Below are 72,089 nucleotides of genomic sequence, written 5' to 3'. Positions count from 1 at the left end.
GGCTGAAATATTGAGGTGGGAAGTGATCATATGAGGTGGGAAGTGATGATATGATCCGGGAATGATGTCATCGTCGCCGACAGCGATTTCAACGCACCCAGAGACCACATATTACTAAGATATTAGATTGACCATATCTAATCTTGCGAATAATATACAAAGGAGGAAAATGATAAGTCCACTACCTCTCACAGGATGGGGGTGCGGGGTGCTTGATAAATTAACTATAAAAAAAAACTGGTGGATGACGGAACATCTGGACCGGTTTTTTTTTTTAGAAATTGACACCACTGACTGACAACACCGACCAACAGCTGTCTGTCATTCACATCCCGAGACTAACAACCCCGACCAACAGCTGTCATTCACATCCCAAGACTGACAACCCCGACCAACAGCTGTCATTCACATCCCGAGACTGACAACCCCGACCAACAGCTGTCATTCACATCCCAAGACTGACAACCCCGACCAACAGCTGTCATTCACATCCCGAGACTGACAACCCCGACCAACAGCTGTCATTCACATCCCAAGACTAACAACCCCGACCAACAGCTGTCATTCACATCCCAAGACTGACAACCCCGACCAACAGCTGTCATTCACATCCCGAGACTGACAACCCCGACCAACAGCTGTCATTCACATCCCAAGATTGACAACACCGACCAACAGCTGTCATTCACATCCCAAGACTAACAACCCCGACCAACAGCTGTCATTCACATCCCGAGACTGACAACCCCGACCAACAGCTGTCATTCACATCCCAAGACTGACAACCCCGACCAACAGCTGTCATTCACATCCCAAGCTTGACAACACCGACCAACAGCTGTCATTCACATCCCAAGATTAACAACACCGACCAACAGCTGTTATTCACATCCCAAGACTGACAACCCCGACCAACAGCTGTTATTCACATCCCAAGACTGACAACCCCGACCAACAGCTGTCATTCACATCCCAAGACTAACAACCCCGACCAACAGCTGTCATTCACATCCCAAGATTGACAACCCCGACCAACAGCTGTCATTCACATCCCAAGATTGACAACACCGACCAACAGCTGTCATTCACATCCCAAGATTGACAACACCGACCAACAGCTGTCATTCACATCCCAAGATTGACAACACCGACCAATAGCTGTCATTCACAACCCAAGATTGACAACACCGACCAACAGCTGTCATTCACATCCCAAGATTGACAACACCGACCAACAGCTGTCATTCACATCCCAAGATTGACAACACCGACCAACAGCTGTCATTCACATCCCAAGATTGACAACACCGACCAATAGCTGTCATTCACAACCCAAGACTGACAACCCCGACCAACAGCTGTCATTCACATCCCAAGACTAACAACCCCGACCAACAACTGTCATTCACATCCCGAGACTGACAACCCCGACCAACAGCTGTACAAGAGATAAGCAAGACTGCAATTAGAGATTAGAGTCATTACGGAGTCACGCAGACACTCCAGGATGACGAGGAGTACCAGTACAGTGGTGGTGGGAGGCTCACCGTTGCAATCATGGCATATCTTGCGCGTGTTTAAGCCCTAATTGGTTATGCCGCACATAGGCTTGCTCTAGTGCCGGCCTGAATGATTCTTAGGCCAGAAGGATTCAAATCCTCAACCGTCATTAAAACTATGACGTCAAAATGACGTCACACGTCCCGTGAGTGTGACGTCATATCGCGCGTGACGATGGTATGGTATATATAATAATAATAATAATAATAATAATAATAATAATAATAATAATAATAATAATAATAATAATAATAATAATAATAATAATAATAATAATAATTCTACAGTATTCTGTGAAATTCCAAGTTGCATCGTTTTTTACTATGTGGTGGTGTGGTGGTGCCTCCGAAGATCCAAAAGTATATATATTTAAAATAGGAGTTAATTATATCCTTGGATTGCCTATAAGCAGTCTGAGACCAGTCGTACACCAAGAACTTTATCAAGACATTGTAGATCAGGCAAAGTGAAATTGACACCAGTAATTCCATCTATCATCATACTATCATGCAAGAAAAAGGAGCCACACATCTATGGATCATCCAATAAAATCAGCAGACTCCTAGATGTTACTACTGGTCGGCTTAGACTCCGTTACAAGTATCTCAGGGATCTTTATTATCTGTTGATGTAGACCTGACTAAATGTAAACTGTGTCAACAAAATTATTCGCATACCCTAACAGCTGAGTGAACAGCGCTTTGGATTCGTAGTCCTGAGGTTCCGAGGTCCGATCCCCGGTGGAGGCGGAAACAATTGGGCAGTTTCTTTCATCCTGATGCTTCTGTTACCTAGCAGTAAATAGGTACCTGGGAGTTAGTCAGCTGCTACGGGCTGCTTCCTGGGGATGTGTAGCAAAAAGGAGGCCTGGTCGAGGACCGGGCCGCGGGGACGCTAAGCCCCGAAATCATCTCAAGATAACCACCTTCTATCACTATGTGATCACTATGTGATGGTGTGCGAAAAGATACGTGGATTCAGAGACAATTCCATAACAAATGTTCAAGAGATGTGTAAATATTTCGTTCAAAATTATTTGCTACCAGAAATTTTAGCCAAATATCCCCAGTAAGATAACTATAGGTAGTAACTAAATGATTGTAACCTATCCACCGCTGCCCACTGGATGGGGGGCGATGAGCAGGGTAAACATACAAATTGTGACACTAGCTCTCCATATATGTCAGTTGCTTAATTTAGAAACTGTACTTGTGGTCGGTCTCGAGCCCACATTTGATGTGACAATGTTCATTGAATTTTGTAATTAGCTCATCAAAACTGTAACTTACTTAGCTAAATGAATTTGGGGGTTCAGTCCCTGAGCTCATTATGTGACTCTGTAACCCTTTCCACTACCAACCATAGAGTGGGTATGGGGTGCATAATAAATGAACTAAACTAACTTATCCCATCCTTCCATGCCATGTTTACCAGCCCTGAGGACATCGGAACCGGATGTTGCCATAAAAGAAAATGAAACTAAACGTTGACCATGAAAGAAAACGTGAGTATTGATCCTGGTGTCTTGGTGTTTTCAAAACAACTTTCATCATCGGGCAAGGCAGAATTACAAAAATAGAGCTGATACAGAACGAGGCTATGAGGATTATTCTTGGATGTGAAAGAAATGCAATGATTGAAATAATGAAAATGGAATTAAATTTACAGAGTGTGTATGATAGAGTGACATTAACACTAGAGTATCTATTCGTTTCATGCGGAGAAAAGGAGGGGATAAGCTGTTTGAGAGCGTTCAGACCTGCTTGAGTGACGTACACACTTCCAGGAAACTGAGAGACATGCTACACGAGGGGATTACCTCATGGCCTCAGGGAATACGATATACTTGACTGCTGTAAACCCTCTCACCAGTGTAATAAGTCTGCTCCCTGGAAAGTACAGAAAATTGACGTTGAAATTGTACCCCTCAAGGTGAAAAAGATTCATCATGAACAGGGACAGTTACGTTGTTTGTATGGAAGCATGATATCTCAGTTACCATGAGGCAATAGTTTACATGTATATTGTGACGGGTCGGTGGCGGAGGATGGCAGGGCCGGGTGTGGTGTTCTAATAAGGGAATATACTGAGTTTGGGACTGTGGACAGGAAAATTGAACTTCGACTTAGTAAGTATATATCATCCACACACGCTGAACTGCAGGCCATTCTGGCTGGTTTGGAAGAAGTACGTCATGACGACAAAGATGTTTTTGTATTTGTCGATACCCGAGGAGCACTTCATTCCTTAAGCAGTCGAAATCCAGTCTTCATGTCCATAGTTGAGGATTGTAAGAAAAGGATAACTGAGATACAGCTGAAAGGTCACAATGTGAAATTCATGTGGATTCCACCTCATGTTGAAATAGTGCTGAACGAGGTGGCGGATGACTTAGCCAAACGTGCCACATCAAAACCACAAGTTGACATCGAATGTGTATTCACAATGAGACAAATAAGAAACAAAATCAGAAATATTCAGGAACAGGCAGAAGTGGCGAGGAGAGGTATAATGTATGAGGGAAGTCAAACCATGCAACACTACATGTGAGTCAAAACACCAACATTTCACTTATGGTAAAAGGAGAAATGCTTGGAGTGACTCTGCGCATGCGGCTCAGGCTTGGGTACAAATATTACTGGGAATATGGGATAGGTGTTCATGATAATGACACGAAGTGTAAACTATGTGGTATGTTAAGGTCTCACACCCTGGCCCATTATGTTCTTGATGGCCCGTTGATTAATGTATATAGAAACACTGAGATAAGGACTGTTCCTAAACAAATGCTATCGCATTGCTCTTCAACAAGTCACTTGAACTTCAAACCTTTCCAGATATTCTAAAAAAGCGACAGTAACCCCTGTCCACAAATGTGGTGATCTCACAGATGTTAACAACTACAGACCTATATCAATCCTGCCAAACTTGTCAAAAATATTTGAAAAATTAATCTACAAGCAGTTTTACTCTTATCTAGCCAAACACAATATACTTAGCTCTTGTCAATATGGCTTCAGACCCAAAAAAGCACTAACGATGCACTTATTAGTATGATTAACTTGATTCATGCAGCTCTTGATAAAAATGAGTTCCCTGTTGGGTTATTTGTGGACCTGCGTAAGGCTTTTGACACTGTCAACCACCAAAACCTTCTTCTTAAATTATATCATTATGGAGTCAGAGGACACTCCCTGCAATACCTCAAATCTTACCTTACTGACAGGCTCCGGTATGTTTCTGTGAATAATTCAATTTCTCCCACCCTACCCATCAACATCGGTGTTCCTCAGGGCAGCATACTTGGCCCTCTCCTCTTTCTCATCTACATTAATGACCTTCCAAATGCCTCCCAACACCTCAAACCAATTCTATTTGCTGACGACACAACCTTCATTTACTCCAGTCCTGACCCCCTTGCTCTAAATGCCACAGTGAATACTGAGCTAAATAAAGTCCATCTTTGGCTAACTGCCAACAAACTCACCCTTAACATTGACAAAACTTTCTATATTCTGTTTGGCAATAAATCCTCTAATCAAATAAATCTCAGGATAAACAATACCCAAATTTGTAATAAAATAGATGGCAAATTCCTTGGCGTTCTCATTTGATCGCAAGTTGAATTTCCAGGGACACATTCTAAATATATCAAAAAAAGTTTCAAAAACTGTTGGCATTCTTTCTAAGATCAGATATTATGTACCTCGCCCTGCCCTGGTGACACTCTATTACTCCCTCATCTATCCATATCTCAATTATGGTATTTGTGCTTGGGGTTCTACTACCCAAAATCATTTACGTCCTCTAATTACTCAACACAAAGCTGCTATTAGGACAATATCCAACTCTGGCCCCAGACATCACTCGGTACCCCTACTCAAATCTCTGAATATGTTAGATATTAAGTCACTGCACATCCTCTCATGTGTATTTTATATATATAAAACGCTGAAGTGTAATGTCAATCCTGACCTTAAAAGCTTCCTAGAAGGTTGTAACAGATCCCATGAGCACCACACCAGAAACAAATATCTATTTGATATTCCAAGAGTACGGCTTAGTCAAACTAGAAATGCTTTACAAATCAAGGGACGAATGTGGAATGACCTTCCCAATTATGTTAAAGACTGTACCTCTCCCAACCAGTTTAAGATAAAAACTAAGTACTACCTAATTAACTCAATGTAATCTACCTCACCCCCAAAATGTCAACCCATGTCAACTATTTTAAACAATGCTGTTTGTTGACCAAATTGCATTTTTGCTTTTTTTCTGCCATGTTCCCCCCCCCCCCTTTTTCCATGTTTTTCTTATTTTTTCTCAACACAATTTATACTTTAATCTAAATTAGTATTAAGTTTTAGTCTTAGTGTTTTTCCTGGCCGAAACGCTTTGCGTAATAGTGGCTTTAGGCATTGTATGTACTAGCTCTATCTATAAATCCATCAACTTTTGTATCTTACCTTGTATGTATGCACTTTACCTGAATAAATATTTGTATTTGTATTTTGTAACTAGAGGGTTCAGTTCCTGAACCGATTATGTGCCTCTGTAATCCTTTACACCACCGCCCACGGGATGGGTATGGGGTGCATAATAAAGAAAGAAATTGAGTTCAGTCCCTGAGCCCATTGTGTGCCTCTGTAACCCTTTCCACTAACGCCCACAAGATGGGTATGGGGTGCATAATAAATGAACTTAACTAAAAAAAAATTAAAGTTACATTCTTGATAAGCTAGTTACAAAATTTAATGTATATTATTCAACAATGGGCGCAAAACCCGACCACAAATATAGTCTCTAAGCTCAGCAACTTACATATATAATGAAGTAGTATTCCATAATTTATGGTTCTTTTATACACCATAGAAAACGTAAACATTGCACCAGCAAGGAAGCGACCATCTCTCACTAACAACAACAACACTGCCACTGCTGAGTTTAAAAAACATTCAGCAGTCATCGGGAGGACAAACCCTTCGTGCAAACTACTCCTACTATCAAGAAGAAGAAGAAAACCTTCATGGGAAAATTACAATTATAGTAGAAGTCGTCTATGATACCATGTAAGTGTAATAATTGATGAGTGTCAATGTGTGGCAGATAAGCTAATGAAAAGTACTGTGTACTTGTCATTACTGTGTACTGGCAAATGCTTTTTAATATCGAGAAATGCAAGACCTTGCATGTGAGGCATAGCAACCCGCGCCACAACTACGAAGTCAATGACATTACAATACAGAAGATTGATGAAGAAAAGGACCGTAGAGTCAAAATCCACCATTTACTAATCGTTGCACCAGAGGTAAAAGCTAACCAAACCCTTGGAATAATCGGAAAAGCAAACCAAACCATTAGAATAATCAAGCGTACTTTTGACTTTGAGAAAAAGAAGGTAGTGATTCAACTGCGCTGGTGTGCCCCATTTTACCTGGTTGATACCTGGTTGATGGGGTTCTGGGAGTTCTTCTACTCCCCAAGCCCGGCCCGGGGCCAGACTTGACTTGTGAGAGTTTGGTCCACCAGGCTGTTGCTTGGAGCGGCCCGAAGGCCCACATACCCACCACAGCCCGGTTGGTCCGGCACTCCTTGAAGGAAACAATCTAGTTTCCTCTTGAAGATGTCCACAGTTGTTCCTGTAATATTTCTGATGCTCGCTGGTAGGACGTTGAACAACCGTGGACCTCTGATGTTCATACAGTGTTCTCTGATTGTGCCCATGGCACCTCTGCTCTTCACTGGTTTTATTCTGCATTTTCTTCCATGTCGTTCACTCCAGTACGTTGTTATTTTACTGTGCAGATTTGGGACCTGTCCCATTTTCCATGTGTATATTATTTGGTATCTCTCTCGTCTCCTTTCTAGTGAGTACATTTGGAGAGCTTTGAGAAGATCCCAATAATTTAGGTGCTTTATCTTGCATATGCGTGCTGTATATGTTCTCTGTATTCCCTCAATTTCAGCAATCTCTCCTGCTCTGAAGGGGGAATTTTGATTACTGTATCCAACCATGGAGACTTCATCTTCAGAAGGATATAACTGCTCTGGAGAAAGTGCAACACCGGGCAACAAAAGTCATTCCAGAGCTAAGTCAACTCGGGTATTGAGAAAGGTTGAAGGCTACAGGCCTAACAACACTGTAGACTAGGCATGACAGGGCGGATATCATTGGAACTTTTAAAATACTGAACAAGCTGGAGGATGTTGATCCGGACAATTTCTTCAAATAGTCAGGTGTAACACAAACAAAACAGCAATGGTTTCAATCTCAATAAACCTCAATGTAGGACTGAGAACAAGAGATGCTTTTTCATCCACAGAGTTATAAACCCATGGAACTGCCTATCTAACTACATGGAACTACCTAACTAATAAAACCTAAATGTCAAATAGGTTTTCAAATCCACCTGGAAAAAATCATCAAGGCAAATGGGTGGGAACCTTCGACAAGCCACAGGCTTCCTGTCCTCGTCGAGGCCACTAATGTTAAATCGAGGCCCTAAGGTAAATCAGTTGGATTGTTTATCCAGTAGCTAGCCTACAATTCTTTAATGGGATCCTTGGTTCTTCCTTGATGCTGTGTGGATACCTGACTTTTGCTCAACCTAGGGGTTGCTGAAAAACGTATGGAGATGGCAGAAGTGGCTTCAGAGGTTACCCCCACAGGGGTACTGAAAGGTTCCCGAAGTTGAACCTATGATACCTCAATGATGTACATCTTAACACTTACAGTACATATAAAACAATACATTTGAAAAAATAATTGTTGGGTCAGTCCAGAATATTACCCTTACTATGATAATGATAACATAAAAATATTTTATTTATGATTACTGTGACTATAATAATAAAAAGATAATGTTGATAAAAAATAGAGGATCTGTTTATGGTGATTGCTTAATAAGTAGAGTATATGTAATTTTATTAAAGTCAAGAATTACATACAGCATTTTTGTATACCATAAATTTATTAATGTATAGTTCAATTTTAATCCAGTCGAATGGTATGAACATTACATTTATTAGCAGTCCAAGACTTGGTTATCTATTTGTTCATCTATGCATCTAATTTACATAACTAGAGAAGCCTAAATAATCATATTGTAAATATGATATTAAGATATTATCTTAATATCATATTTATAATATTAATAATATTATAAATATTATATTATTTCAATAATATCGTATAATATTTATTAAGAAAATATTTCATTAAGATTTCTGGTGAAGTATATAATTTCAGATAACTGAGAAATCACTGTACAGTACAGAATTCTGGATTTATATATTAATTTAAATTTTAGAATTTGCTCTGACACCTGTTTTCTTAATACTTAAGTTTGGTATTTTACATACATAATTTACCAATACATATATGGTATTTTTACATTGAAATTATTGCATCTTACTGCAAGAACACCTGATAATTATATTTGTCAGAGTTTACAAATATAGTAACTTTTTTTTTTTTAATTTTTTAGCCAATTTGATATTCTAAGGCTGATCCATAGTGTGTCTCTTGCAACCCATTAATTTATTTCTTTAAATTTTGTATTTATTTATTTAATGTAATTTTTTACATTGATTTATATTTACATTATTATTATTATTTAAGTTTTACTATTTGTAGTTCTATTCTACAGGGTGTAACATAAGTCCATTCTCATAGAGAAAAAAATTATTTTTAATTAAGTACTTCATAAAATTAAGAAACATTATCTTTGCAGATATGCATATTCTACGAAGAATTAGTGCATATACACCACAAAAATAGAACTGCTGCCATTGTCTGTAATGAGCAAAAGTTAGAGAGAAGCATGGGATTTATTCCTATGCTTCATAGTTATTAAAATTACCTTGATAAATACAGTCAGCATTTAATTGGAAAACTTTGAGGTTGTTAAATGACAACTGGTAGTGTTTTTGATAAGCCACATAGTGGTTGTTCTCAAACATCCACTAATCATGCCACCACTGAAATTACTCTTGCAAACATAGCCAGGAGTTCAAAAAAATAATTTAGAAAATTTTAGCCAGTAGTCATATGTCTGCTGCAAAGATTTTGAAAATAAACATCCTTGTAAAGTAAATTTGGTTTAGATATTACGTGGAGATGGGACAGATGGACGAGTGAGTTCATATCGTACACCATCAAGCTATTTTCTGTGGGATCATTTTAAATCAGTGGTGTATTCTTCCAGACTTTGCACTCTTGACAATTTAAAACAGGCAATTATAAACGACTGTAGAAAAATCATTGGCAAAGGTTATACTGAGCTGTAATCAATCTGAAATGGAGAACGACATGTGTATAAATGTAGGAGCTGAATTTAAAAATTTATGAATTGATTTAAATGAAAATGGATTTTAGTTACAACCAGTATAATATAATATATATTTGTAACCAAATTTACCAACATATTATTTTTCTCCATAGGAATCAGTTGAAAATGTGCTGTTGAGTGCTACTCGATGGACAGAATTCAAATGCAGAACGTGTAATATCATTCAATATTTTATTCAAGATTTAAGCCATGGAAGTGGTCACTCTTTCTGATGATGAAGATCAAATCAAAGTGGTTATAACCCACAGCCAGGGACATATTTGGAATGCTGAAGATGTGAAACTTGCATGGACGAGATTTAGAATTATTGGTTGTCTTGTGGGAGGCCTGCCTAGGAACCCTCACCAGTCTTCCATGATGGGCCTTCCTCTAAAACTGATGCCAGAAGAAGTTACTCTTTTATTGGAGAAAGGGTTTGCAAAGCCTGTCACATATCAAGAAATGTTTATGCCACCATCATGTCAAATAAAGGATACATTTGTAGCATTTAGACAAAATTGTTATCAGGAACAAATTGTAGCAGCTGTTCAGCAACGTAAACAAGAAATTGAAAACATTGCAGACACAATTCTTAAAGGAAAACTTAAGAAGTTGGAGCTCAGAAAAAAACAACATCCTGCATCTCACGCAAATTGTGAGCTTACAAAAGAGAAAGTTATTGAGGAAGAAATGCGGAAAATACAGACATTACCTGAACATCTTCAAGTCATAGAGGTCTTTACAGAAAACCCCATGATAGATGTGTTAAAATTTGATATTGCAAAGTGGACATTTCCCACAACTGGAATGGAAAAGCTTAGATATGCAGTTTTCAAAGATCTTTGGGAGCATCATTATTACTTGACAACAGGAGTCAAATTTGGGGGTGATTTCCTAGCATACCCAGGAGACCCTCACTTATTTCATGCCACTTTTATTGTCAAGTGTGTATGGGATGTAGAGAGTGTAGATCAGTGCGATCTAGTGTCTTGGTCTCGTATTGGCACTTCTACCAAAAAAAACTTTGTCTTAGCCTCTTTAGACCAATCTGGTAAAGTAGTTTATCAGTCTTACAAGTGGGTAGAAGACGAGATTAACTGATGAAACTGTACTTTGATGCTGACTTTTTAAATATTTATTTTTAGTTTTAACATGATCATAGTTCTGGGTACTGTAATATATTTCTGTATGCAGTAGTATATTGTTCTTGTAATTTAACTGTCACATAAGTACTATACCATTTTGAATAAAGTATTTTATAGAAAGGGGATTTAAAGATAAGCTGAACATTTCATTTGGACATAACCACATTAACACACTGTTGTCCTTATAATAATATGCAGGATAATGTATAATGCTGGAAGCAACTGTTAGAATATAAGATTGCTGATCTTCAGTTTTGTCAAAACTGCTATATTATACATTAAATAAATTATTATATTGCTGTCCCAGCTTGTAATGTGGTCATTACAATTATTTTGTAAATTTATGTAAATTGGGAATACTGTATAAGAGCTAAATGAAAATAAAGGAAATGTGAGCTATCACAAATTATTGAAATTATTAAACTTTAAAAATATAGAGAATTTTATTTGGAGATACAGTACTACAGTATTCAGTAAAAGCTTGTGAATTTGGGCATCTACAGTCATGAACCATCAGCAATGTTGACATTGTCAAAATTAATTAGGTCCAGATGTCTTACAAAGTTGAAGGAGTTGGGAATTCATCACCTCTTCCTTGAGCATCATGTTCCTTTTAGGAAGACTGCTGTATATGTCTCTCAGTTCCAATAAAATGCAAACAGTGACAAAACAGGTCTATTCAGATAAAAATTTACAAAATTATAAGATCACCAGATAACATATTCTTTTATAGCTATAAAATAGCTATAGATTTATAAGGTGAACCTATGAAGACAAGTAATGACCCAAAACATTTGTACAGTTGACCCCTCAAATAGTGTTGAGCATATTTGTGCAGGGGGAAATTTCATGTAGTAACATATCCTTTACTGTACTGTACCATCAAAACCTGTATTTTTGCAGATTATATAGTTTTATTTTTTATTTATTTGATTTATTTATATATACAAAAGTTCTTATAGTCTTGTACAGTCACTAGCACACGTAGCATTTCGGGCAAGTCCTTAATCCTAATATTTCCCGAAATACGACCCCGCCAAATCATTTAACAACCAGTTACATATTTTACTGTTGGGTAAACAGAGGCTGCAGTTAAGGATCGATGTCCAGTAAATCCTGCCAGCCCAGGATATGAACCCAGGCCAAAGCGCTCGCAAAACGCTTTGTTTTGTTTTGTTTTGTTTTGCGAGTGTCTTACCACTACACCACAGAGACTTACTTGCATTATGGCCCCTCCCAAATGTTGTGCAACTCATACTGCATCCCCTGATGCTCCAACAAAGAAATAAAAGGAATTGTTTACCTTCACTGTGTAGCCTAAAATTATTAAACAGCATCACTTTTCTTACCTTGTAATATCCTATAATGAAAATTTTGTTAAGAAGTAAGGTACATACATACAAGGTAAGATACAAAGTTGATGGATTTATAGATAGAGCTAGTACATACAATGCCTAAAGCCACTATTACGCAAAGCGTTTCGGGCAGGAAAAACATTAACGACTAAAACTTAATACTAATTGAGTTTAAAGTATAAAATGTAGTTAATCAGTGTCTCCCACTTAGTGACTGCACTTGAATACTTTGTGAAGGATTCCATTGTTTTTTGTGCTTTTTTGGTTTCTGAACATGAATGTTCATATTATATATCATGCCATGGGTTCCAAGAAAGCCAGTGGTAAAGTTCAACCTAAGAAAATAGTTGTGAGGGGTGACAACAGAGGAAAAACAAGAGATCATTCATAGTGAGACAATGTGATGTCTCACTACAGACAGGTATTAAAACGTAGGGGAAAAAACAAGGGTCTATAGACAGATTCTTGGTAAGATAAGCAAGCAGTGAGCCACAAACTGGTTCTAGTGATATGTCTGCAAAACATAAGAGAGAGAGAGTACCCTAAAAATGTCATCACTGCTGTTACAATGGAGGCGGGACTCCGCTTCCACACACTAACACCTCTCCTCCTCCCCTCTTCCTCACTGTCTTCCATACGCCACCAAGAGTCCTCAATAAAGATAAGATATACTTTTATATTGTGACGATAATCTCTTTCAAGAGAAATTGAGCCTGCTCTTCCCTACTTCAAGTTACGTCTCACATACAAGTATAAGATGCTACATTCAAGATACGTCACCAGTAGCACAAAACGTTTTGACCAGGAGGCAAAACGTATCCAAGATCCCCCCACTCCACACGCCGGCTCGTCATCAAACCAGCTAACTACCCTTCACCAGCTTGCCTGCACCTGATTGGTGACTCGCCAGCCGCGCACCTGCACACCGCACCTCGGCGCCCTCTACCCGAGTCGACGTCTGAGCCTGACCAGCTATCAACTTCAGAATATTACTTGTGCTCTTAGCGTTGACATCTCTCTCTGGCATACTAGCTCATTAGCTCGTATACGAAGGGAGGTTTCAGCCATAGCCGATATTCTCAGCACCATTTTAACATTGTAATTTTGTGTCTCACATTGTCTTTGCAGTTCTTTATTATTTTCATTGAATATTTTATTTCCCGAGATTTGTCTTTATTTTCATTTATGTTTAAAGTAAATATATTAAAGTTTCATTGTTCATACTTTGTGTTTTACGTGTTCCTCCCTCTCACTTACCACAGACAACAGGCATGCAAGCAGTCTATCTTTTTTTTGTAAGTGTGGAGGACTGCCGAACATCAACACTCCAACACTTTCCCATCACAATATATTGCAGTACAAAACATAGTAATAGTATGTATAAAATGTATTTTTAAGTTAATATTTTGGGGTGTGTGAAACGGATTAATTAAATTTACATTATTTCTTATGGGAAAATTCGTTTTGGTTTCCGAACCATCTCTGGGAACAGATTAAATTCGAAAACGGAGATACCACTGTAATTACAAAATTCAGAATCCCCCCCCCCCCCCCAAAAAAAAAAAAAAATCAAACAAAATTACAAAACGCCCAACAAAAAATATCCAAAATGCCCAGCAACAACAATAAAATCCAAAATGCCCAACAACAAAATAATGCAAAACCCCCAAAAAATCCAGAATGCACAACCAAACAAATTCTAAAATGCCCAACAATCAAAACAATTCAAAATGTCCAAAAAGAAAATCCAAAACGCTCAACAAAAAAACTCCAAAACGGATTTTTTTTTTTTGGGGGGGGGGGGCGTTTTATTGTTGTTGTTGATTTAGGGGTGACGACAAGTTCAAGTTCAAGTTCAAGTATGTTTATTGAGACAAGAAAAAAATACATCTCAAAGGGATAGAGTAGCTTAGGCTATTTCTACCCCCCTCTACTTCAAGTCCCTCAAGGGGCGCACAAATTCAGTGAGTACAGATACACAAATCACAATACAACATTTAACATTGCATATTAATATAGTAAGTGTTACAATCATTGGGGCAAAATTCTTGTAGTTCCTAAGTATTCTGTCTATCATATCATTATCAGACATCCAAACAATTTGAAGTGGTACACTACTTATTTCCTTATTTCTATGGTTATCCATAATTTGACACTTTAATACATAATGGTCTTCCAAGTTCAAGTAGGTTTATTGAGACAAGTTAAAAAAAAAAAAAAAAAAAAAAAAAAAAAAAAAAAAAAAAAATCAAAGATTAGCTTAGGCTATTTCTACCCCTTCCCATACTTCAAGTCCCTCAAGGGGCGCACAAACTCAGTGAGTACAAATACAAGAATCCCATGCAACATATCAGGTTAATATAGTACTATCTAAGAGTATAATAGTGTACATCCACCGCACTAGATTTTAACCCATTAACGCTCCAAGATAATATTCTCACTCTACTTTCATCCATGATTTAATAAAACTACCTTTGCCCTGTCTGTCACATTCCATGAGATACGAGATTTTCTCAGACAGACTCTCCCAACACTGTAACATTTCTGCTTTCTCCTCATTTGCACAACAGCTACTAGCATCAAAGGTGATCTTATTCATATCTAATTTCTTTCTTATTTCTCTATACCGTTTTACTTTAACCTTTGTTTCGACATTTGTCACTACAGAAGGTTGAACGCTAACACTACTAGAAAGTTCATTTTCCTGACTATCCTCTATCATCAATACTTCATGTTCTTCCTTACTTTCTTCAACGCACATTTCACGTCCTGTTTCACTTTCCACTTCACGTCCTATTTCACTTTCCATTTCACGTCCTGTTTGACTTTCCATTTCACGTCCTGTTTCACTTTCCATTTCACGTCCTGTTTCACTTTCCATTTCACGTCCTGTTTCACTTTCCATTTCACGTCCTGTTTGGCTTTCCATTTCACGTCCTGTTTGGCTTTCCATTTCACGTCCTGTTTGGCTTTCCATTTCACGTCCTGTTTCACTTTCCATTTCACGTCCTGTTTCACTTTCCATTTCACGTCCTGTTTCACTTTCCACTTCACGTCCTGTTTCACCACCATCTTCACCCCGTCTACCCCCCATAGTTAATTTTTCTAATGCCTCAATCCTCTTTTCTAGTTTTTTTAGATATTCCAATATTTGAGTACCAACCTCAGAGTTCACTATATTGACCTGAACCTTGTTTCCACAAGGTTTAATTTTTTCAGCTGCATTTCCTACTTTCCCTAGGCTCGCCTTAATTGTCTCTGTTCCTTTCTCCCACACATTGTTCATAGGCGCTGTCATTGGCTTCCAACTGTTTCCTCCATGTTCCTGCTGCACAATCTTTCCTTCCTTCGAGGATACATCTATCCTGCTTGTAGCACCCGTCCTCGAGTCTCTCAGATGAGGCTTCATGCGACATAGATAGGAACCAGCATTGTGGCTTCCTCGACAATTGCAACAAGATGGGACGATTTTTTCACCGTTTTTAATCTTGACTCTACACTCTCGAGAGTCGTGTTTCTTACCACAGTACCGACACCTGGAGTCAAACTGGCATTTCCAAGCCATATGTTCCCAACGAGAACACTTCATGCATAATATGGGCTCCTCAATGTATTTTACAACTTTCCTGTAGCCTAGTCCTTGCACAAAAATTCTTTCTGGAGCCTCACCCTTTACCAAGGCAACAACCTGGCTTTGTTTTTCACCACGAACACTGTTCCTCTTTGCCCAAACAACACTATCATTGTTGAGCAATAGATAATCAGGATCCAAATAAGTTGGATACTTAAACACTATGACCTTGGTGTACATCATACCTTTTTCCGGAGTAACCATCACAATATTCTCAACCCCATCCTTCGTTAGGTGTTCCACGGCCTCCTCTGTCCCAACTGTTATATAGGGCCGGTGAAGACCCTCCTTGAATAGTGGTTCATATTCAAAAAACTCCTTAGCCAAACGAACCGTCCACTCCAGCTTTTGATGGAAATTCAGTTGACATGCTGTAGGGAACAACAGCCTCTTCCTTCCATTAGTCTGCATCTCCCGCGTCCTGCTGAGCATGTCTTCATTTTTTGGTCTCTTTGTTATTTCCTCCTCACTGTCTTCGTCTCGCTGTCTTTGAATATTTCTCCGTTTATATCTGTTTACTACTGCTTGATACGGCCTAGTATCATCCTGTCTGCCATCCCCACTGTCACACTCTCCAGGCCCAGTACAGGATCTTCCATCACCTAGGCAGACCGCCTCAGCCATTTCCTCGATACACAAAGGCACTGTATCACTGCAACAGTCGAGAACAAATTCACAACATCTAGCTGCAGCAGCCACGTGCAAACACGAAGATGCGGAGCAACACGTCCTCCTCGCATCATGCAGCAGACCGCACTGTGGGGTGACGACGATCGTAGGATCGGATGCGACTCGACGTACCCGTGAAGGGTGAATTGCGAAACCTGGAAGGGTGGAACGCCAAGTCAAATCGTGAAATGAGTGACGCTATTATAAATTTATGTTCTGTTATGGGGGGGATGGAGCATTAAAGAAGAAGGGCCAGCAGTTAGAATCAGGATGTATCACAATTAGGGGAGATCAGATAGGCCCAGCCCCCAATAAGAACATAAACAATATTAAGTAAGTGGCTTAAGGTCAATACGTCAGCCTAGAGATTTGATCACTGCTCTCCTACACAGGAAGAATGGATACTCCTTTAAAACTAATTTATTAAACCCTCTTAACAATCCCCCATATACATTAAATAAGAATAACAATAATTACTTTACCACACTATCTTACGTTAAAAGCCTTGGTCCACGTAGATAGGATAAGAACACTGTTTTTCCCAAAAACGGTGGGTTTTCTGAGTGGAAGAGAAAACGTATGTCTGGAAGCTGACTTTAACCACCCCAAGCTGCGCGCGCAACGAGCCAAGGTTATATAAACCCGGACGCAGACTGCATGGCCCCTCTTCCCGACAAGCCAGCAGCTGCTCTCTTACAAAACGCCCACCCTCCTCCTGGGATCCTCTGCATCCTCTGTTTTATTTTTGAAATGGACGGCCCACAGACGTGCTCGAGGGGCACTTGTTCTAGCATGCTAAGCATTTGCTGTATCTTTGGGGGTGCTCCGCTGGAACCTCCAAAGTGATAAGCCTGCAGATAGCTAAGAAATATTCCCATGAATTGTAATTAGTGTAATTAAATTAATGAAACTTTCATTTACTACCTATGGATGTAGTTATTAATTGCAATTGATTTCTACTTTATCATTAAGGATTATTCATTATAATTATTCCTTAATACTTTATTGTTATGCACTAGTCAATAATTATTTATCATTCATCCTAATTAGCTATTTGATTCATTAAAAATAATTGCTTATCATTATACTATTTGTTATTATTATTTATTATATAATAATAATTAATTTATTATTTATTAATTTATTATATATTAATTTATTATTTACCATTATAAAATAAACAAGTCCCCAATCTGAGCACGTTTTCTTCCAACCTCAGAAAACAAGGTTTTACAATTAGGACAAGCTAGGGTAAAGTCTACTAGGCAAGGGACACTAGCAAGGACTCTACGTAGCTTGGTACCACCTGAGCACACGTGGTTCCACTGAGACCCCTTAGAGTAACTTAGCAATATAAACACTAGCGTAGCCTATACACATTACTACACACTTATGCCAGAAAACGAACATGCAGCACGATACTTAGCTTTGTAAACTAGACACAGGATAAGGTAAGGGCTCTCATCTCTCTATATTATGCACTAATCTATCCCTTTCTCAACTATGGTATCTGTGCATGGGGTTCAACCACTGCAAACCACCTCAAGTCCATCATCACCCAGCAAAAATCTGCTATCAGAATAATATCAAATTCTGCTTTCAGACAACACACAGCCCCCTTGTTTAACTCCCTAAACATGCTAAACATAATCTCACTCCACAAATTCTCTTGTGTCAACTACATTTACAAAACCCTGTTCTTAAATGCAAATCCTTGTCTGAAACTCTTCCTGGACAGATGTAATAGGACGCATTATCACCACACCAGAAATAAATATCTCTTTGATATCCCCAGAGTTAAACTTAATCTGTGTAAACACTCTATGCAAATAAAGGGACCCAGTTTATGGAACTCTCTCCCTACTGAATTGAAAAGCTGTCCAACTTTTACATCATTCAAAATCAATACTAAAAAGTACCTAATTTCATCTTCATAGTTTTTCACTTTTTGCCTTAAAATTGCACTGTATCAATTGCTACCCAATCTCCCAACCTTTATGTTCCCAATTTGAACATCTTTACCATTGTGATCATTGCTGTTTTCTTATATGTGCTGCCAATCTGTTGTATGGTGTTTATAAATCTTGTTTATCTGTATCTTTTGCTACCCAGTCTTCCAATCTTTATGTACCCAATCTGAACATCTTTACCATTGTGATCATTGCTGTCTTATATGTGCTGTCAATCTGCTGTATGGTGGCTATTAATCTTGTTTAAATTACTAATCAAGCTGTCAATGTAATCAATCAGAGCTTTAATATAACAATGTGCTTTAATATACTTACTTATCTCTCTCATCTCATTTTTCTCTTGTAATGTATCTTTATCATTTATCAATTCTGATTGAAATTACCTACTTAAAATTATCTGCTAGATTAAGGACCTGCCCGAAACGCTGCGCATACTAGTGGCTTTACAAGAATGTAAATACTGTACTATCCAATGTTTTCTCACAAACCCAATGTACCTTCTTGTATATATATAAATAAATAAATAAATAAATAAATAAATAAATAAATAAAGAGAGAAGGAGGAGGAGAATCAAGGCAGAGTCCCATAGGTAGGTCTCTACACCACACAGCCCGAACAGAGAAGACGCAGGAGCCTCCAGTCTGAGCTCCAGTTGTTGCCGGGGAGACGAGACAGAGAGGCTCCGAGCTCTCAAGGCTGTTGCAGGTTATCACTCAGGCTATGGTGCCAATGTCAGAATTGTCAAAATGATGTACCTTGCATACATCAGATCTTTAGTGGATTATGCTGCACCTCTGCTTGTTTTGATGCCTGAAAGAAAGCTTGGAGGGCTTGAAAACTTGCAGAACGAAGCCTTGAGGATAATCCTTGGGTTCCCTCATACCACAAAGATACTTAATATGAGAAAGGAACTTAATATTCTGAGCGTTGTTGATCGTGTTACTGAAATTAACTGTCAAATTGGTATAAAAATGCTTAGGCTAACTCATCCTAATCCTTGCACAGAAGCCCTCCAGAATTTCTTTATTGAAGATCAGCATTGTTCCAAATGGATAACAAAAACTGAAACTCAACTCAGAATGTATCAGGTTCATGATTTGTACCAAGAGAAACAACAACGGCACTTTCCTGCACCGTGGGAGGTTACACCCTTTCCAGTTTTAATCCCTCCCTTTCCACCCAAGAAGCAAATTAGAGATCAGCCCAAGCTTCGTCTTGAGGCAAAGCTCAACGCCTTAAGCCATATTGATGCTCTGTCCACAGAGCATTCTCTCTCTCAAATCATATACACTGATGGTTCCCTACACCGCACCACGGGTGCAGCTGGAAGTGCAGTTGTTCTGACAATGGGCGATGGCTTGTGCTTTGAGTGGGGAGTCCGTATAAACAATTGGGCCTCTACCCTTCAGATCGAACTATTTGCCTTGATCCTTGCACTGAAATGTGTACAAGTCTCCAAACTTGATACATTAATTGTAAGTGACTCCTTATCATCCTTAAATGCTCTCAACTCTTTAAGACAACTGTAACATGCTCGTGTCCGAAGCTAGACACAAATACAACAAAATTATTAAGGATGGTAACAGAGTCCATTTCATGTGGTCTCCATCTCATGTTGGCCTCCGAATGCATGATAGAGCTGATAAGTTAGCCAAAGAATCTGCCTTTAAAGGAGCCGTTGAGTGTAACCTTGGATTGTCAATGAGCAATCTGAAAGTAGCAGTACACCAAGAACTTCAACAAGATCTTGTAGATCTGAGGCAAAGTGAAATTGACACCAGTAATTCCATCTATCATCATACTATCATGCAAGAGGAGCCACACCTCTATGGATCATCCAATAAAATCAGCAGACTTCTAGATGTTACTACTGCTCGGCTTAGACTCGGTTACAAGTATCTCTGGGAATTCTCATTATCTGCTGATGTAGACCTGACCAAATGTAAATTGTGTCAACAAAATTATTCGCACACCCTCCTTCACTATGTGATGGAGTGCGAAAAGATACGTGAATTTAGAGACAATTCTATAACCAATGTTCCAGCGATGTGTAAATATTTCATTCAAAATGATCTGCTACCAGAAATTTTAGCCAAATATCCCCAGTTTGCTAACTGTAGGTAGTAACTAAGTGATTGTAACCTATCCACCGCTGCCCACTGGATGGGGGACGGTGTGCAGGACAAACATATAAATTTTGACACTAGCTCTCCACATATGTCAGTTGCTTAATTTAGAACCTGTACTTGAGGTCGATCTCGAACCCATTTTTGATGTGACGACTTATATTGAATTTTATAACTAGCTCATCAAGATTGTAACTTGCTTAGCTAAATGAATTGTGGGGTTCAGTCCCTGAGCCCATTATGTGCCTCTGTAACCCTTTCCACTACCGCCCACAAGATGGGTATGGGGTGCATAATAAATGAACTAAACTAAATTTTAATAGTTCTAAGAATAATTAATAATTATTTCACTGTTATACTTAATCCACAACAAGCTCAAAAGTCTGAATGCTCTACGAGAAACAATATTCATCTTACGTTTGGCAAGGAAGATAGGAACAAAGGCGCGTCAACAAGTGCAACAAATAATATAAAGTAATTTATTTATAACTCAATTTGACCTCTGGTTTCCACTGAGGAACCCAGGGTTGTAACAGACGCCAATCACGAGAAACTAATATGCCATACGGCAAAAAAACGCATAGACGGGCAGATGATTAGGGAGCCCCAGGAGTCCCTCAGGGTGACAAGCTCCACACAAAGAACACCAGGTAGCAAAACCAAAACTCGGCCCCCAACTAAAACGCAAAAAGTCATCCAGTGTCCCCCGGCAGAGCAAAAGTCGGCCGTCCACCACGACTGAGGGCACACCAGTACCCTACCAAGACCCATCAACCCCCAGCACCTCTCGGCCAAGCCGGCCCCCAAACACCGTCACCCCGCCGGGAGAACCAGCCAGAACACGCCAAAAAAAAAAAAAAAAATATCAACAATCCCGTGACCCAAGGGGATATGTGCGCCAGGCGTCGTACAATCGGACCGTTGAAGAGGGATGCCAAACGGCAGTAGCAAAGCAAAAACGCGAAAACACGTGATCCGGCGGCTCCCAGGCGGGGGAGGTGTCCAGACATCCGCTCGGCGTCAAGGTTGAACCAGGAGTCCTTGTTGGGTGTTTGGGAATTTTTGTTGTTGTTGGGTGTTTGGGAATTTTTGTTGTTGTTGGGTGTTTGGGAATTTTTGTTGTTGTTGGGTGTTTGGGAATTTTTGTTGTTGTTGGGTGTTTGGGAATTTTTGTTGTTGTTGGGTGTTTGGGAATTTTTTGTTGAGCATTTTGGATTTTGTTATTGGGCATTTGGGATTTTTTTGTTGAGTGTTTTGGAAATTTTTCTTGGGCATTTTGGTTTTTGTTGGTTATTTGGGATTTTTTTTTTTTTTTGGGGGGTGGGGAGGATATTTTGTGTTTTTTGTTGCGTGTCTGGGAATTTTTTGTTGGGCGTGTTTTATTTATTTATTTTTTTGCTGGGTGTTTGGGATTTTTTTTTATTTTGTTGGTTGCTTTGGATTTGTTATTTTTCTTGCGTTTTGGAGTTTTTTTGTTGGGTATTTTGGATTTTTTGTTGTTGGGTGATTTAGAATTTTTTTGTTGGGCAGTTGGGGAATGTTTTGTTGGGCGCTTGTCAACACTACGTTGACATTAAGTGACCTACACTGGGTGCCGTCGCTTGGCCGGTGGACCACGTCCTGTTCCTGGGGATCACGCCACCTCGAGGCGAAGCTGAGTATGATTCCCTCTCTGATTTACATGTTATTTTAATTCTCCATATACTAGTCCTCCTGCCTGCCTTCGCCGTCAGGTTGGCAGCAGCTAGGCATCTGCTTGTTGGTGCTCTACTTCCTGTATTAACTTCAATGTTGTGCTCTGCATTACCCTAGGCTCTTCTAAGCTTTATGGATATTCCTGTGGCTTATTTTACTTATTATATTAAGTTGTATAAGTGGCTTAATTGAAGTAGATAATAAGTAAATTATAAGGCTTCCAATAAGTTCCATTATAATTTAATTAACTTCACTAAATGGTGATGTACAACCCTATATTTATTTTATATAAGTAAAAGTAAAATTTAGTAAAATAATTAAAAGTAGATAATAAGTAAATAAGTGGGATAAATGAAGTAGAAATCAGGAAAATATGCAGAACAAAAATATTGTCTGAAGCTCCAGAATATAACCGGAAATAGTGTCACCTTGCAGCCTAGCCTTGACATGTTTGTGTAACTTAGTCTTGACCTGGCATACTGGTAAACATTCTCAGGGACAGGAAATGGGCTATAATTAACGAGATCCTCTTCCCAAGAACGAAGCTTTCCTCAAGGTCACCCATGTAGTTGCTGGCCAGATCTAACTTCTTAACCTGACTTACCGGTAACTCCTCGTGTCTGTACCCGAGAAACGTTTGTGTTTTTTTTTATAAGATGGGGGAAGGGAAGGGAATTATCAAGAGAAAACGCTAAGCCATTACAACTATATATCCCTTGGAAGGGATATGAGGATAAGGATGTAGTATAGGAGTGAGGGAAGGAAGGAATGGTGTCCAACCACATGGACGGTCGGGGATGGAACGCCGACCTGCAAGACGCGAGACCGTCGCTCTACTGTTCAATCCAAGTGGTTGGTAAGAAGAAAAATCGTGGGAGTGCATCACATTTCACATCTTTGCATTGTTTGTTTGTTATTCTGAAAGCAAATATACTTTAAATATGCGAGTCGCATGACAAACGTATCTGGAACAACAATGATTCCAGGTGAAACTTTTATTTATCACAATAATACAATGTATATACAGCCCATCCTCCTGTTTTGATAGTATTTATAGAAAGGATGAGGATCATAGTACATATACCGACGTACAACGCAATTAGAACAAACTTTTACAGCCCCGCTCCTGTGCCAGGTAAGTCCACTACGGGCTCACCATAGCCCGTGCTACTGGTAAACTGTTCCCACACAGCTGCCGGCAAGCCACTCTACACTCCAAGGGTCTCCTGACAATCTGAGCCATTGAGGCGTTGCCTGAGAACATGACATACAAAGTGAAGGTGCGACTCCTCGGAGTCTACAAGCGCGAAATTGCAGCAGCCATTGACAATGTAACATCAGTGGGACCAGTTGATGTTCATATGCATGGTAACAAGGCCACGGTAATCGTGGCAACAAAAGCGGATCTACAGAACATACTGGATCTGGAACGCCGGGTCCCACTACGGGAGGCGAACCTCTCACCAATTCCTCCCAAACAAATCACTGCCGGGAAAACGATATTTATGAACAGGCTGAACCGCTGGTTAGCCGATGAGGCACTATACTGAAAGCTCTGACAGGTCTTCTCATTAAGACTAACGACGCCACTCAACCCACGATGAAGATTACCTTCGAAACTACAAAGGACTGTACCGCCACCACCAAGAAATGTGCGAACTGTGGATAACAGCACGCCGCCGCCACCTACCTCTACACAAAAAGGAAGGAGGAACTGAAGAAGATTAAAGAGAAGACCACCATGTGGCCGACTGCCCAGAGGCAAGTCGCCGCGACCTTCGACCTTGGACCTGATTCCCAAGCCTCCCTTCTACAAGCCAGATGCAGACTATGATCGTATGGACTGGACGCCTCAGTCCAGAGGCGTTCAAACAAGCCTCAGCAGCAGGACCCACCAAAACCAGAGACGCCGACATCTATCCAGAACATCCACGTCCAAGTCATCATTGCCTATGTGGACATAGTTGCGAAACAAGATCACAACTGGTTCTTCAGAACAGTGAACGGGCTTTTGGAAACAAATGGCATTGTGCCTGTACTGGCACCAGTGACAATATGGAATTGCAACCACCCAGACCGAAGTCCCACAGTTGACGACAACTGCGGACACCCAGACGGACTCTCCACAGACGACGACAACTGCAGACACCCAGACGACGCTGACACCGGTACCCAACACACAGAAAGCAGGAATACTGGTGACACAAGACAAAGAGGACTACTCATCTTCAGACGAGCGTGTGGACGATGAGGAACTCTCCGGCGTAGATGAGTACGGCTTCGAAGATGCAGTCTCGACGTCTCATCAGGTACGTACGCCCATGTTTGAGGGGTCACAACGCACCTGACATTTTGGACACAACCACAGGTCGGCTTTCAGAAATAGCCAGGCGATCACCATCGACTTACCGCGGAATATTGAGGATCTCCCGCAATACCCTACACTGTCGCCTGTGGACACCCATGTACAGACACGAAGCCAAAACAAGAAACCGAAGAACAGGAAACAATAGAGTCCTGAGGGCCCCCCTTGAGATAGTGATGCTGTAACGGAATATCAACAAGAGCTTCTGGTTGATGCTCGGCCCTCTTGGCAACCCCTCTAGTGCTTTGTGCGGTGTGATTGAGTCTGCTATCTGTCTAAAAATCCTTGCCCTTGCTGGGTTGAGCCCTGGCTCTACTCTCTGCGACACCGAAGCTTCCTCTACAGACTGTCCCACTTTCCAGACCCCATTCATCTGGGGTCTACAGTACCAGCTACTGGTACTGGTAATGACTTCAAACAGCCTCCACTTACAGGCTATTTACGTCCGTGCCACCCTTCGGGTGGCTTAATCTTTATCAATCATTAGAAAGTATAAATCGGTACTATTGAATTTAGACAAACCGGAAAACTATTTTCTGCTTATGTTGCAAAGACAAACTAAACTAACCTAACCTTCCTAGGCCTAATACACGCCATATGAGGCCTAATATAGTGCATATGTGTACTGTACTAGGCCTAGGAATATTTAAGTTTAAAAAGTTTGTTTTTAGCTTCATTTTTTCGAACTATAAAGTGAATAGTACAAAATTCAACTATCTAATTCCTTAGTACATCAATGTTTGTACTATGGTGAACATAGTTACAAAAAGTACTATTTAAACAGGAGGATGGGTTATACGATGGATACAACAAGGAAATAGCCTCACCTACAGCCGACAAAACCCTGGCACAACCAGCCTCAAACAATAATTACATACAATCACTCTATGCATCAATGTACTCAAAAACAATAATGTAACACTAGTGAGCAGACCAGAGCAAAGCTGACCGATCAATGTTCGTATGTGTACTAGACACCACTGTTTCCTGAGCCCTTGTGCCTCTGTAATCCATTCACCGCCCACAGGATGGGTATGGGGTGCTCCTGCTCAGTAAATTAAGGCAGCGTCTGGGATGCTCTTGGACGCAGGTTCGAATCCTCGTCACGGCCTTTGTGGATTTGTTCATGGGTCAACCAGGCTGTGACTCATACGTCAGGCTGCGAGCAGCCGCGTCCAACAGCCTGGTTGATCAGTCCAGCAACCAGGAGGCCTGGTCGACGACCGGGCCGCGGGGACGCTGTAAGCCCCGGAAGCACCTCAAGGTAACCTCAAGGTATGGGTATGGGGTACCTCGTTAACCCTTGATCTTCCACCTCCCACAGGATGGGTATGGTATGGGGGTGGCAACCCTCTGCTTATGTGTAGTAACGATCATGTTTATAAGTGTGAAACACTGTGTCGTATTTGTCGCTGTCGTGCGGGAGGTCCGCGAGTATTAACTACTGGTTTGTATGCCAACTGGCAACATAGCCAGGTGGCTCAAGGTTGTGCCGCACAGCTGGCAACTTTTCCACTCATTGAAGTGAGCCACGTGATGAAAGGGAAGGTAATGTCAGGATAAAGTGGTCAGCCTATATGATTATATAATCGTAAAGTAAAGGGCCGGATCCTACACTTAACGGATAATTCAGGATGTTAAATGAACGAGCCGGAAGTGTACAACTTCCCTCGCCGTAAAATAATCATAATACCCATTGTCGGAAAAACGAAGCCTGTACGTAGTAGGATTAGGAAAGTTGCTTGGCCTATACATAGACAAGACATTAAACTTCGTCACCCACATACAACACAGCCAAAAATGTATATAAAAAGTGTCGATATACTCTCTAAAATCAGATATTATGTTGTTGACCAAACCACACACACACTAGAAAATGAAGAGACGACGACGTTTCGGTCCATTCAAGCCGATTGTCGACAATTGACTTGATAATGGTCGAAACGTCGTCGTCTTTTCATTTTCTAGTGTGTGGTTTCGTCAACATTTTTCAGCCACATTATTGTGACTCTTCATCTGCAGATATTATGTTCCCCACTCTGATCTCCTTTCACTATACTACTCACTAATCTATCGCTATCTAACATACGGTATCTATGCATGGGGTTCGACCACTGCAAATTACCTCAAGCCCATCATCACTCAGCAAAAATATTCTATCCGATCTATAACAAACTCTGTCTTCAGACAAGACACAGCCCGTGCTTAAATCCCTAAACATGCTGAGCATCCACTCACTCCACACATTCCCTTGTGCTATTTTCATGTACAAAATCCTGTTCCTAACTCACAGGATGGGTGTGGGGTTCACCTGCTTCCATCACCACCCACAGTATGGGTGTGGGGTTCACCTGCTTCCATCACCACCCACAGGATGGGTGTGGGGTACACCTGCTTCTATCACCACCCACAGGATGGGTGTGGGATACACCAGCTTCCATCACAACTCACAGGATGGATATAGGATGCATCTTTCACCACCTACAATTTGGGTGTGGGGTGCATAATAATTAAGCTAAACTAAATCTTGACACACGCTACGTTGCAGCTGATTTTGTTGATGAACTCTGATTTACAATAAATAATTCTCTTTCGACTGACCAATGACGTCGTGGCGAGAACACCCCACACAGGAAACCAATGACCAAATCGGAAAATAATATAACAACAAAACATAATAAACACCAGGGCGGATGTTGGTAAACCCTGACTGAAGTTCTGAGCGCCACAGCCTGCTTCCCACACAGGAAATACAAACATTTGTACAGCAGACATTGGACGCTAGAGAGTGAGGTAAGTCGCTCAGTGCTTCAATGACATACTAGCTCCTTTGTGAAGTAGTTATGACAACCAGCGTGATGCCATAGCTGGTGGATGTAGTCTCGTCGTAGACCTACCTGCACAATAGCCAGCACTGTCGCTTCTTCTTCTTGAGAGTAGGTGCAGTTTGCATGAAGGGTTTACCCTCTCGATGACTGCACCCGGACAGATGATGGGAGACGTGTTGACGTTGAGGAAGATAAGAATGTCAAAAGAGCTAGTCGCGTCGTGCCGTGGATAGAGGAGCGGTGACTAAAACAGAGGCGGACAGTAGAGGGAGATTTGCCGCACCTTAGGGCTGGATGTCGAGTTCATGGCGTCAGCTGATCCATGGCGAAGCGTTGTGTACATGACGTCCACTAATATTTTTCCGGGAACTTGTATATCGGAAAGCGCAAGTAGTACGCTTCCCAAATCATCAACGTGTCAAAGGACACCCGGCCACCAGGCGGCGCCTTCGTCTGAGACATCTTATCCGGCACCCTATAAACAAACTCCTTCACCCGCGACACCCAGACGGGAGACATCTCCCGTCACGCAGGGTGCAGTCGCACCTCCACAGATCTCCAGTATCAGCTCTTGATACTGGTAATGGCTCAAAAGGGCCACCACTTACGGGCTATTCATGCCCGTGCCACCTTTTGGGTGGCTTAATCTTCATCAATCAATCAATCAATCGCGACACCCAGATAGTGGAAGGGCACCAAGGGATCGGAAGCACCCGGGCATCCCGATAAGGGCCCAACACCTGACCTTCACGGGACACGACCACGGCAGCCGGGACAAGGCTTCCCCCAGACCGGGGCAACGAAGGAGGGGGAATTACCGCAGGGGATGCAGACACGGCATCGACCCCGCCACTGGGTACAGGAGACGAGCCCCCCCCCCCCCCCCCCGGCGCACCACCAGGACGAGGTCCCGATCATCAGGGGCAACCCCCCCACTGCGGGGATCCAACAGCAGGAGACGCAGGAGGGGGCACAGGTAGCAACTCGGGAGTCCCTCACAGCCCCGTCATCTACTATGGGGGACGCCAGAGCACCATACTCCCCCACCTCCTCCCAAGGCACACCACGAAGGGGAGACACACTTCGAGCCTGCCGCTTCGAGACAGGCCGCACCACACCACTCCCACGAGGCCCCACCGCAGACATGGCCACCATCTTCACATCCACACAGTCCACACCCTCACCGTCCGAAAAGTCCACATCGCCCGCACTGTCCTGGGAAACAGTCTCAGAACACCGGCGTGCATGCTTCTGCAAAGGGATTAAAGCATCAGAACTACAGTTGCCGACACACACAGGCACGGCAGGCACCTCCCCCTGCCGTAGCATCCCTGCTAAAACAGCAGAACTCGCGTCCCCGGGAGTCGGTACCACATCCACAGGCGGGGGCGGGACATGAACCTCCACTGGAACATCCTGCACTACACGCAGCACAGGCGACGGCCCAACTCCCACACACAACGGCTCAACAACACCAGGGGCCACAGCAGTCACCAGACGTGTCGCATAGGCCGTAGAACGCGCCTCAGTAGGCGGAGCAGCAGACAGGCAATTAGGTGCCTCAGGCACAGTACTCGCTCCATCCTCAGTATCGTCCGAACGCAACAGGGGTGGAAAATCCTCCGCACGAAAAATATGCACCCTACTAGTTGCTCCCACGTTGCACGCTGCAGCCAGATGACCCTCGTGACCACACAACCCGTTCTCGCACTTGCTTATAGTCAATATTGGCTTATTTAATAAGTGCATATGTGACATACTAATTGATTGTGAATATTTTTGTTTACCTTGAAAAGCTTCATAGAAAACACCGACCTCACCTAACCTTCTTAGTATGTTAAGATAAGCATCTTATTGCTTTTTATTTACAATTATTACTTAACCTATCTACGGTATAGGTTAAGTAATAATTGTAATTATACCTATCTACGGTATAGGTTAAGTAATAATTGTAATTACGAAGCAATAAGATGCTTATCTTAACATACTAAGAAGGTTAGGTGAGGTCGGTGTTTTCTATGAAGCTTTTCAAGGTAAACAAAAATATTCACAATCAATTAGTATGTCACATATGCACTTATTAAATAAGCCAATATTGACTATAAGCAAGTGCGAGAACAGGTTGGACCACACCTATAACAGGTGCGCGGTTGCCCCTGATACAGGCAGCGGAGCGTGTAACCCAACACGGACATCGACGACGGTACACTACACTTCAGCGACATCGTCAGGGTGCGGGAGCCGTCAAGCATACCAACACAGTGCCCGGCAACGACCTTGTTCCAACGAACACTTAACACAGTCCCAAATCGTTCAAAACAGGAGGTTAAAAATTCGTCCTGAAATTCGAAAGGGGCACCATGTACCGCCACAGACGTCAAGGTGACACTAAGATTCATCACAGTCTTACCTGGGACGCGGTCGGGTCAAGATACCTGCTCCGCACCTTCCCCCCCCCCCTCCCCCCATGCTGGGTACTGAGATGGAGACTCAGTCACCAGAAGACATGGCTACTTCTCACGGCGTTATTAACATGGACCCTGAAAGCAGCCAGTCAGACGAGGAGGGCGAGTATCTAGAAGTTCTGACAAGGAATAAGAAGAAACGAAGAAGACAGGAGGCAAGGCGTAGTGTGGACAGTAATACACTTAACGGAAACGATAAAAGAATGAAGAACGACGCCGAGACTGATGCAGACAAACGGACGGAACGATGTCAGGAAGGTGAGGATCAGCGGAGATGGAGGCTTCTCTTCCCTGCCTCATGCACGCTGGCCTATCATCAGAAGCTGCTGTGGACCGTCAAACTCGGAAGAGAACACAGCAAGTTCGAGCCCCCTGCTGAAGGAAGGTGTAAACAGACCTTACTTAACGGTAGGTTCTATGGAGGCAGTGGAGTATCTTACCCAGCAAGGATACGATGGAATTCTTATGGAAATACCGGAGGGGAACGAGAAGCTGACGAAGGTAATTATCTATAAATACCCTCAGATTCTGGACCCCGAGTTTATACTCGACGACCAACGATTTGTGTGGGCCAAGCGTCACCTTATTAAAGGTGAAGCTAGGAGTCAGGTGGTGGCTCTAGTGAGAGGTGACGTACCCGAAAAAGTGTTCATCACCGGGGCTGGCTACAGGCATGTAGCAAAGTATGTGGAAGAGCCCATAATATGCCTGAAATGCTGCAGATGGGGGCATAAATCCTGGAGATGTCAAAATGATCCACGATGTCGTTTCTGCGGAAAGTCTCACCTCTCTACTGTGTGTAGAAACAGACTGAATCTGGGTGAGAAAATAGTTCCCAGATGCTGCAACTGTGGAGGTGTTCACAATGCGAGCTCGGCTGTGTGTAGCAAGAGGCCGAGTATGGCTGTTCTCCGGCCGGTGAATGTTACAGAGCAAGCAAGAGCTCTTACCCAGACACCGGGAGCACAGCAAAACAGTCTGCCCCAAACAGTGCCAGTGAACCGGACGAATGCGTGGGTAAAGGAGTCACCTTTACTTAGGCAGGCTCCAGCAACAAGCAGCCACGCCACCACTCAGGACTCCGGCAGTGACAGTGTAACGGTGAGTGAAGTGGCTACTGTGGCTCAGAGAGAGGGTCATAATAATATGGTCAAGGAAGTGTGGGCTGAACTTAAAAAAGTTGGTGAGTTCCTCCAAAATCTGGGGCAGAGAATCGAGTCCATCGAGGCTAAATTAAACGTTCAGGAGGTCAAGGAAAATCACAAAACGGTGAAGGATAGTCAGGATATAGTGGTTGAGGACAAAAATGAAATATTGAGTGATGAAATGAAGGAAAGTGAAGTGTGTGTGAATGATGGTAGTCGTAGTGAAAGGAAGAACCCTATAATTACACATAAAATGAAGGAATCATTTGGGCCAATAATGGACATCTCAGGGCTGAAAAAATCTCTTGAGAATCGCAATGTCGCTTTTACTGGTGAACTTGGGAGGAGGTGGGAGATGTTATACAAGGTATGGCTATCATTTAGTGAACTTATTGGGGATGACTTAGGCAATGAATTGATTAATAATGGATCACCCTAGACTGAAAGTGTTGTCATGGAATGTTAATGGTTTGAGAAACAGGGTTACAGATGTTCATTGTTATGTGATGGGAAATGATATTGATGTTGTAGCTCTCCAGGAGACAGGGGATAGGAATGAAGGATTATTGAAATTAAATGGTTATAAAGGGTTTCACCTCTTCGCTGCAAATAACATCAGAGGCACGTCGATTTATGTTAAGAACTCCATACCAGCAGAGTTAGTAGAACCGCCATCAAAAACGCAAGGTATAGAGAGTGTTTGTGTTAAATTATCATTAAGGGAAGGGGAATTTATTGTAGTTAATTTGTATGTATCCAGGAACTGCTTCGACGCTAACTATTTACCTGACTGCATTTATACTAATCCTTCACTGGTCATTGGGGACCTTAATGCTCGGCACACAAGCCTTGGGACAGTGGGTAGTATTAATACTAATGGGGTCAAGTGGTTACAGTTTCTACAAGATCATCCAGATACCTGTCTATTGGGAAACAATGAACCAACTCACATCAGGGGAGGACGGCTTGACTATGCCTGCGTTTTAAACTCTCAGGGGATTATGGGGGAGGCTCGGGTTGTTCGGGAACTACTTAGTGACCACTTTGCCTTGAACGTTGAATTACCACTGGGGAAAAAACAAGTCCACTTTCAAAGGAAAAGGCTAAATATTAAGAAAGATATGAAAAATTATTTTATTCAAAATATGGGAGATTGGTATCAACATTACACGCCGCTCTGCGTTGATAGTTTTTACGAGGACATGGTCGAGAACATAGAGAAATTAGTACAGAGGGAAAATAACGGGGGCAGGGGAAGCAAGACGCACGGACCTAAGAAATTTAAATATTCCAATGATCAGCAAGTCAAGGGATGGGAGAGAATGCTACGGGGTGCGCATAAAGCATGGTTAAAAAATGGAATGAGGGATGAAGAGAAAAATACAATGTTGGAAGTGGCTAGGGAATGCAGTCAGGTGAGGAAGGAGGCGCGGGACAGATACTGGCAAGACTTTGCTCAGGCCATTGGTAATACTAAGAACCTTAAAGACATATGGAGAGCAGTAAATAAAGTCAGGGGTTGTAAGACTAAATTCATTGCTCACTCAGATCCAGGGAAAGTTGCTAATGAGTTAGTAGATAAATGGGCAAGTGCTGCTGGTATGGAGTCCTTACCTGCAGACACGAGAGTCACCATTGAGTCATGGGAAAATATTAGAAATGGAGTAACTTTATGTGCCTTAAATACAAGATCTATAGCATGCACTGAGATAACCCACGATGAGCTACTGGATGCTATAAAAAGTGGCAGCTCCACTGCTCCGGGAAAAGATGGAGTAACGTATGCCATACTTAATTATTTAGCCGGTATGAAACCTAATCCCTTACTTGATTTGTTTAATATGAGTTATAGAGAGGGAAAGTTACCAAGAAAATGGAAAGAGGCTGTCATCATTCCTATCCCTAAGTCAAACGGAGGCTACAGACCTGTCTCCTTAATATCCTGCTTTTGTAAAATGATGGAAAGGATTTTGTTAAATAGGCTACTCTACCTTGTAGGTGATAACATGTCCAATAATCTCTTTGGTTTTATCAAAGGCAAAAGTACTGCGGATTGTCTCTTAAAGTGTTTGTCTAATGTGGATGACAATTGTAGAGTTTTTGTTGATCTACAAGGAGCGTTTGATAAAGCCAATGGGGAAGTAATCTTATACGAATTAGCCAATCTGGGAATAACAGGGAGATTGCTACACTGGATAAGGGATTACCTGCAAGGCAGAAAAGGTCAGGTGTATTACCAGGGATACATGTCTGAGGAACGGAGGTTTCAGTTAGGTACCCCACAAGGGGGAGTATTAAGTCCCACCTTATTCAATGTATTAATGAACAGATTAGCATCAGAGATGTATCCTCCAGGGGTCACGACGATCATATATGCTGATGACATTCTTATACAAGGCACTTCTGGGAACAAAATTCAAGATGCTCTTAACATACTTGGTACAACCTGTCACAAGTTAGGCTTAGTTATAAATGCAGATAAAACCAAATACGAGTATAGGAAACGAAGAAATATAACACTTACTCTAAATGGTGTGGAACTGAGCCGTGTACAGAAGTACAAGTATCTGGGCATGTATGTTGGATACACATGTGAGAGTAAAAATGCTGAAATAAATCATATCAGCACCTTATGTAAAGCCCGTCTGCATCCTCTAAAAGCACTGGCTTTTTCTGGTAAAGGTGTTGGGGTACCTATCTTGCGGATGTTATACATAAGCACTGTTCGATCCCTGATAGACTACGCAGCACCCGTATTGTCTTACACAGGCCAAGGCAGAATTCAAAAAATAGAGCTGATACAGAACGAGGCTATGAGGATTATTCTTGGATGTCAAAGAAATGCAATGATTGAAATAATGAGAATGGAATTAAATTTACAGAGTGTGTGTGATAGAGTCCGTGACATTAACACTAGAGTATCTATTCGTTTCATGCGGAGAAAAGGAGGGGATAAGCTGTTTGAGAGCGTTCAGACCTGCTTGAGTGACGTACACACTTCCAGGAAACTGAGGGAGACTCGCTATACGAGAGGATTAGCTCATGACCTCAGGGAATACGACGTACTTGACTGCTGTAAACCCTCTCGAAAGTGTAATATGTCTGCTCCCTGGAAAGTACAGAAAATAGACGTCGAAATTGTACCCCTCAAGGTGAAAAAGATTCATCATGAACCGGGACAATTACGGTGTTTGTATGGAAGCATGATATCTCGGTTACCAAGAGGCAACAGTTTACATGTATATTGCGACGGGTCGGTGGCGGAGGATGGCAGGGCAGGGTGTGGTGTCCTAATAAGGGATTATACGGAGTTTGGGACTGTGGACAGGATAATTGAACTCCGGCTTAGTAATTATATATCATCCACACAAGCTGAACTGCAGGCCATTCTGGCGTGTTTGGAGGAAGTACGTCATGACGACAAAAATGTTTTTGTATTTGTCGATAGCCGAGGAGCACTGGAGTCCTTAAACAGTAGAAACCCAGTCTTCATGTCTATAGTGGAGGACTGTAAGAGAAGAATAACTGAGATACAGCTGAAAGGTTATAGTGTGAAATTCATGTGGATTCCATCTCATGTTGGAATAGTGCTCAACGAGGTGGCGGATGACTTGGCCAAACGTGCCACATCAAAACCGCAAGTTGACATTGAATGTGAATTCACAATGAGACAAATAAGAAGCAAAATCAGAAATATTCAGGCACAGGCGGGAGTGGAGAGGAGAGAGATAATGTATGAGAGTAGTCAAACCATGCAACACTACATGTATGTGAGTCAAAACACCCATTTCACTTATGGTAAAAGGAGAAATGCTTGGAGTGACTCTGTGTACATGCGGCTCAGGCTTGGGTACAAATATTACTGGGAATATGGGATAGATGTTCATGGTAATGACACGAAGTGTAAACTATGTGGTATGTTAAGGTCTCACACCCTTACCCATTATATTCTTGATTGTCCGTTGATTAGTGTATATAGAAACACTGAGATAAGGACTGTTCCTGAACAAATAGCCTGGATGTGTCACAACGGAAAGGTTGATGATATTCTTGAGAGATATAAGAATTTTGCACCAAGATTGTAATATTTTGTTGAATTATCTGCAGGTGTCTTGCAAATTGTCTATACAGTATACCTAGGTCATAAAAGTATTTGTGTGTACGTCTGATACCATACTCTTTGTGAGGGAGGAAATGTATATTTTTACCTCTCAGAATGTTTGGTAATATGTTTATTTGTGATGTGTGTATATGTATATATTAACACGTTGTACTGAACGGGGTGAGAATAGCTTGAGCTACCTCATCCCTTTGTGTGTATTTTACCTCAATAAACTTATTTCAATTTCAATTTCAATTCAAGATTCATCACCTTAACAGAACCAGCAGTATCAGGGAGAGGGTAAACATGCCCCTCACACCGCCAACTCTCATACCAGGAACGGTTGAGGTACTTAAGGGTCAACTTGCGTGCCTGTCAAGATTTGCACTCAACACTGCAAATCAGACATATGACAGGGCTGATCTCATTGAAACTTGTAAAATACTGAACAATTTAGAAGATATTAATCTTGACAATTTCTTCAAAAGGTCAGATGTAACACAAACAAAGAACAATGGTTTCAAGCTCAACCAGCCACAATGTAAGACTGAAAACGTTTTTCACCCACAGGTTTAGTAACTCAAAGAACCGCTTACCCGCAGAAGCTGTAAATGTTAAAAAAAAAAACTATTAAATAGCGCTTCAATGACGACCTCTGTTTAAACCACATGTAAATGCTTCACCCACGTATTTCAAATAAGATAATTGCCAACAGAACCTAAACCGTAAATAAAACGCTATGCGTGCTAGTGGCTTTACAAGAATGTAAAACTTCAAGTCTTTGTACTCTCATAAACGCAATGTATCTTCTTGTACATTGATTTATGTACAAGAAATCTTATTTATTTATTTATAAATAAATAAATAGATAAGCACCTAACTTAACCTACGCCTAACTTTATATGAGTGTCAGATCACAGAGGAAGAATTGAAAGCATATACGCAAGGGTGAGTATATATTTAATATATAATAATATTAACTAATACATGTAGAATAAACCAATTTTTAATAGACAAAATGTTGAAATTGATGAATGTGTTCGGGGGAAAAGGGGGGGGGGGTGATGGCCGCCGCTCTAACGAGCCTAGCCTAAGAACGGGTCGGACAGAGACGTTTTGGCACGTTTCCTTTTACCTGAGGTCTCTTTTCATCTTGTAATATATACGCAAGAGTGAGTATAAGGTACACAATAAACTACCACTCAAAGAATGAGTATGGAGCTCTTAATAAATTACCGCTCATAGGATGAGTATAGGCTTCCTAATAAATTACCGCTCACAAGTTGAGTATAACATGCATAATAAACTACCACTCACAGGATGAGCATTGTGTACACAAAACTAGCCACTGCTGGCGACATCAGTAAATAAAATAAGCATTTGACTCGTGGCAGAACTCATGATTGACAGGTGTCGGTGGGTGGGGCTGCCAGCTGGCGCCACCAGGGGACGCAGGTGGTGGTGTTGGTCTACCATGAGGTAATGTTGGCGGAGGTGGGCGTATAGCAAGATGTTGTTTGGTTCATTTATTATACACCCCATATCCATCCTGTGTTTGATAGTTTACCATTTACCCTTCTTGTGAGTGGTACTTTACCATATATTCATCCTGTGTGTGTGGTAGTGGCTTAATATACCCATCCTGTGTTCGATAGTAAACGTATTCTATATCCATCCCGTGAGTGGTAGTTTACCCCATACCCATCTTGTTAGAGATAGTGGATCCTATATACCCATCTTGTAAGTAGTAGTGGACCCTAAACTCATCCTGTGAGTGGTAGTGGACTCTATACCCGTTCTTGGTGGTAATAGACCCTTTTCCTCATCCTCGGAGTGGTAACGGGCCGCATATACCAATCCTGTGAGTGTTAGTTTTTTTTGTTTTTTTTTACAGGGATATTCCTGCGCGGGCCCCTAAGCCTCTGGCTGGCCCACTAAGTGTTGCTTGTTTCTGTTTTACCTGGGCGGAGTATGAGTATTTATGACTCGTATAGTAGCTTCAGTAAGATTTTGTCCCATGTGTTTAACGACTTCTTCTGCTTTGTTGTAATCTTAATGGGTTTGTAATTCTGCACTGTGTTTGATAATGTTCCAGTGGTCTGTCGGGCATTTCTCCACAGTGCTGATCTTCCGGAATCTGTAAGCCTATTTCCCATACACATGGGTATCCAAGCCTAATGCGATGTTAGTGTACTTCTGTTGCTCTACTGCTCCCTTTCATCAAACTAGGTGGTTAGTAGTTGATTGAATTCTTGTACCAACCCACAGATCCTGATATTGCAACTGCTGTGTTGTGGTCACTGTACATCTTTTGCATTGCTCTGTTTCTAATTACTTTTTTAATCTGTGATAGACTCTGTGGTATTTAAATGTCTACATTTCTTCTCTTAGTTGCAAGTTTTGCGGCTTCGTCTGCAGTGTCATTTCCTATTACTCCCACATGACTTGGCACCCAGTTGATAAGTACCTGACAGCCGTGACGTGAAATAGAAAGTGAAACAGGACGTGAAATGAAAAGTGAAACAGGACGTGAAATGGAAAGTGAAACGTGTGTTGAAGAAAGTAAGGAAGAACATGACGTATTGATGATAGTCAGGAAAATGAACTTTCTAGTAGTGTTAGCGGTGTTCAACCTTCTGTAGTGACAAATGTTGAAACAAAGGTTAAAGTAAAACGGTATAGAGAAATAAAAAAGAAAATAGATATGATATCTGTACTCACTGAATTGTGCGCCCCTTGAGGGACTTGAAATAGAGGGGGGGTTAGAAATAGCCTAAGCTACTTTACCCCTTTGAGATGTATCTTTTTTCTTGTCTTAATAAACATACTTGAACTTAAACTTGAATAAGGAGTGTAAATTATGTAGTATACCGCACGCCCACACCTTAGAACATCATGTATTAGAGTGTCAACTTATACCTATAGAAATACGGAAATAAGTAGTGAAGCACATCAAATTGTTTGGATGTGTGATAATGATATGATAGACAGTATACCTAGGAGCTACAAGAATTTTGCCCCAGGAGTGTAACACTTATATGCTGTGCTTACTATATTAACCTGCAATGTTAAATGGGATTCTTGTATTGTGATTTGTGTGCCTTGAGGGACGTGAAGAAGAGGGGGGTAGAAATAGCCTAAGCTACTCTATCCCTCTGAGATGTATTTTTTCTTGTCTCAATAAACATACTTGAACCCCCCAATATTCGCTTAGCTAAGCAAGTTACAGCATTGATGAGCTGTACGTGAGCTATAAGGTACTAATAATCCAGTGTAGCAATAATAATAGGATGAAGAAAACGAGAATAATAATTATAAAATATTCGTAAAATATAAATAAGAGCATATATTACTGTGGGTGTTTGTATATACAGGGATTCCATATTTACATATAGAGTGTATAAATACATTATGGCTTCCTGTCCCTGACACAATTAATTATTATTATTATTATTATTATTATTATTATTATTATTATTATTATTATTATTGTTATTATTATTATTAAATAAATCTATTAATATGTAAAGCGTTTCGAGCATAACTTAAAATAATTTAGTTAAATTATTTATTAGGCTTGAGGATACTAAAGGAGCAGTCAACTAACATATATGAGTTATTTATGAAATTTAGCAAATGATATACAATATATAAGTGATAACGATGAAAGACATAGACTACCTTATCATATAAGCTATAGTTTTCGACACGGTACAGCTGGAATATTTAACATTTACAATAACAACAAAACACAAAATTGGCTTATTTTGGATGAGGAAATGTAAGTGAGATTTGTTACATCATGTTAATTAGACATAATTATAATTAATAATTATTTCTTAGTATCTATTTTTAAACTGGTTGAGAGACGTAGAGCTTTTAATCTATTTGGAAGGTCATTAAATCATCATTAAATTTTTGACCGTCCATTATTAAATTTGCAGATTACACTAATGTCTATGGTAAAGTAGGAAGTGGAAATGATACCGAAGCCTTGGAAGGAGAGCTACATGAGCTCTACAAATGGTCGGAAGACTGGCAAATACTATTTAATATCGAAAAATGCGAGACCTTGCGTGTGGGGCATAACAATACACATCACAACTACCAAATTAGATCGAGTTAAAAAAGGACCTTGGAGTCAGAATTCAATAATCTTTGAAAGTTGCATTATTGAGAGTTGCAGTAAAAAAAAAAAAACAAGCCCTAGGAATAGTCAAACGTACCTAGCTTTGACTTCGAGAAAAAGAAGGTTAGTTATTCAAGACCCTAGCTAATTGTGGGGCAACACAAACAAGGAAGAAGGGGGGATAGAAATAGCCTAAGCTACTCTATCCCTTTGAGATGTTTTTTTTTTCTTGTCTCACTAAACATATTTGAACAAGGAACAACTGTACAACTGTTTCAAGCTCAACAACGGGCCACAGTGTAGGACTGAGTTGAGAACAGGAGATGCGTTTTCACACACAGGGTTATTAACCCACAGAACTTCTTACCCGTCGAAGCCGTAAATGCCAAAACGCTGTTCACTTTTAAAGTACAGCTGGATAAGATCATTAAGGCAAATAGGGGGGTACCTTCGACAAGCCGCCGGCTTCCTGTCCTCGTCGAGGCCACTAGTGTTAGTGGCTCTCAGGTAAACTGTATAAATCTCTCCATCACTTGGATTATTGATTCCAAACATGGAGACCTCATTTTCAGGAAGACATATAGCCGCTGTGGAGAAAGTTCAACACATGGGCAACAAAATTCATTCCAGAACTAAGTCAACTTTAAGTTAGCCAAAGGGCTAACAACACTGTAAACCAGACATGACGTCAGGGCTGACCTCATCGAAACTTTTAGAAACATCGAACAATTTGGAGGATATTGATGCAGACTACTTCTTTTAAAGGTCAGATGTAACTCAAACAAGGATCAATAACGGTTTCAAGCTCAACAATAAAGCCAAAATGTAGGACAGGAAACAAGAGATGCTTTTTCACCCACAGGGTTATAACTGTTTCACCCACAGGGTTGTACCTGTAAACATTTCTTTTAATTTTGCTAGATATTACCTTCTTAAAATTATGTGTTAGATTAAGGATCAGCCCGAAACGCTATGCGTGCTAGTGGTTGTACAAGAAAGTAAAATTTCAATGCTCTGTACTCTCATAAACCCAATGTATCTTCTTGTATACAAATAAATAAATAAAAATAAAATCCATGGAACCGCCTACCCACCGAAGCCGTAAATGTCAAAAACACTTGCAATTCAAGATCAAGCTTGATAAAATCATCAGGACACATGTGGTGACCTTTGACAAGCCGCCGGCTTCCGGTTCTCATCTAGACCATTAGAGATAGTGGCCAGAAACACAGAAATTCTAAGCTTTCGTCTATATATTTAAAGGCATCTCCAAGATAATATAAAGAATGTGTTGATAATGTGGAGGAAAACTTGGAATATTTTTGTTATTCTTTGTGAGTTTTAAAAGTTCGTATGTACCATTTATTTATTGATTTATTTATTTATATACAAGAAGGTACATTGGGTTTGTAAGAATACATAGCATAGTATTTACAATCTTGTAAAGCCACTTACGCGCAGCGTTTCGAGCAAAACCATTACCATTGTGGTTTTAATATTTATATATGCATATGCCCAGTGTAATATGTGTATGGCATAGTGCAGCACGAAGTTTCCTAGTTTGCATGGCGCCGGCAGCCAACACTTGTGAACAAAAACTCGTCCCTTCCGAGAATATTATATTGAGTTGGCTGTCATTAGTCACGCACACGTACGTTGCTTGGCTTTCTTGCCCCTTTAACTTATATATATTTATCATATTATGCAGACTTCATTTGAATAATTGCAAATATACCATTCTGCTGTCGTCGTTTTCATGCTCCTCATTCTGTTGTTTTAAGCATACAGCAGTTAGTATATGTAGTTAAAAAATAAATATGTCGTATGCATGATTGGGGGAGTGGTGGAGGGTTCCCAGGTTCAAAAAGGGCCAAAAGATGTGTCGTTCTACGTCATCGCTACTATTTTTAAACAAAAATTATCTTATTCTATTCAACCCTAACCTACCCTAACCTATTCTAACCTACCCTAACCTAACGTACCCTAACCTAACATAACATGACGAAAATATAAGACTTTTTTGCATATAAATATAAGCTGTGCGAGGTGTGATATCGATGTGACGTCACTGGCTTGTTTACGGGACGCTTTTGGGATACTTGTGAGAGCACTTGAGTGTGAAGTGTGTAGCTGTGCGGTGTTCACCTCTCTCTCTGTCTCTCTCTGCTGCTGTCTCTCGCCCTTCCTCCTGCCACCACCTGGCTCCTGGAGATATATCTTAAGATACTCCTGAGATAACTGAAGTAATAGTGCTTGGGAGAGGCTGATAAGAGGTGGAAAGTGTGATCTTGCGTCCGATGCTTGTTGACTAGTTTTGAAAAGTTTGGTGGAAAGAAAACGTTTGTTGGATAAAAGAAAGCATGGGAAAGTTATATGAGTGGTTCAGATAGTGTTATGATAGGGCTGGGATAGCCATACAAGATGGGATGACAAGACATCCTGGGCTGGTCAGCCATACAGTGACCCCTACACTGGTCAGCCATACGGCGGCCCCTACACTGGTCAGCCATACGGTGGCCCCTACACTGGTCAGCCATACAGTGGCCCCCACACTGGTCAGCCATACAGTGACCCGTACACTGGTCAGCCATACGGTGGCCCCCTACACTGGTCAGCCATACGGTGGCCCCTACACTAGTCAGCCATATAGTGGCCCCCACACTGGTCAGCCATACAGTGACCCGTACACTGGTCAGCCATACGGTGGCCCCCTACACTGGTCAGCCATACGGTGGCCCCTACACTGGTCAGCCATACGGTGGCAACTACACTGGTCAGCCATACGGTGGCCCCTACACTGGTCAGCCATACGGTGGCCCCTACACTGGTCAGCCATACGGTGGCCCCTACACTGGTCAGCCATACGGTGGCCCCTACACTGGTCAGCCATACGGTGGCCCCTACACTGGTCAGCCATACGGTGGCCCCTACACTGGTCAGCCATACGGTGACCCCTACACTGGTCAGCCATACGGTGACCCCTACACTGGTCAGGTCAGCCATACAGTGACCCCTACACTGGTCAGGTCAGCCATACAGTGACCCATACACTGGTCATGTCAGCCATACAGTGACCCTTACACTGGTCATGTCAGCCATACAGTGACCCCTACACTGGTCATGTCAGCCATACAGTGACCCATACACTGGTCAGGTCAGCTATACAGTGACCCCTATGCTGGTCATGTCAGCCATGCAATGACCCCTACACTGGTCATGTCAGCCATACAGTGACCCATACACTGGCCATGTCAGCCATACAGTGACCCCTACACTGGCCATGTCAGCCATACAGTGACCCCCTACACTGGTTAGGTCAGCCATACAGTGACCCCCTACACTGGTCAGGTCAGCCATACACTGACCCCTACACTGGTCATGTCAGCCATACACTGACCCTTACACTGGCTATGTCAGCCATACAGTGACCCCTACACTGGTCATGTCAGCCATACAGTGACCCTTACACCGGTCATGTCAGCCATACAGTGACCCCTACACTGGTCAGCCATACAGTGACCCCTACACTGGTCAGCCATACAGTGACCCCTACACTGGTCAGCCATACAGTGACCCCTACACTGGTCAGCCATACAGTGACCCCTACACTGGTCAGCCATACAGTGACCCCTACACTGGTCAGCCATACAGTGACCCCTACACTGGTCAGCCATACAGTGACCCCTACACTGGTCAGCCATACAGTGACCCCTACACTGGTCAGCCATACAGTGACCCCTACACTGGTCAGCCATACAGTGACCCCTACACTGGTCAGCCATACAGTGACCCCTACACTGGTCAGCCATACAGTGACCCCTACACTGGTCAGCCATACAGTGACCCCTACACTGGTCAGCCATACAGTGACCCCTACACTGGTCAGCCATACAGTGACCCCTACACTGGTCAGCCATACAGTGACCCCTACACTGGTCAGCCATACAGTGACCCCTACACTGGTCAGCCATACAGTGACCCCTACACTGGTCAGCCATACAGTGACCCCCTACGCTGGTTACCCATACAGTGACCCCCTACGCTGGTTACATTACGTCACACGGCTCCCATATACCTCAACCAATCTTTACCAAATGTACATTAAGAATGTGTGAGGGTATCAGGTCAAATGGTAGTCAACATTTCTTTAGGTCAGATGAAGGTTGGGATCATTTATAGGTACAGTACTGTCAAAATCATTAAGGTCTTACGGGCTATTCAAGCCCGTGCTACCTCTTGTGGCTTAATCTTCAACATCATTCAGGTCACTTATTTATTTATTTATTTATATACAAGAAGGTACATTGGGTTTATTAGAGTACATAGCATTAATGTTTTTACATTCTTGTAAACCCACTAGCACGCATAGCATTTCGGGCAGTTAAAGCGCATAGCGTTTTATGGACACTTCGTCCCTATAAAAGTTCACTTACTGATATTAAAACCTCTAGCCTAACAAAACCAATTCAGTCCAAATTTACATAACTTAACCTAACCTAGCATATTCGAACTGAACAATTAGAAAATATGCTTTGTTGAAATGGCTGTCTACAACAATGTGATGTCATAAAAGAAATTTTGCACATACCGTAGTTTTTCAAATTCTGAAATCTTTATATTGTAAGATGTGGCTTTGTTAGGTAGGCCAAGTTATTGATGTTCATTGGTGAACTATTATGTATGAAGTTACCTGTATCCCATTTTGCGTATGTCAAGGTTATATGGGTCACTTCATATAAAAGATAGTTTGTCAATGGATTTTGAAACCAACCCAATGAAGTCAAATAATATATATAATACACTATATATATACAGTACAGCATATATATAATATATTTGGGTCCCAGTAGTACAGTCGGGTTCGTTCTCGACGTATAATCAAGAATTCCGGTTTCGTATCCCAGGTGGGACAGAAATGGTTGAGCCATTTCCTTTCACTTAATGCTTCTTTTCACCTAGCAGTAAGTAGGTACTCAGGAGCGAGTCAGCTTGCTGTGGGGTTGCATCCTAGGCTGGGTCAGTAATTAGACCATGGGGGGGGGGCACCTCTGTACTCAATATTTTATTTTTATTTTTTTTTATTCTGTACAAGAGTTCTTACATTCTTGTACAGTCACTAGCATGCATAGCATTTCAGGCAAGTCCTTAATCTTATGTTCCCCCTGACTACGACCCACCAAATCGTTTAACAACCAGGTACCCATTTTACTGTTGGATAAACAGAGGTTACAGTTAAGGATTTGCGCCCAGTAAATCGTCCCTGGCCATTAATTTTTATTAATGTACATCTTCTTGAGGTTATCTTGAGATGATTTTGGGGCTTTAGTGTCCCCGCGGCCCGGTCCTCAACCAGGCCTCCACCCCCAGGAAGCAGCCCGTGACAGCTGACTAACTCCCAGGACCCTATTTTACTGCTAGGTAACAGGGGGCATAGGGTGAAAGAAACTGCCCATTGTTTCTCGCCGGCGCCTGGGATGAAACCCAGGACCACAGGATCACAAGTCCAGCGTGCTGTCCGCTCAGCCGACCGGCTCCCTCGACCGGCCAGGATACGAACCCAGGCGAACGTCGTACCACTATGCCACAGGGACTGAAATAAGCCAAAAGTGTATAAATACACTCTAGCTTCCTGTCCCCCAACACAATGAATTGAATTAAATAATTAAATATTTGAAAATGGCTATATGCAAAGCACTTGTGTACAATTTGATAGTTTCTCATCTATTTATTTTGCATCAGCCTGGGCTCCTTACACCACTCTGTTTATATCCTGAGATATATCAGCTCAAGTAGACAGTTCTTGATTGTCCTCGTGTGATAGGTCTCTATATACAGGTACTTCATTCACAGTTAAGGCTGTAGAGTAGTAAACTTGTATACTGTCAATATTTTCATTTTTATATATTCATTCATTTCTACTGTATCACAATTTTGAAATTATTAGGGGAAACTAATAATAACTGTTATTACTATTATTGTTAGTTTCTTCAAAGCTATTATATTCTGTTAATTTTGGATGGTATTTGCAGCTGCTTAATGCCCAGAGATCTTCGGCGGCGTGGCAAAATGGAGCTGGCCCCACTTGCTGACTTAAGAGAGACTGATGCTGAAGATGTAGGGTAAGATTTCCATAGAGAACGCATTATTGGCTGTGGTGTCTAGTGCCTATGTTCAGTTCCCCACAAGTTATACAAAGATGCATTTATGGGGTATCTATTTGTTGGGCATGTCCCATCGGGAAATCTTATGGGGTCACCGTGTTATGTTTTGTGTCCTACAGTAGAATTAATTCCTCTTGTCACAGACTGGAAGCCAATACTTAGCTTCCTACAACATCCCTAGGATTGCATCCTTTCCCAGGATGCACTCCTGAACAGTTGGCTTACTACCAAATTCCTTTTTACTGCAAGAGGAACAGAAGCATCAAGGTGAAGGGAAATGTGCCCAATCATTTGTCCTACCTGGGAATTGAACCTGGGTCCCTTGGTTATTAATCGAGGCTATAGTACCCCCATATAGATGCATAATATTAGTTAGGTTCTGTATTTGTCCTGAGTCTGTTACATTGTGTGATACAATTCATTGTTTACAGTTCGTGTATGGTAACTACAGAAGTTAAATTATTTTTTTGTACCTCTTGGGCAGTTTAATCTCGGCCTTCAAATATTATTACAATATGCAGATAGAAAGTCACAATAGTGTGGCTGAAAATTAGACACCAACCCCACACATTTGAAAATGTAGGAAGTGATATCATTTTGGTCTGTCCTGAACTTAATAATGGTTTAGGATGGACTGAAATCCCATCACTTCCTCTATCATATGTATGGGATGGGCCTCTTATTTTTATAGATTAGACTAGATTTATTTTATAGACTAAGCAAAGATTGCAAAAGCAATCTTTGCTTAGTGTACTTTACTTTACGATGGTTTCAGGGGTCAATGTTCCCCCCGACCCGGTCCTCAACCAGGCCTCCTCTATGATTCATAGTGTGTGCTATGATTCAAATGTAAGAAGTGTTATTGCAAGGTTTTTAAAAAAAAATCCTGATCAAGGTTCAGCTGTGGTACAAGATGGTGGTGTTTAAAATTCAGCTACCCTGAACAAAATGTTCCATGTAGCACGGGCTGTGGTGAGCCCATAGTGGACTTACCTGGCACAGGAGCGGGGCTGTAACTGTGTGTGGTACAAGAGTTACTGTCAGTGTATACAGTACACCAAATTGATCACAACCAAGTAATAAAGATGGTGATGCTGAGAAAATTATAGGTGTGTTAATATTTAATAATATTTTTTAGGCAGAAAGGGAGATTATCTAAAATTGGAAATGCCTTTGGTCTGAAGCATTGAGGATAAGCGACTTGACTGTACATTATATACAATACTGTACAGATAATATCTTTTCAGTAATGGGAATGCAAATCCAACACACAAACCAGAATCTGATACTGGAATTGATGATGGGTTTGGAACATCTCCAAGTCAGCCACCAACAACTGTACCACGAAGATCTCCATTTCCACACTCGCCCTCCCCAGTCCCAGGAAGTCATGGCTATATTCCGGTGGCTACAGACTTTCCAACTAATATCAAACCTGTATGTTTTATTCTTATGGCATGTTTTGCATCATATCTTTGTTGTTGTTTCAAGAAACACAACCAGTACAGCGTTCTTGCATTCCTTCTTTAATGTGCAGTACAATATGTTAAAATTACTATGCAAAATTAAATTTTAGATAGTTTGCATAGATATTAGCTTGGAGCATTTAAGCTATAGTGGCTAGTGATAGGTACTTTACTAAATAAATCATAGAAAGCTTGTAGTTACAGTAGGAGAGCTACCTTTGTGGTGACCAATCTTCCCTATAAGCTTTGTCATAATATGTTTTGAATCTTTCACATGTCATATCACTATTATGGATGCTTAAAGTCATATTCATTTACATTTTAAATTGAAATATATATTATTGAAATTCTGTTGTGCCTAATAACATTTAATTACAGTAGTGTATATTTCAAGTTGTGGACTGATGCTGCACATAGTTTCATAAACTGGAATTAATATACACCCACATTTTCTTTTATTAAAGCCCATTATCAGGATGTAATGGGATGCAGATCAGGATAACAGAAATAGCCTAAGCTACTCTTATCTTTTTGGGATGTATTTTATTATCTCGATAAACTTGAATGCAGATAAAAATCTGGTGTCTATTAAGGATAAAGTTTATAATTAAGTCATGTGTTTATTGAGGTGTTTTAATAAGTTAAGAATCTTCTGGGCCAGCTATGGCAGTCAGTCTGATGCCATGAGTGGCATTTACAGTCAGGTGACAGGTTAATTTACAGTTACAAGTAGTTATAAGATAATTTACAAGTAGCAGTCCATGCCAAAGCAGCCAAAATAAACATTTTACTGTTTGTTTGCAATTGCCTTTGTACTTTATGAGTTTGCATTCTGCTACTTCTAGGAGTATACCTATGTGATCTGACTACTCTCATAGGTCCTAGTGTTTTTGAGGGTGGTGGATGTGTTGGCCTACAGGATGCTCCAAGCAACAGCATTTTAGTTCAAGCTATCATAAGATAAGTCTGTTTAGAGATATCTTTCTTTATCAATTTGTATTGTTTATCTGGTCTCACAATATTTAAATACCAGTAATTTAATCCATTTCCTTACAGTACTGTCCAATTTCTCTATTTCCTCACAAGACTGCAATTACTTTTAACTGGCTAACAATATGTTATTTTCTGACAGGGAAAAAAACCACTAGATGTCAATTTGTATGCAACTAAGAAGACTGTGGCACAAGGCATGATGGATCTAGCTCTGCTCACAGCTAATGCTAACCAGCTACGTTATGTTCTGGAGGCTGGGAAATTTGGCAACCTTGGCCCTAATTACTACATCAGCATAACCTTCATCTCGCTTAGCATTGTGATGCAGGTATGTGAGAATTTATATTTTATAAATATTTTGAAGCATAAAATATATATTAAATGTTTCATGGACTTTGTGAAGTTTACCTTTCAAGCTAGAGTTGATTTGTCTATTTGAGGTTAGAAAAATAAAATTCCAATTATGAGTATTGGTTGCAATTATAATACAATACGTATATAATTTGTCTTGAATGCTTATAGCCTGGTGTAAAGTTAAAATTAAAGTATGAGTATAATGAAAATTTGTCTGGAAGGCACAAATACAGTATACTGTACTAAAATATGCTCTGCATATATATATAATATATATAATAATATTGTCCCTTTTTAAAGCACAGTTTGGTCAAATAAGCAAGTGTGCATATACAGTACAGTACAGTACATGTAAGAACAAAATTAGTCTTGACTTGTATCTAGTGTCCAGAACAAGTAAGTTATTATTCAAAATGTATTGCATATTGTTGCATGCATTTGTTACTTTATATCTGTGTACATTAATTTTGTATTTGTGTACTTTTTATCACATATAATTTGTACTTCTGAGCAAATATTGAGGCCGTGAAATGAGATGGAACTTGCATCCTTGGACTCCTCAAGTACACACACACTACTGACTAAACCACAATGAAAAAAGTATCTCGTTCAGAAAGTTCTTCCTGATTTTCTTGGGGGTTTGGAAGGCACCATTTGATACCACAATCCAGTTTTTAAAAGGCTGTGTAGGTAATGATTATTCCCCAACTCTTGCCAAAGTGTGGTGAGTATCTCATAAAGCTTGGATAGTATCATCGAAGGCACGATGTATCAGATCGTGCCTTCCAAACTTCAAGACTAAATCTGGTAGAACTTCTGGTAAAGATTATTTTATGCTCATCATGGTTGTCGGTGGTTGTGTGTTACTGGGTAGTCCAGAAGTGCGGGTTCAGACCCATAGCATAGCTTCTGTACTTATAAATACATGTTCTTGTGTTTTCATTGCATTTGTAAGTCTGTCATCTCTTTGTCTTGCATACTAGTAATGTATTTCATAATGTCTCGGGGGTATTAAATTACATGGTAGTTTCATGATTATCATCACGGTTGCAGCTTGTGATTGGTGTGGCTTTAATCTTCATGGGCAGATACAATGTGTCACACGAGGCCCATGCACAGAAAGCGGATGCCCTCAACAACTGGATAGTTCTTGGTGTCTTTATCATCACTGTGATCAATGTTTTCATATCAGCTTTTGCTATTGAACCCACGGAAGGCTATGACCCTGTTCTTTTGAAAGCTGCTATGATTACCGAGTCACCTGCTGCAGAGGTGATAGGTAATTAGAACTTGGGTAAGGAAGTAACAAGAGTTTTGACAAATACACCAGTATAAAATATTTTGTTGTATTTAATTCCATTTAGTGCAGTAAACACTGTTTTCAGATCAAATTCATGCATTACTGTATATTATTGTTCAATCACTTATTCACTAAATGGTAAGAATCTCACCATATCATTCATATATACAGTATACTGTAGATATATGTGTGTGTAAATCACAGAAATTAACACGTGATGAACAATGTGACAGTGTCAGACCACATTCAGAGTTTGTGTCAGACCACTTAAATACAAAAGTACTTAAGGAAATTCCTGTTTCAATCCTTCCTTCATGGTCTCACACTCACATTTTTCATCACGTGTTAATTTTCGTGATTTACACACACATAATACAGTATGTATGTATGCAATCCAGATGGTTTATAATGAACACATTTTTGTGTGCCTTTGTAAAAAGTTTTATTTTTAAATGTTAGCAAGCAGCTGTATAATTCACATTTCCACCATACAGTATTTATATGAGAACACTTAATCTTAAGTGCATAAACTTAATAATATTATTACTCAAAATTCACTTTGTTTTTCAAAGTTTGCTCCACTTATTTAGTGATATTTAATTCTTAATTATTTCATATATTTTTTCACATATGAATGAACATGATCACTTCTTTATCAGCCTAATTGCTCAGTTCAAAAATATTGAGAGCACAGATATTATTTATAATGATTTTATGTGTGTATAAAAGGGTATATTTTAACAAAAACTGAAGGTAGTTCACAGCCCTGAAATAGGTTTTCCGAGTACTACAAAACTTGGAGAACTACAGTCACTCAGACATGATGTTATGTTCATTTCAATAGCATCCTAGAGAAAGTTTCTTCCCTTTGGCCCTCTACAACTATAATATTTATGAAGCCTTGTTCATTATGAAAACATTAATAATATATTATATAGAATAATGATGAATAATTAAAAAAGGACACAGAATGTATGAGTTACATTAGTGGGCAAAATTATTTCTTTTATTATGTTTTAAAATAGAAATGACTTTTACCAAGTCTCTTGTGTATTACAATATCTTGAGAAAACATATACAGTACATATTGAGTCAATGGATTCAGTAAGAAAATTTAGCATTTTCGCTTGCCAGGCAAGCGAGTGCCAGATCACCCCAAGGTCTGCAGCGCAGTTTTTTAATTTTGGTTTTCACTCTTTTTCAATTTTGTCATGTCAATTCTTGTCCTAGGTCTTGCATTTTGGTATCAATGTGTTCGTAATAGAATTCCCTACAGGAGTATATGCATATAAAGTCCAAAAGTGCGATGTACCACCCCACAGCAAACAGAGAAAGTGGCATTGCATTACCCATGAGCGCTCAAGAGCAGTAAAATGTGTGTACTCTTTTCAACTTTGTCACTTCAATTCTTGTCCTAGCTCTTTCATTTTGGTGTCAATGTGTTCGCAGTGAAGTTCCCTACAGGAGTACAGAACAATATATGCATATAATGTCCAAATCTACGGCGCGCCTCTCCCGCAGCCAAGCCGAAAGCAGGCCAAATTTGTTAATTTTTTATCCCATACTGCGTCATTAATGCACATTTGTCTACTAAATTTTTTACACCATACTGCGTCATTACCGTGCAAAAATGCTAACACATTTTATGCTAAGAAGTGTCTTGTCAGATGATTCTTAACAGTTACATCAATTCATTGATGTGTAACCAGGCATCTGAGTTATAGTGTTGAGAATTGGAAACAATTGTTTAAACATGTCACAGTAAAATTTGATGTGGGTGATGAAAATATACTTTTAATTTTAGTTATGGTGAAATCAGCTGTCCTAAGGGGATATACTGCATTGTTTACAATATTTGAAGTGAAAGTTAGGAAGATCATTGAAAGAATTGCATATTCAAAATTTGTCAAGCCAGGATGAGCTGTGCAAGAATTTAACGATTGTTAATGTTTTAAGTCAAGTAGATGAGCATACCAGTGACAAGCTGAATGAGCATATAATCTTCTATGATGCAGAAGAGATTTAAATATTTTCCAAGAATTCTTTTGTTGGTCTTCCCTTCATTCTTGTGTAGATTGGCTGCATTAGAAAAATGGGCTTCGTAGCCTGGTGGATAGCGCGCAGGTCTCGTAATTCTGTGGCGCGGGTTCGATTCCCGCACGAGGCAGAAACAAATGGGCAAAGTTTCTTTCACCCTGAATGCCCCTGTTACCTAGCAGTAAAATAGGTACCTGGGAGTTAGTCAGCTGTCACGGGCTGCTTCCTGGGGGTGGAGGCCTGGTCGAGGACCGGGCCGTGGGGACACTAAAAAAAAAGCCCCGAAATCATCTCAAGATAATCTCAAGAAGATAGTGTCTTGAAACCTCACAATGGATAGGTTCATAAATGCTCATAGTGCATTAGTGCTTGAAAAGTGACTAGACCTATCATATAAAAATAAGAGTCCATATGATGGGATTGAACCAGCAACCCTGGTTCAGTTAGCAGTGTGTGTGTGGCTGTGGAGTCCAGGGATGCCAGTTCAATCCCATTGTATGGCCTCTGTATTTTCTCAGACACATCATGTTGTTGTGATTTCATGATATAATGGTTCTCATTTACTTAGAAGGTGCTGTAAGACTATCATTTTACTATATGTACTATATCTTCATGCACTCTATATATTGTTTATACATATAACCATTTTACAGTATCGTACATTTTTACCCTTGTGGCTATACAGTACTGTATAGATATTTAATTTCTATAAACATTCTCACATCTGTTAGCCTTGATATTTTTTTGTTTCCATTTAATTTCTGTATCATGTCGCCCCACCCCTCAAGTACTCTACTGCCATCTTGCAAGGTTCATGTACGTTGCACACCTAACTGTTGTTGTTCACCTGTGCTCTTTGGATATAACTACTTTCACTTGGCAAGTTCTGTTTATATGTTGACATCCTTAATTGACTGACTATCTCTTAAACAATTTATTCTCCCCGGCAATTCCTCTTCTAAGGGACAACTCGTCCGCCTTTGACAATGTGGCCATGACAGGAAATCTACCTTCAACCCTATTTATATAGTCGTCTAACATTTGTTACTAATTTCTCATGCTTCACACTTTTACACAATAAACCAACATTATTCCAGCATGCCTAAAGCATTGTAAAGTATTTTCTGAATTCACCTTACTTACCTACACATTGTGTCTGCTTGTACTCTGCCATCTTCCATCTTCTGTACAGTTGTTAATACCACATGAAATTTTAAGTACAATAAACCCCCCACATGTGAATTTTCAACATTTATTCGTATTTTAACAAGAAATGTATATATAAGCCTGTTTTATGGCATACATTAGAACATTTAATGATTTTGCTATTTACCTTTTTTGTGTATCAAGGATTTGTAGATTAGAGCACTTCAAATTCTTTAACATATCTGGGATTTTTGTCACGTGCAGTCAGCTTATTGCCTGTAAACATTCCTGTGGGTTTTTATGAACATTACATGTATTTGACTTTTGTGGCTAGTTCCAAGCTGGGGGGAAAAATAAGGAGAATGACATTTGATAGACTGAAACAAAGGAATCAATGAGAAGTGTTTAAATTACATATAAAGTGATACTTCACAATAAGATAGACTGTATAGGCATTAATTAAAAATGCAAATGCTTAGTGAGCTCTATCCATGTTTCATATTAAAATTATCTATCACACTCCTGTGATTACCTATTTACATTTTGATTTATGTATAACACAGCCATTGCCAAATGTAATATAATTTTTCCTTTAATCCTTTTTGGCTAATTAAGTCCTACATCGTAGTGTGCTTAAAAAGAGTACTTGGCAATTCGACCAAAGGGGGCAGTTGCAGATAGTGATTGGAGCCTGTAAAGTGTTAAGTGTATTTAAACAAAAACAATTCTTAACACTTGATTAAACAACTTAAAGCTTGCCAATTACCTGGGAACAGCCAATCACAGCACACATTGTGCATACTAACAACATATGAGTTAAAGAGACTGCATATGTGATTTGAATACTGTAGTATGACAGTTTTCAATCATGTACATTAAGTAAATGATTGAAAAAAAATGGGAAATTTTTAGTACAAATGAAATTGTGATAATATCTGTACAAGATTTCCACAAAATACAGTGATAACCTTTTACAACAATTTTCAAAGTACTGTACAAAAGATTTTTTTCTTTTTGTATCTATGTAAAGGTTTATAGCGACAAGTGTATATAAATAATACTTAAGTCATATTATAGTAGTGTTCAGCATACAGTACTGGTAATAATGTAGAAATACCCACGCCCCCAGTACATAATATTTGTGTGAATATCTTTCCTTCCCCAGGCTTTCTGTGACCAGGCAATTCTTTGTTTTGCAGGCGATGAGTCACAATAACGTGGCTAAAGTATGCTGACCAGACATACTTTACTGAAGGTGAACATGAACGTCTCTTCACTAGAAGGTGAAGAGACGACGACGTTTCGGTCCATCCTGGACCATTCTCAAGTCGATTGTCACACAATCGACTTGAGAATGGTCCAGGACGTCGTTGTCGTCTTTTCACCTTCTAGTGTGTGGTCTGGTCAACAATTTTTTGTTTTGTTTACGTATAACTTGTAACAGTTAAATACTTCTTGCACTTCAGAGTTTGACAAGGTCTATGGAAACAATTTTCCAAACATGTGAGGATTTACTGGAATTCATATCAACAGTTGCATTTCAGCTTTTATCTTGTTAGTTTTCACATTTCATTCTTAGTTGGAGTTGTAAGCATGATGTTTCACACATGTAAATTCTTACCCTGAGATCTGATTGCCACCTTCGATGCACCACTGTCCCCTATATTTTTCGCTGCTCTGCTCTTGCACAATATTTATCCAAATACAGTGTTAATTCCTGTGCCTCTTTTTATATCACACTGTGCAAAGCTCATTCACCAATTTCTGTACATAATTTCTTTTAACAATGTTATCAATAGTACTAGGAAAAAGACTGGTCAACAGATACTGTTTTGTTTGTAGATACAGAATCTAAACAAATTTTGTACGAGTTGCATTGTACCTTGTTCCGTTGAATACAAGTGGAGCTCCCATGTCCTTTACAGCAAAAATAAATTAGTCTTGCTTCTATTTACTTTTGATATATTTACCCTTAATATTTGTACGAGTTGCATTGTACCTTGTTCCGATGAATATAAGTGGAGCTCCCATGTCCTTCATAACAAAAACAAATTAGTCTTGCTTCTGTTTACCTTTGATATTCCTACTCATTTAATATTTAAACTTTTCATCAAAGCAATTTACTACCCTGCAGTTTATAACCATCTCGCTGATGAATAACAGATGTGTGCAGATTTTGTTGTAACTTAAGTATAGAATCTTTCCCACATTTTGTAGGGTCAGCCAGCCATGTCTTATCATAAGTGTCCCGTAAAATTGTTTAATATCAGCTCCCTACTCGACTGTGATTTACTTTGATATTACATAATGTTAAACTATGCACAGGGTGTCATTAACACATTTTACCTTGATATTGATATTATTGTTAAACTTCATACTGTAGTATGTTATTAGTGCACTTTTTAATTTGAACACCGACATGTACTAAAGTTTTTGTTAATTTCATAACATTTTCATTTAAGATAAATGATAGTCCAAGTGTCATGTTCCACATGGGGTGAGTCATACCCAGTCCTTATTCAGTTATTTTTTCCTTAAGCTGTTAACTGGTTCATTATACAGTACTTGTTCTGAGTGAACCATGGTACAGTACATCACTTCTACATCTGTGGTAGGGATGGTTTTCTTGCCACTGATACCGGTGTTGGTACTATTTTACCTAGTTTCCTTTTGTAACACAATTGTAACAAAACAAATTCATAATGTCATGTGCAGTAAGTCCTGATTTGATGTACTGTAGTAGCCAAAAATTGGCTAAAGACTTGTTAATATCACTGTGATCAAATATGTTTATATGAATATCTAATTTTTTAATTACTCATAAAGCATGGCAAACACATTACCAAAGAAAGATGACATTAATGTGAGCCACAGAATGTCAAATATTTTTTATAACAAGACTTACATAAAGAAAAAATGCATGCATAAAGAAAAGACTTGCATGCACAGCAAGAAAAACTTGTGTATTCTTGTATCAAAGGTTGACCAAGTTATTGTATTAGTTAAGTATACAGAAAGTAACATTGGACCTCATTGTGGGGTGCCCAGAAAAATAAAAAATGAATATCCTTCTGTATTGCATTTACAAAGATTAAATTTTTTTTTATGATTCTGAACTTCAGAAGTTATGTGGAAAACAATTGAAATCTAGAGTTAGCAGAATTGGAACTAGGGACTGGGAGTGTCCAAGACCTGCTTCCAAACTGCAGATCCTCAACATTTACCCCAGTGATTCCTTGTTGAATGTCCTTATTTTCAAGGATGCTAGTCTTGCTTTCTGAATGTCCCATCACTTGGTCCGTGATAGAATGCTTGGGTTAACTGATGCCTTTGAAGTTGTTATTCTTCTGTCTATTTGCTCTTGTATTGGCATCCTGAGCATCATTTAAAACCTTTGGAATATCCTATGACAGTGACAAATAGTTTTTGTACTTTTGTGCCTTATTTTGATAATTACTTACCCAATGACAACACAGCAGTCTGTGTGTTCTTAGATACCCCCCAAATCCCATTTTGAACTATTCTTGCAGCCTACTCTAAATTTGAATAACGTTTCATATATGCACATCACTATACAATTAATGAGAAAATCAATTGGAGCAGTGAGATGACTCAAACCTGTGATCAAGGAAATCCCTGCACCACGACTTTAAATCTTTACCCCTCTGCACCACAACTTGGTATAACTTATACAGTCTGGGACTGTATAACTTATAGGGGTAAGGTGCGTGACTAGGAGTTCCTTGATCACCGGTTCGAGTCGCCTCATTGCTCCAGTTGATTTTCTCATTCATATATATATATATCAATTAGTGAGATTACTTTGTATAAAATTAATGTTGTATTTGCAATAAATTTTAATCATACAAGATATAAATGTACTCTAATATTGCCTAACTTCTAGAATTTAGTTGTGAATATGACAATAAATACCAGTAATTCAATTGGTCAGTAGATGTATATTGCTAACAATCTTGAAGGTTTACATCTTATAGATCTTGGCTTTCTTTATTTATCCATGATATGTTGGATAAATAAACATATCTAAATAGTAATCATTATTGCCTATTTTGTTGCTTATCAGTCCAGAGGGGGGAAAAAATATTTGTCTGTTCCATATATCATGCACACTAAATGATCTCATGGAGAAAGATACATTTAGCAAGGGCGCCTGACAGCTGAGTGGACAGCGATTCGGATTCATAGTCCTAAGGTTCCAGGTTCGATCCCTGGTGCGAGGCGGAAACAAAAATGGGCAGAGTTTTGTTCACCCTGGTGCTCCTGTTCACCTAGCAGTAAATAGGTACCTGGGAGTTAGACAGCTGCTATGGGCTGCTTCCTAGGAACGTGTAACAAAAAGGAGGCCTGGTCGAGGACCGGGATGCTAAGCTCCGAAATCATCTTAAGATAACCTCAAGATGCCTTCGATAAGTGTTCATGCATTTCTTTTATGGTAAGACAAAAAGCGAACAGTTGTCGTTGATATTGCTACCATTTGTGATAAATTTTACTCTAATACAGTTATACTTGTACTGTATGTTTATATAGTTTATACTGTATTTACAGTGTAGGTAATATACATAGTATTGGTATCCAGTTAAGTGTAACTGTTAACTGGATACAAAAAACTGAAACCTAGTTTCAAATTTCTAATATAGGAGAAATATTGTATAGTTGATATATCTGTATATTAGTATCTGTTTTATAGTGTTCGTGATATAGAGAATATAGCAAATATCTATTATGTTATCTTTTTGTTACAAAATATTTTAAATATAATCATGAGTGCCTATGTGTTCTGAAATGTGCCTCTCATTCTTGACAATCATTGTGGTGCCTTAAATCTTATGTAAACATGTTTGTGCATGAGTTGGATCATCTGATTTACCTGGGGTATTGGGGCCGTATGTTAGTTGTTAATAAACACTACAGTAGGCCTTTTCACTCATGCCAGTTCCATCTCTTGGTGACCCCAAAAATGTTTGCAATGTTTTTGTTTATTTAAAACAATTTGCTTAGATAATTTATTTGTTTACAAACATTTTGTACTACAGTATATATATCAATATCCTGTATGTATACTTCCTGAAGTATCTTCAGTTATTCATAAAAGTTAGAGGATATTGTTCATCAGTTGATTTCATTTAACTTGATCATCAGAGATTCGAACTTGGGTTTCAAAAGTATGAGACACATCCTACTAATCAGACCATGGATGATCACAAGGGAAGGATCTTAAGTACCTAACTGGAACCCCAATTGAAACTTTAGACCTTCCCTGGAGTACCACTGAGGTATCTGAAGGTTTTTCACTCTTCTATCCTTGTCATATAAAATGCAATGCACAATAACATGCATAACATACTTTTGAGGTGCGGGTTGGAAGCTTCAGTGAATTAAATGTTATTTTCCACGCTATTGTGGAATGCATTTTATCAGTTGTTACTCTTGAGAATGAATATATGGAACTGTACTATGTCTCCCTCACGGTCACTTGTCCCTCGATAGAATTCTAGGTGAATCGGATACTTTTGATATTGTTCGCCTTATGCATTTTTGTTCTCGTATTGGCATTCTTGGTGATATTTAGTGCCCTCTGATTATTTCGCACTTTGATGGTGCTACATAGCCTTCCCGGTTTGGTGCCTTCTTTTGATAATTACCTTACCTTACTGTACTATGTCTACAATTAAATAAAGTATGAAAAAATATGCAAGTTTTATAATGACTCCTTCTATCACCAACTTTATGCCTCCAAAAATTAGTCATGTACTGACTGTTAATTAAAGTACTGTATAAATATAAGTAATTACTGCCTTTCACGATTTAGAAAGCTGTAACAAAAATTTCTGGCCAAAGGGTAAATTTTATTGTAAACGATTATGTATATCATAGGTAATGAATATAAGAACTTAAGAACTGAATTTATGATATTGATGTACATATACTTAATTTTATACAATATAGTACTTAAATGATTTATGAAAATAAAAGTAGTTTTACTGTATAGGGGCAGGTGTAAAATTTTGTCTAGAATTATGTCCCTTTCCCATGACTGTGCAACGTATGCTGCAGATTTGGCCATGTTGCTTCTGTTTGTATAAGTACAGTGAACATTTGTCCTTTGTGATGTCTTGTGGGTGAGACATGAGTAATTTTATTCAGAAGAATACTAGTATGAATTTCAGTAACCTTTCTACGAATCAACATGGAACGGCCTTGAAATTGTTACACAATTTATTATAACAGGCAAAGCGTTTGCCCAAAAACGTTTTTGTTTTTAGATTTTTATTAACTAGCTTAGCTATTCACAGCAATGTGCTGCTACTCTATTCTGTATGAAAGATTACACAGTGTAAATAAAAAACTAGTAGGTTCGTCCAATATTCCCATCTCACAAGACAGCCAGTCATACATGGAATCAGGAGAGAACATGAAATGTAAGGCTGATCTATTAGCCTCCACTAGCAAAATAAGAACATAAGAACAAAGGCAACTGCAGAAGGCCTATTGGCCCATACGAGGCAGCTCCTATTTATAACCACCCAATCCCACTCATAAACATGTCCAACCCATGCTTGAAACAATCGAGGGACCCCACCTCCACCATGTTACACGGCAATTGGTTCCACAAATCAACAACCCTGTTACTGAACCAGTATTTACCTAAGTCTTTCCTAAATCTAAACTTATCAAAGTTATACCCGTTGTTTCGTGTTCTGTCTTGTGTTGATACTTTTAATACCCTATTAATATCCCCTTTGTTATGTCCATTCATCCACTTGTAAACCTCTATCATGTCACCCCTAACTCTTCGCCTTAACAGTGAATGCAACTTAAGCTTTGTTAATCTTTCTTCATATGAAAGATTTCTAATTTGGGGAATTAACTTAGTCATCCTACGTTGGACACGTTCAAGTGAATTTATATCCATTCTATAATACGGCGACCAAAACTGAACTGCATAATCTAAATGGGGCCTAACCATTTAGGTTAACCAAATCTGGGTACAGCACAATAATATTTTCCAATATTCATAAGTGTATGAAGTAGTTACAGAACTCAAAGTACCTCATACCATTTGGTCTGAAGTCACTGATAACAGGGCAATCACAGATATAGTGTTAGAGAGCATGTCCGAGTTCTTGTTCACATAGTTTATAATTGGAATGTTCACCATTGGGAGATTCATTACCTGCAGCCACCTGCCATAGATATTGATATCTCAGCCTAATTCTGGCCATTACAATGTCAAACTGTCTAGTGGATGTTTTATGCTGCCCATACATGGCTGTAGTTCTAAACATGGCATAGCTCTTTATAGTCGTGCTTTCTGGCCTTTAAGTGTCAGTAACTGCTCTTCTGTCATCCCTAATTTCCTGAAATATTGCTACTTTTACAAATGTATGTTACAACATTCCTAGTATCTTAGCTGAAAGAACAACGAGAAGTAACGAAGGAGGAGACCAGCAGTAAAGGGACCTCGTCTTGGAGAGTTGTGAAAGACAGGGGCCTTAAGAAGACTTTGATAAAGCCGCCTTCAAACGCCATAGCAACTTCTAATTCATTTGACGTTTTGGAGGACGAGTGCTGTGGAGAGACTGTGGATCGCGCAAAAGGGAAAGCAACGAAGAGAAAGGAAGCGCAGGCCCCTCAGAAAGTAAAGGAAGTACCTAAGCAAACATTAGTTGTGGGAGATTCCCAGATAAGGTATTTGGATAGAACGTTTTGTGCTAGAGATAGGGGGAACAGGTTAAGGGTTTGCTATCCCGGAGCTGGCATTGGTGATATTATAAACAACATGAATGATATTATGGCTGGTAATGGGAACAATCCCATTATTTGCATTAGCGTGGGAGGAAATGATGTTGGTCGAGTTAGGAGTGAGGAACTGATTCAGAGGTATAAAACAGCCATAGAGTTAGTTAGGAGCAAGGGAGGAATCCCGATCATATGTGGCATTCTTCCAAGAAAGGGAGTGGGAAATGAATGGATATCGAGGGCACTTGGTGTCAATTGCCGGCTGGAAAGATATTGCAAATCAAATGCAATATCTTTCATAGACAACTGGGAACACTTCTATGGAAGAAATGAAATGTATGCTCGTGATGGGGTGCATCTATCGAGAGCTGGGGTTGTTGCTGTTGCGAACTCGTTAGAAGAAGTGGTTAGAGGTGTTTGTTTGGGTTTAAACTGTTAGTAGATAGAGGTATGGGAATTGATTTGGAGGAAGGAGGTAATAAAAGTATGTGTTTGTGGGAGAAAGGAATTGGCAAAACGATCAGGGAAAGAGAAGGTCCGCAAAATAACAATTCACTTAGGGTATATTACACTAACAGTAGAAGTCTAAGAAATAAAATTAACGAATTAAATGCTCTTGTCTGCACAGAAAAAATAGATATTATTGCACTTACCGAAACGTGGATGAATGTAGAAAATAGAGAACTATTAGCTGAATATCAAATATATGGATTTAAACTATTTCACACAGATAGATATATTAGACGAGGAGGTGGAGTAGCCATATATGTTAGGGACAATTTGAAATGTAGTCTCAAAGAGGGAATCAAAACAGAGCCACACACAGAAACTATTTGGATTGAATTAAACGAAAAAGCTAATAATATTATAATAGGAGTAATATATAGGCCACCAAATTTAGACAGAATGGAAGCAAAGCATCTATGGGATGAAATATCTAGAGCTTCTAGATCTAACAGTATTTATGTCATGGGTGACTTTAATTTTAGCGGAATAAACTGGTTGAACAAAACAGGGAATATTGAAGCAGAAGATTTTCTAGAATTAATTGACGATTGCTTTCTTACGCAACACATTAAGGAACCAACACGGGAAAATAATATTTTAGATTTAGTGTTAACTAACAGGGAAACGCAAATTAATGACATCGAAATAGGGAGTGAGCTAGGGAGCAGTGATCACAAAGAAATCAGATTTAGCATAGAATGGAATAGACCAGTAGGAGAAAATTCTGTTAAAGTGCCAGATTTTCGAAAAGCTGATTTTAATAGCCTAAGAAATTTTTTGGGTCAAATTGATTGGAAAGTCTTGGGTATGGGGTGTGGGCCGGTCTTGGAGCGAGACATGAACCCAGCGATAGGTGACTTAAATGGGGATTTCGATGTGGATTCAATATATAACTTATTTAAGAATATTCTAAACAAAGCACAGGAACGTAGTATACCATACAAATTGAATAGATCGAATACTAATGACCCAAAGTGGATAACAAAGAATTTGAAGAACCTTATAGGTAAAAAGAGATCTTGGTACAAAAGGATTAAAAATGGGGAGGTCACTTTAGAACAGGAATTCGTACAACTGGTTAGAAATGTTAAAAAAGAGATAAGGAAAGCAAAAAGAAACTATGAAGTTCGCATAGCAGGGCAAGCAAAGACAAATCCTAAAGGGTTTTTTCAGTTATATCGTACTAAGACTAGGGAAAGGATAGGTCCATTAAAAACTGAGACAGGTCAAATAACAGATAGTGATGAAGAGATGAGTAGTATTTTTAATAAATATTTTGTATCTGTATTTACTAAAGAGGAACTTAACAATATGCCTTCAGCCGAACAAGTCTATGTGGGTGGGGACGAGGACAGGTTGACGAGTTTAGCAGTTACCAGGGAGGATGTTCTTAAACAAATAGTAAAACTCAAACCAAACAAATCCCCAGGGCCGGATGAAGTGTTTGCCAGGGTGCTTAAAGAATGCAAAGAGGAGCTTTGTGACCCACTGTCAACCATATTTAATAAATCAATAGAGTCAGGCAGAGTGCCAGAGTTTTGGAAAGTTGCTAATGTGATACCGGTTTTTAAGAAAGGAGATAGATCACTTGCGTCTAACTATCGACCAATTAGCCTAACGTCTATTGTGGGAAAGTTACTCGAATCTATAATAGCAAATAAAATTCGTCTTCATCTTGAAAAACATAAATTAATAATTGAGTCGCAACATGGTTTTATAAATGGCCGTTCATGTTTAACAAATTTGTTATCTTTTTATTCTAGCATTGTTGAGGCAGTTAATAGTGGTAAGGATTGCGATGTTGTATACCTTGACTTTAGCAAAGCTTTTGATACAGTGCCACATGAAAGACTGATCACAGTGAGAGGTTGTGTTAACCGGAGCTCCTGAGTGTTGTTATATTATCATAGCAATATGGAAGTTGTAGTGAAGGACCTGGTGACTCTAGTGGGAGCCCTGAGGACAGAGTTGGACTCTCTGCGGGAGGAGGTGCGTCAGCTTAAAAAACAACGAGAAGTAACGAAGGAGGAGACCAGCAGTAAAGGGACCTCGTCTTGGAGAGTTGCGAAAGACAGGGGCCTTAAGAAGACTTTGATAAAGCCGCCTTCAAACGCCATAGCAACTTCAAATTCATTTGACGTTTTGGAGGACGAGTGCTGTGGAGAGACTGTGGATCGCGCAAAAGGGAAAGCAACGAAGAGAAAGGAAGCGCAGGCCCCTCAGAAAGTAAAGGAAGTACCTAAGCAAACATTAGTTGTGGGAGATTCCCAGATAAGGTATTTGGATAGAACGTTTTGTGCTAGAGATAGGGGGAACAGGTTAAGGGTTTGCTATCCCGGAGCTGGCATTGGTGATATTATAAACAACATGAATGATATTATGGCTGGTAATGGGAACAATCCCATTATTTGCATTAGCGTGGGAGGAAATGATGTTGGTCGAGTCAGGAGTGAGGAACTGATTCAGAGGTATAAAACAGCCATAGAGTTAGTTAGGAGCAAGGGAGGAATCCCGATCATATGTGGCATTCTTCCAAGAAAGGGAGTGGGAAATGAATGGATATCGAGGGCACTTGGTGTCAATTGCCGGCTGGAAAGATATTGCAAATCAAATGCAATATCTTTCATAGACAACTGGGAACACTTCTATGGAAGAAATGAAATGTATGCTCGTGATGGGGTGCATCTATCGAGAGCTGGGGTTGTTGCTGTTGCGAACTCGCTAGAAGAAGTGGTTAGAGGTGTTTGTTTGGGTTTAAACTGTTAGTAGATAGAGGTATGGGAATTGATTTGGAGGAAGGAGGTAATAAAAGTATGTGTTTGTGGGAGAAAGGAATTGGCAAAACGATCAGGGAAAGAGAAGGTCCGCAAAATAACAATTCACTTAGGGTATATTACACTAACAGTAGAAGTCTAAGAAATAAAATTAACGAATTAAATGCTCTTGTCTGCACAGAAAAAATAGATATTATTGCACTTACCGAAACGTGGATGAATGTAGAAAATAGAGAACTATTAGCTGAATATCAAATATATGGATTTAAACTATTTCACACAGATAGATATATTAGACGAGGAGGTGGAGTAGCCATATATGTTAGGGACAATTTGAAATGTAGTCTCAAAGAGGGAATCAAAACAGAGCCACACACAGAAACTATTTGGATTGAATTAAACGAAAAAGCTAATAATATTATAATAGGAGTAATATATAGGCCACCAAATTTAGACAGAATGGAAGCAAAGCATCTATGGGATGAAATATCTAGAGCATCTAGATCTAACAGTATTTATGTCATGGGTGACTTTAATTTTAGCGGAATAAACTGGTTGAACAAAACAGGGAATAGTGAAGCAGAAGATTTTCTAGAATTAATTGACGATTGCTTTCTTACGCAACACATTAAGGAACCAACACGGGAAAATAATATTTTAGATTTAGTGTTAACTAACAGGGAAACGCAAATTAATGACATCGAAATAGGGAGTGAGCTAGGGAGCAGTGATCACAAAGAAATCAGATTTAGCATAGAATGGAATAGACCAGTAGGAGAAAATTCTGTTAAAGTGCCAGATTTTCGAAAAGCTGATTTTAATAGCCTAAGAAATTTTTTGGGTCAAATTGATTGGAAAGGCTTGGGTATGGGGTGTGGGCCGGTCTTGGAGCGAGACATGAACCCAGCGTTAGGTGACTTAAATGGGGATTTCGATGTGGATTCAATATATAACTTATTTAAGAATATTCTAAACAAAGCACAGGAACGTAGTATACCATACAAATTGAATAGATCGTATACTAATGACCCAAAGTGGATAACAAAGAATTTGAAGAACTTTATAGGTAAAAAGAGAGCTTGGTACAAAAGGATTAAAAATGGGGAGGTCACTTTAGAACAGGAATTCATACAACTGGTTAGAAATGTTAAAAAAGAGATAAGGAAAGCAAAAAGGAACTATGAAGTTCGCATAGCAGGGCAAGCAAAGACAAATCCTAAAGGGTTTTTTCAGTTATATCGTACTAAGACTAGGGAAAGGATAGGTCCATTAAAAACTGAGACAGGTCAAATAACAGATAGTGATGAAGAGATGAGTAGAATTTTTAATAAATATTTTGTATCTGTATTTACTAAAGAGGAACTTAACAATATGCCTTCAGCCGAACAAGTCTATGTGGGTGGGGACGAGGACAGGTTGACGAGTTTAGCAGTTACCAGGGAGGATGTTCTTAAACAAATAGTAAAACTCAAACCAAACAAATCCCCAGGGCCGGATGAAGTGTTTGCTAGGGTGCTTAAAGAATGCAAAGAGGAGCTTTGTGACCCACTGTCAACCATATTTAATAAATCAATAGAGTCAGGCAGAGTGCCAGAGTTTTGGAAAGTTGCTAATGTGATACCAGTTTTTAAGAAAGGAGATAGATCACTTGCGTCTAACTATCGACCAATTAGCCTAACGTCTATTGTGGGAAAGTTACTCGAATCTATAATAGCAAATAAAATTCGTCTTCATCTTGAAAAACATAAATTAATAATTGAGTCGCAACATGGTTTTATAAATGGCCGTTCATGTTTAACAAATTTGTTATCTTTTTATTCTAGCATTGTTGAGGCAGTTGATAGTGGTAAGGATTGCGATGTTGTATACCTTGACTTTAGCAAAGCTTTTGATACAGTGCCACATGAAAGACTGATTAAAAAAATAGAGTCTCATGGTATTGGGGGTGCTATATTAAGCTGGATTAGGGCATGGCTATACCAAAGGAAACAGAGAGTTAGTATAAATGGAATCAAGTCAGAGTGGGAAAATGTTGTAAGTGGAGTGCCTCAAGGCTCTGTCCTGGGACCTCTGTTGTTTATAATATATATAAATGATTTAGATTCAGGTTTGAGTAGCAACATTTGCAAATTTGCCGATGATACGAAAATCGCTAGGGAAATTAATTCGGAGGAGGACTCACTATCACTTCAAGTTGATCTAGATAGGGTTTTGAAATGGTCAAAGGATTGGCAGATGCAGTTTAATGCTGATAAATGTAAAGTTCTGAGGTTAGGTAATGATGATAGAGTTACAAGATACGAGCTAGATGGTGTTGTGATTGCGAAGTCGGATTGCGAAAGGGATCTGGGAGTTATGATTAGTAAGAATTTAAAACAAAAGGATCAATGCATAAATGTTCGTAATAAGGCAAATCGGACACTTGGATTTATTAATCGCAGCGTTAGTAACAAGACACCTGGTGTGGTTCTCAAGCTATATCTTGCTCTAGTTAGGCCCCATTTAGATTATGCAGTTCAGTTTTGGTCGCCATATTATAGAATGGATATAAATTCACTTGAACGTGTCCAGCGTAGGATGACTAAGTTAATTCCCCAAATTAGAAATCTTTCATATGAAGAAAGATTAACAAAGCTTAAGTTGCATTCACTGGAAAGGCGAAGAGTTAGGGGTGACATGATAGAGGTTTACAAGTGGATGAATGGACATAACCGGGGGGATATTAATAGGGTATTAAAAGTATCAACACAGGACAGAACACGAAACAATGGATATAAATTGGATAAGTTTAGATTTAGGAAAGACTTGGGTAAATACTGGTTCAGTAACAGGGTTGTTGATTTGTGGAACCAATTGCCGCGTAACATTGTGGAGGTGGGGTCCCTCGATTGTTTCAAGCACGGGTTGGACAAGTATATGAGTGGGATTGGGTGGTTATAGAATAGGAGCTGCCTCGTATGGGCCAATAGGCCTTCTGCAGTTACCTTTGTTCTTATGTTCTTATGTTCTTAAAAGATAGAGTCTCATGGTATTGGGGGTGCTATATTAAGCTGGATTAGGGCATGGCTATACCAAAGGAAACAGAGAGTTAGTATAAATGGAATCAAGTCAGAGTGGGAAAATGTTGTAAGTGGAGTGCCTCAAGGCTCCGTCCTGGGACCTCTGTTGTTTATAATATATATAAATGATTTAGATTCAGGTTTGAGTAGCAACATTTGCAAATTTGCCGATGATACGAAAATCGGTAGGGAAATTAATTCGGAGGAGGACTCACTATCACTTCAAGTTGATCTAGATAGGGTTTTGAAATGGTCAAAGGATTGGCAGATGCAGTTTAATCAGTTATTTGACGGGTTGGACAAGTATATGACGGGTTGGACAAGTATATGAGTGGGATTGGGTGGTTATAGAATAGGAGCTGCCTCGTATGGGCCAATAGGCCTTCTGCAGTTACCTTTGTTCTTATGTTCTTATGTAATGCTGATAAATGTAAAGTTCTGAGGTTAGGTAATGATGATAGAGTTACAAGATACGAGCTAGATGGTGTTGTGATTGCGAAGTCGGATTGCGAAAGGGATCTGGGAGTTATGATTAGTAAGAATTTAAAACAAAAGGATCAATGCATAAATGTTCGTAATAAGGCAAATCGGACACTTGGATTTATTAATCGCAGCGTTAGTAACAAGACACCTGGTGTGGTTCTCAAGCTATATCTTGCTCTAGTTAGGCCCCATTTAGATTATGCAGTTCAGTTTTGGTCGCCATATTATAGAATGGATATAAATTCACTTGAACGTGTCCAGCGTAGGATGACTAAGTTAATTCCCCAAATTAGAAATCTTTCATATGAAGAAAGATTAACAAAGCTTAAGTTGCATTCACTGGAAAGGCGAAGAGTTAGGGGTGACATGATAGAAGTTTACAAGTGGATGAATGGACAAAACCGGGGGGATATTAATAGGGTATTAAAAGTATCAACACAGGACAGAACACGAAACAATGGGTATAAATTGGATAAGTTTAGATTTAGGAAAGACTTGGGTAAATACTGGTTCAGTAACAGGGTTGTTGATTTGTGGAACCAATTGCCGCGTAACATTGTGGAGGTGGGGTCCCTCGATTGTTTCAAGCACAGGTTGGACAAGTATATGAGTGGGATTGGGTGGTTATAGAATAGGAGCTGCCTCGTATGGGCCAATAGGCCTTCTGCAGTTACCTTTGTTCTTAGTATCTATTTTGCATGTTGGGTTTTTAAGGGCCTGAAGAGTTGACTTTGAATCACAGAAAATTACTCCAACACAGTTCTTCAGTGCCAAGTTGTAGTGCAGCGAATTCTGTATGTGTGGAGCTAAGCCAGGTATTGAATCTCACACTTGTGGTCTGTGTGCATATGTTGTCTGTATATTTTACAGGCTGCTGCAGTGTGACCTGTTGATATTTGAACAGACCCATGAGTGTAAGCATAGAACTCGTGAGGCTGTAAGTTTCCTAACTATTGATTCCTTTATAAATAACTTACCCAAAATGCTTTGTTTAACATAAGAACAAAGGTAACTGCAGAAGGCCTATTGGCCCATACGAGGCAGCTCCTATCTATAACCATCCAATCCCACTCATATACTTGTCCATATGCAGGCGATGAGTCACAATAACGTGGCTGAAGTATGTTGACCAGACCACACACTAAGTTGAAGGGACGACGACGTTTCGGTCCGTCCTGGACCATTCTCAAGTCGATTGTGATGAGGAGGTAGGGACAGGCAATAAATAGGCAAGAGAGAGCTGAGGAGGAAAGTAAGTTGTAGGGGATAGTAGTAATAATGAGAACTGCAGAAGGCCTATTGACCCATACGAGGCAGCTCCTATTATAACCACCGAAGGAGATAGTAATAGGAATAAGAAGAGGATAGCAAGGGAGCGTAGGAGAAGACAATGAACAGAAAAAAGGGAGAAGAGAGAAAGAAAAGGAAAGAGAAAGAAAGATAAATGGAAGGGGTAAGCTTATGTTAAGTCACGTTTGTTAGAAAGATTAGAGCATTTGAGTATATACTGTGAAAGGGAAGAGTCCACAGCAACAAAGCCAGGACTCAAGCTCATGTTGGGTACATTGTGTATAAGAGCCGATTCTACAAGACGGCGTCTGTGTAGAGTAGAGGCAGGAAAGATTATTTTGGAGGAAGACCAATCAATGGGATGATTAGAATCCCTCACATGGCAGAAGAGAGCATTGTTAGTGTTATAAAATATTATGTTGTGTAGTGGGCTTCTATGGGGAACTGGTACTATTAAGGGGTAAGGGTAGTTAGAAGACAAGAGTATCAAATATGGGAGAGCTAAAAGGCCCGGCCCCCAAAATAAACTATCCACAGTAGTAATAACTTGCTACTAGACCATATTTGTTAGTCTAAGGGTTGATCAGTGCACTCCCACACAGGAAGAAGGGATACTCTGTAATTCATGTACTTATTTATTAACCCCTTAACAACCCCCCATATACACTCACACCAATAACAATAATAATAATAACTTTACCACACTATCTTACGTTAAAAGCCTTGGTCCACATAGGCAGGATACAAGGTTTACACTAATAACAAGCTAGGGTAAAGTACTACTGGATAAGCACTGAAGCTGGATGCAGCTTAGGGTAGAGACACCACGTGGTACCCTAATACAAAACACAACACTTAGGGTTACCCAAAACACTGGCAACTACTACCCCCAGGTCTCACCAATCGTTACTACCAGAGTAGGTACACTTAGAAATCATACAATACTTAACTTAATGGTACAGGAACTTAAGGTAAGGAAAATAAGTAAGAGGAGAAGGGAGGAGATTAGGGGTGCAGCCACAGAGTAGGTCTCGTCCGCACGAACGCCAGCCAGAGAAGAACCTCCTAGCGACCAGCTAGGCCTCCCATGTCGTGGTGCCGGAAGGAGCCTAATTGATCGTGCAGCTAAGCACATTAAAGATCTTTCCCTATGCAACGTATTGTTACTTTACAAATGATTAGAAAGTATTAGTAAGCAAAGTTGGTGCCTATGTTATTATTTAATAATCAACCCCCAGCTCAGTCTTTAAATGCTCTTTGAGAAACAATAATAGTCTTACGTCTGGCAGGGAAGATACAAACATTTGCCGTTCGTGATGCACTCAACTGTACTACCAGAAAGTTTAATAGCTCAAGTTTTGACCTCTGGTTTCCACTGGAGAACCCAGGGTCGTAACACTCAGTGTCTGCAGACTTAACACTTCTCTTGTGTTCTTTAAGTCTGTCATTCAGTGTACGGCCAGCGAAACTGGCCGTACACTTGATTGCTCATTGACAATCCAAGGTTACACTCAACGGCTCATTTAAAGGCAGATTCTTTGGCTAACTTATCAGCTCTATCATGCATTCGGAGGCCAACATGAGATGGAGACCACATGAAATGGACTCTTTACCATCCTTAATAATTTTGTTGTATTTATTTATGTGTGTAAATCACGAAAAATATACACGTGATTAAAAATGTGACAGTGTCAGACCACGGAGGAAAATTGAAACAGGAATTTCCTTAAGTACTTTCGTACATTAATACATCTTCAAAATGAGTGGTTTTACAGGTCAAGTATTGAACATATATAGGCAGGAGAGAATGGTGGAATGAGGTGAGGTACAATAACAAATGAATGGAATTAGGTGGACACAAATATGAGCCGCACAAGACCTGCAGAAGGCCTATTGGCCCATACGATGCAGCTCCTATCCATACCCACCAACAGGCCCACACATGGATAATAATAGCATAAGATAGTAAATATTTACAATGAATTAGTAAGACAAATGTGTTCCAATGATCCTACTCAAGTCGCCCTTTAATTGATCTATTAAAAATGGATCTAAGTTATATAAACCACTGCTAATGTTCAAATTACTTTCTTTTGTGATCTGTATCAAAGCAGATTCAATTATGTTTCTGTTATAGGTGCTTTTACAATTCGTTATTGAAGAAGCCATCTCCCAATCAATTTGGTGAGCATCTTCTGACAGATGAACAAACAAAGCATTAGACAATTGGCCGTGTCTTACAGAGTATTTATGTTGCGAAATTCTACATTTCAAATCTTTATTTATATTTCAAATATTTATTTATAGATATACAAGAAGGTACACTGGGATTGTGAGGATACATAGCATAGTAATTACATTCTTGTCAAGCCACTATTACGCGCAGCGTTTCCGGCAGGTCCTTAATTTAAGAAAATTTTAAGTAGGTAAATACTAGCAAAATTTATAAAAATGATAACAGTTACATAGCAAGAAAAATAGAAGGAAAAATACTTTATTAACTATACAGTATTTGTATATATACTCTACTTAAGTAGGGGCACATACACCTGCACATAGTAGTACATACAAATACAAATACGTCTGGCCTTAGCAATTAATAAGTCACACCTATAGGAGTTAATGACCACAAAGTTGACCAGGGGTCAGGCCGTGTCAATTGACCTTGCTCTCCGCTAAGGCGATAATTGTAGACGGTTGGTGGTGTCTTTCCATCAAACAAGCCGCTGTTTAAGGTGTGGTAGGTAGAGAGCCTGAGGTTATCTACTTAGTAGACGAGGCTTAGCTCCCGGGTTTCCCCATAAATATCCAGGGAACTGTACATTCGACACAGAAGGATTGACAATGAGCCGGAGCGAGATATATATATATAGCTTATCAAGAGATTCCAACCGGCAGACTGGCCTTCCCAGGAGAGAAGGGGACTCAGTCTGTCAATCGTAGCTCCCCCCCCCCTCTCTCTATCAAACTTAGGTTTAAAAACCTTGGTGAGTTGGAGTTGAACTGTTAAGGTGACGTATTTGTATTTTCGAAACTTAGGTGTTGTGTGATTTTCAGGGGTCACTCAGCCGTAGTGTTCTCAATTTCCTGTGTGGTGTTTCACATTGTTGTATTATTCAAGTTGATATTTAACATCTAATGACATAGATGGATTGTGTGAAGACCTAATATTAAATATATTATTAATTAACTTGTTGTTGAGAAATGGCATTAATTTCGATCGGATCTTATTTATTTATTTA

At 39.8% G+C, this 72,089-nt stretch overlaps 2 protein-coding genes across 10 annotated transcripts; both read left to right on the top strand.

Annotated features, from left to right (window-relative positions):
• The first annotated feature begins 3,372 nt into the window (after nucleotides 1–3,372).
• Nucleotides 3,373–13,613, top strand: LOC138364568 (tRNA-splicing endonuclease subunit Sen34-like). Of its 5 annotated transcripts, none has more exons than XM_069324233.1 (3): nucleotides 3,373–3,492; nucleotides 6,433–6,629; nucleotides 10,004–13,613. In XM_069324233.1, exon 3 carries the CDS (start codon nucleotides 10,101–10,103, stop codon nucleotides 10,989–10,991), a length of 891 nt encoding a protein of 296 aa, XP_069180334.1. In that variant the 5' UTR covers nucleotides 3,373–3,492; nucleotides 6,433–6,629; nucleotides 10,004–10,100; the 3' UTR covers nucleotides 10,992–13,613. The 5 variants fall into 5 exon arrangements, with proteins under 5 accessions (XP_069180334.1, XP_069180337.1, XP_069180333.1 ...); XM_069324232.1 differs by lacking the exon at nucleotides 3,373–3,492 and adding an exon at nucleotides 3,532–4,106; XM_069324234.1 differs by lacking the exon at nucleotides 3,373–3,492 and adding an exon at nucleotides 3,535–3,688.
• A 13,996-nt stretch (nucleotides 13,614–27,609) lies between these two features.
• Nucleotides 27,610–58,684, top strand: LOC138349458 (ninjurin-2-like). 5 transcript variants are annotated; one of them, XM_069324241.1, is made up of 5 exons: nucleotides 27,610–27,640; nucleotides 45,546–45,635; nucleotides 46,925–47,114; nucleotides 48,276–48,464; nucleotides 49,544–58,684. In XM_069324241.1, exons 2-5 carry the CDS (start codon nucleotides 45,553–45,555, stop codon nucleotides 49,775–49,777), a joined length of 696 nt encoding a protein of 231 aa, XP_069180342.1. In that variant the 5' UTR covers nucleotides 27,610–27,640; nucleotides 45,546–45,552; the 3' UTR covers nucleotides 49,778–58,684. The 5 variants fall into 5 exon arrangements, with proteins under 5 accessions (XP_069180342.1, XP_069180338.1, XP_069180341.1 ...); XM_069324237.1 differs by lacking the exon at nucleotides 27,610–27,640 and adding an exon at nucleotides 41,611–41,759; XM_069324240.1 differs by lacking the exon at nucleotides 27,610–27,640 and adding an exon at nucleotides 41,620–41,638.
• Nucleotides 58,685–72,089: the final 13,405 nt, after the last annotated feature.

The sequence above is a fragment of the Procambarus clarkii genome, chromosome 14, assembly GCF_040958095.1.
Source record: "Procambarus clarkii isolate CNS0578487 chromosome 14, FALCON_Pclarkii_2.0, whole genome shotgun sequence".
Taxonomy (NCBI): Eukaryota; Metazoa; Arthropoda; class Malacostraca; order Decapoda; family Cambaridae; genus Procambarus; species Procambarus clarkii.
This window is presented reverse-complemented; position numbering and strand designations above follow the sequence as displayed.

Bases quoted from the DNA above. Each gene is read 5' to 3' on its own strand.
- LOC138364568 (XM_069324233.1), top strand. From the start codon at position 10,101: ATGGAAGTGGTCACTCTTTCTGATGATGAAGATCAAATCAAAGTGGTT.
- LOC138349458 (XM_069324241.1), top strand. From the start codon at position 45,553: ATGCCCAGAGATCTTCGGCGGCGTGGCAAAATGGAGCTGGCCCCACTT. The intron at 45,636-46,924 runs GTAAGATTTCCA...ATATCTTTTCAG, and splicing joins ACTGATGCTGAAGATGTAGG to TAATGGGAATGCAAATCCAA. The intron at 47,115-48,275 runs GTATGTTTTATT...ATTTTCTGACAG, and splicing joins TTCCAACTAATATCAAACCT to GGAAAAAAACCACTAGATGT.